We start from the raw sequence: 72089 nt of genomic DNA on the forward strand, positions 1-72089 counted from the left end.
CTAATGGTTCTTGCATCAAGTTTCTTTTCATGTGGATTGTATAACCTTACTTCTGCTGGACAACCCCAAACATGAAGATGTCTTAAACTGGGTTTCCTTCCGGTCCATAGTTCATAAGGAGTTTTAGAAACTGCTTTGCTAGGAACCCTGTTAACCAGATATACAGCAGTCTTTAATGAATACATCCACAAAGATAAAGGGATATTACTATGACTTAACATACTCCTAACCATATCCATAAGAGTACGATTCCGCCTTTCTGCTACACCATTTTGTTGTGGTGTACCGGGCATTGTATACTGTGCACATATACCCCGACTTTCAAGGTACTTTGCAAATGGACCTGGACATTGTCCACTCTCATCAGTTTTACCATAATATTCACCACCTCTATCAGATCTCACCACTTTTACTTTTCTATCTAATTGCCTTTCCACCTCATTTATGAACACCTCAAGGGCATTCACTGATTGAGATTTTTCATGTAATAGATATATATAACAATAACGTGAGAAATCATCAATAAAGGAGATAAAATATTTTTCACCACTCCAGGATTTAATGTCAAAAGGACCACAAATATCAGTGTGTATTAACTCAAGAAGTTGACTGCTTCTTGTGGCAGGATATTTTGATATGTGTTTTGTTTGTTTACCCTTAATACAATCAATACATACATCCCAGTCATCAAAATCCAATTGAGGTAAAATTTCACTTTTTACTAACCTCAACGTCCTTTCTTTGGATATGTGACCCAATCTTTTATCATAAGAAAGCAGAACATTCCTTTCCTGTACTAGAATTTCTATCAATAACATGTTCAACATTAAACAGGGATTCAGAAAAATTAACATCAAGATTTAAACGATATAAACCATCCAATAATGTACCAGAACCATAATAGTACGAAAGTTTATACAAATGAAAAATACCATTTTCAATCCTAAAGTTAAAAGCTAAACAATCCAACTTTGCAACAGAAATCAAATTCCTAGCACAACCAGGAACATAGAGACACTTTTCAAGATTCAGACAATAGCCAGTGTCTAGAATCAATCTGTAAGTCCCAATTCCTTCTATTCTTGCCTTCATTCTGTTCCCCATATATAAATACTTTTCAGTTCCTTTTATGGGCTGGATTGAAAGGAATCCCTGCATAATATTAGAAACATGAGTAGTAGCTCCAGAATCCAACCACCAGGTATTATTAGGCACTTCAACTATATTTGCTTCAAAACTTACAGAAACATAAAAAGTACCTTTCTTTTCGAACCAAGATTTTCTTTTCAGACAATCTTTCTTGAAGTGACCTACTTTCTTGCAAAAGAAACATTTCTGGTCCTTCTGGATACCGCCCTTATTCACTTTCATTGGGGCTTTGTCCTTCTTGTTCTTCTTTCCTGATTTACCTTTACTGAAGCTAGCACCTTCATGAGTTGTGAGATGGATAGAATGATCTCTCATTTTCTTTAATCTCCCTTCCTCTTGAACCAACATGGCTTTGATTTCTTGGAAGTTCCACTTATCCTTAATAGTGTTATAATTCACTTGGAACTGGCCAAATTCATGAGGAAGAGAGTTCATGATGAACTGTACTAGAAAAGACTCATTCACCTCCATTCCCATTGACTTCAATCTTGCTGCTATATTAGCCATTCCAGTTACATGTTCATGTATGGGCTGTGACCAGTCAAACTTTTTGGTAGTCAGCTCACTCATAAGAGTTCCTACAATAGACTTGTCAGTTATGTCTGATTGTGAATACTCCTTGATCATTTTCATGAATTCCTTTGCATTTTCCGTTTTGGGCATGGAAGGCTTTATGTTCTCTGCCATAGACATGCGCATCAAGTTTAATGACAACCTGTTAGACCTATGCCAAGCCTCATAAAGAGACTTTTCATCACTTGTACTGGTCTCTGTAATGGCTGCGGGCATTTCATCCATCATAATAGCCATATCCAGGCCTAGAACACCCAGTTGGAACTGGATTTGTTCTGACCAATCGGCATAATTGAGCCCATTAAACTTGACGACATTGTTGCTCAAACCTGCTAAATTCATGTAAGCTGAAATAATACACAAGCTCATACATCAATGCTTTGATTAAATTTAATGGATTCAAACAAATTACTACACTAGTCATACATTCAAGTTCACCTTTGGGTGACACTTAAACTGATAGGTAGCCAATTAAGTCATTCATTTAAGTTCACCTTTGGGTGATTCTTAAACTGACAAATTCCATATATATACTTTAATAAACAATCAATCATACTTAAGACTATATGTATGTTATCTTTGGATATACAAACATATACTAAGTACATGAAATGTTTCACTTTAATGTCATCAATTATAAACCATGGCTCACCTTTGGGTAATCCATAACATCCTTACATCAATGACTAATTATAATATATATTCATAATTAAACATCTTTTATATTATGAATAATTCATAAAACAAAACATTATATATGTCATGCACATTATGTCATGGGCGTCATGCACTTTTCTAATTAAAAGCATAACCTTCAAACTTTTAATTCACGTCTGCATTCCAATTACCTTACCTAACATTCACTTTCAATTCACAAAAAAATTTCCATTTAATGCATAACAATGTTTAGAATTTAGCATAAGTGCAACAGTAAAATTGCTTTACTGTTATAATAGTGTTTGCAACAATAAAGTTGATTACAACCAAAATAAAAAAACTTTCGGCTTCCAGGAGTTAAATTCAAGGGATTTCACTTTTCTACATTGCGGGATTTTAATGGCATATTTAAATTGCAGTTTTCCTGGAGCACTAAAGTTGCTTTAATGGTGTAATCAAATAAAAAAACAAATATGACATCCTAGATGAAATTCACGTTACAGTGAATTGAAACTATCATGGTAAAGTTGCTTTAATTCAACATTCAAAAATAGAAAATCAAAAACTTGCGACTTCAAGATTCGTCCAGTGAATCAATTTTCTTTCATGCCAATAAAATAATTAAACATCTGAAAATTTAAAATCCCTAAATTTCATAATTTCAAAATTAGGGTTTCAAATTAGGGGTTTCAAAATTGAGAAAATTACCATTCATGGAGAATCATAAAATTCAGAACCTGGCTCTGATACCACTTGTAAGCAAATCTTTAATTTTCAATTAAATGAAAACAACACCCAGGATCTTGAATTTTCATGATACTCACAATTCCCACAATGCACAGTAAAAGAGAACTAACCTGGATCCATTGTGCACTTCTTCCTGTCAAATGTTCTCTCTCCTCTTACTCCTCTTTAATGCCTTCTGGATGATATAGAAGTAGTAGGGTGGTTTTCTCTGTCAGTTTCTCTTCTTTCCTGAGAACGTTACGTTCTCTATATCTCTTCATAAACTTAATGTGTCAACAGAACTAAAACTTTTTCCTCTTTTATGATATTTTAATTAACTTTAATAAAATACCAAAATGCCCTTTTAGAGTGAGAAGAGAGGGATTAATTTTAATAACTCTAAAATAACCCCAATAACTTTAATACCTTATATTCTAATAATCATCACATTAGAATCCTTACATCAAAGTTATACTTTAAATTACATGAACCAATGTAAATTATTAATATAATTTAACACTTTCTTCATAAGCAATAGCACTCCTTCATGTTATTAAGTTGGTTTGATCATATGATTAATAGATGAATAATATATATATATATATATATATATATATATATATATATATATATAAACCTAGAAAATAAAGTATTAGAGTTGATAGGTATTTTAAAATAATAAGATCGAGTATTTTAGTTTTAAAATAATTCAATAATATAAATAAAATTTCTTAAACTGGTCTCTAAAACCCAATCCCTAAGTTACTCTCTCTTCTCTCTACCTTTTTTAATTCTTGAGTTATCTCTATGACGATCAGGAGGTGCCTAAACGACCACAGCAGCGAGATCTACGTTTCTATGATCAATTTCTTCTATAGAGCAAGTAAGTTTCTATTCCTTTTTTCTTTCACTATTATGTTCATAAAATCTCTGGTTTAGGGATGATGCATGTGTCGTCCACCTCTATTTTCCTGTTCCTTGTTGATCTGTGATCCTAAGGACACATTTTGTTTTCAATTCCATGGTTTATAGGCATCTTTGGAATCCTTGAGTCGGAAGCGAGAGTTTTGACATTTTTAGAGCTTGATAGCTTCAGTGTAAGGTAAGAGAAGCTAGACTCGGGTTCTAATGAGGTTTTAGGGTATGTTCTTCGGTCCATTATGACTTGTTCAGACTCTTAGTTTGCAAAGTTTTCGGTTATAAGATGTCACTAGTACAAAAACAGCGTACAACGTCGAATATTTTGGATCTTTCACGTCAAATTCAAGGCTGACGTCATATCGGGAGACGTTAAATTGACGTCAAATTTAAAAAATTCGATGTGTCAAATTTAAAAAATTCGATGTTAAATTAACGTTGAATTTGTCAATATACGACGTTAAATTAACGTCAAATTTTGTCAATATACGACGTTAATGAATTTCTTTTTGTTTTTTTAATTAATTGTGATTCTTTTTTACAATTCTACTAGACCTGAAAAAGCAAAAAAAACAACAATTTTCAGTTTTTGATATTTTATAAAGCATGAACTATGAACGCGTAGTTTAATATCAACAACAAACAAAAATAACCAACAACAAACAAGTTTAATCAAACAACAACAATAAACAAATTCAACCAAACAATAACAATAAACAAGTTCAAAAAAAAAACAACAAACAAGTTCAACAAATAAGTTCTTCAAAACAAAACGAAAACTAACCTTCAAAAGATTGGTTCGTCGGAATAAAGTGTCGTCACCAATGAGAGAGAAAGCAGAATGTGCCTATGAAAGACAAGAACACGAAAATAACGGATCAAAACAAACGAAAATCATACATAAAGTAGTTAATTAACATGCATTTGTATCAAATGAAAGAAAGATTACATGTGATGGTCGTCAAATTTCGTTCGAAAAAAGTTTGAGAAGAGAAGAAGGTCTCGCGTGCTAAGATAAAGTGAATGAATTTTCAATCTCCCGCTCAAATTTTTATTGAATTCACTAACATTTTGATGTCTAACGTTGAGGCATTCGACGTTCAAACATCATTTTGTAATAGATCTCTTAGGATTTTGATAAAACCACTCAATTAATGCATCCAACCACTCCAATGCCCATCACGTCGAAGCCCTATGTAGATTAGACGTTCTATTGATGGTTCAAAAGAAAAAAGAAAAAAGAATTAAAAAGGGGAAATTTTGGCTGACAAATAATACATCGAAGCCCCTATAAAATTCAACATATTATTGGTGGTTTAAAAGAAAAAATAAAAAAGAATTTAAAAGGGTAACTCTTTGGCTTTTGGCTGAAAAATAGTACGTCGAAGCCCCTACAGAATTCGACGTATTATATGTGGTTTAAAAGAAAAAAGAATTAAAAAGGGTTACTTTCTAGCTTCTGGCTGACAAATAATATGTCGAGGCCCCTACAAAATTTGACGTATTATTTGTTGTTTAAAAGAAAAAAGAAAAAATAATTAAAAAGGGGTGACTCTTTGGCTTATTGATGACAATATTACGTCGAAGCCCCTATAAAATTTGACGTACTGTTAGTGGTTTAAAAGAAAGAAGAAAAAGAATGGCGGGCTTGTTTAAATAATTACCATCACAGAACGTCGAATTGTATGGGGCTTCGACGTTTTACAATTCTAAACAATGTCTAATAATTGCATTTATGTACAAAAATGTCACCGATCATTTTTAATGTTGAATATTCAGTGGTTGGACGTTGAACGCGTGACGTTATACACTGTTTTTGCACTAGTGTGTAGATTTAAAATTGGGTACTTTTGGAGATGTCAATTTGTTTAAGGAACCTAAAGTCGGGTCTGATGATCAAATGGATACTTAGCTTTATCTATAAACATGTTTTCACATCAACTCTAATGTTTAAAGAACTAATTTGATCAGTCAGAAAAATCTTACGTGTATCAAAACCACAAAAATAGGGTGTTGTCAATTAGTATGGTGTTGAGCCCCCTTTTTAGGCGCTTGAGCGCCACTTTCCAATGGCCACAAGTGTTGAGCGCCACATTCTAGTGGCCACAACATTGAGCGCCACTTTCCAGTGGCTATGGCATTGAGTGTCCCTTTTCTGGCACTGCGTGCCCTTTTGTAAGTCTTGGTCTAGATTGTGTTTATGTTTCTTTTGTGATTCTAGTTGAATTGTTTCTTGTACTTTGGTGGATTTTTGGTGGTTTCATGTGACTATCTGCAGTGCTTATATGAAGTTATATATATTTGGATGAAAAGTGTGGAAAAGAGTTCCAAGGAGGAAATTCTTATTGGTGGTTTCAAGTGTTGTTGGTATGAATGCAAGGAGCTCAATCTTGGGGGTTATCCTCAAACTCTAATGATCATTCCTTCTTAATTAAAGAAGATTGATACATGTGGTGTGACCTAGTGACAATGGCTTTGCAAAGTAATAGAGACCACCACAAGTGCACGACTCACCATAGCTTGGCATTCATACTAAATCGGGATACTCCAGTCTAGGTCTTGGCATGTTAAGATGTTTGGATTGCTTTATATTAAATAGGACTCATTTATAAAATATTACTGTAAAATAACTTTATGTTTCTTGCTTGTTAATTGATCTACTTTATTAATTATGTGATAGTTCTTTTATAGTTTTAATACTATATAATTAGGATGTTACATTTTTGGTATCAGAGCAGGTTTTCCTTAGAAACCTTTAGGTTATGAGTATACCAAGTTTATGTTGTGTACTCTTAGTTGTGTTTAATTAGTATTTCAGTTTCTTTGAGTTGAACTGATGGTTTTTCTCTGTGTGAGTAGAAGATGGAACATAGGCCTCCTCCTTCCCCACCCACAAACCCCGACGTTCCCAATCTTGTAAGGATAATGGAGTCGTTTGTGGCGGTGATGCAACAACAAAATGCATCCCTTTTTTAGCAGAACACGGTAGCCCTATAACAATTGAAAGTTGTTAGGGTGTCAACTGAGAAATCCCAAAGGAAGTATGTGGAGTTGATGAACGTGGTGGAGCTTCAGCAGGGCCTTATCATACTCCACCCGCTCAAGTCTAAGAGTGAAGTTTTGAGAGTTTTCTTCAGTATCATCTGGCCAAGTTTAATGGCAAGACCAATCTAGGTGAAATTGATCAGTGGTTTAGAGACATTGAGAGAATCTTTAACGCTAGGAGGTGCCTAGAGGAAAGATGATTGGCCTTTATAAAGTACTTGCTGACTAGAGAGGCTAGTCATTCGTGGAGCAACATGAGGTTTTTCTTGGAGGGTAGTGGTACACCGATCATGTGGGAGTTGTTGAAGAAGAAGTTATATAATGAGTAATTCCTAGATAGTGTAATATTTGTAAAGGAAGTGGAGTTCTTTCAGTTGGTAAAAGGAGGAATGACAGTGTTAGAGTATGGCGACAGGTTTAAGCATCTTATCCGCTTTCACACTTTAACCACGGATGAAGAATGACAATGTAGAAAGTTTGAGAATGGGTTGAGAGGAGATATCAAGTTATTGGTGATTGGTTTATGTATCAAGGAGTTTCCATCTTTAGTGGAGAAAGCCAAAGGGTTAGAGAAGACAAAGAATGAAGTTGAGAGCCAACAAAGGCAGCCACAAAGACTTGGTAGGCCATTTGGGTCTAGGAGTAGAGTTTGTAAGAACTTCCTTAATTAAAGAACAACCATTTACTATGAGAAGATTCTTGTTTTATAAAATTAAAGTGCAACTGCAGGTTTTATGAGAGAAATGTTTAGGTAGAGGTAAATAATAAATGCACAAATATTGTTTTATTGGTTCACTCCAACTGAGCTATGTTCATTCTCTTTTATTCACATAGGGTTCAACTATAATATTCAACAAGATTACACAACTCAGTATTCTCACCACTCCTGATATCCCTGGTCAGTGAATAACCTTCTGTTACCCTAGACCAGTTGAGTATTCACACCACTCTTGGTATCCCTAATCAACGAATAACCTTCTGTTACCCTAGACTAATTGACTATTTGCACCACTCCTAGTACTACACAATCCGGGTATCCTTTGATACGCTGCCTAGATTTCCTCAACACTTCACAGTTTGAATAACAAGTGTTTTAATTCTCTTTAGAATTGCAATCAATGATTGCTTACAAGTCATTTAGACTATTAATCTCGCAGAGAGGATATGTGTATAATAGAATACAATCTAAAGACTCGCTGCGTGTTTCTCTCTTTTCTCTTTTTCTGTCTTTTTACAATAGTAAGCAAAAATTACAATGAAGCTCGAGTGTGTTGCTTGATGTTCTTCTTTTTCTCTTGCTCAGGTATTTTCTTTTGCTTGAGCTTTATTGTGCTTCTCTTTTAAACGCTTTTCGTAGACGCAATATTTTTCATTGTAACCTTTTCTCTATGTTATCCTCTTGATTGTTCCTTTGAGTGATCTTCTATTTAAAGGCTCTTAAAAACATATTTGTAATGCCCCAATTTACAAGGTGTCACAGGTTATTCAAAAATCGGTAAAAATTTCAAACTTTAACATAATGCAAAAGTGTATTTTCGAACCCTCAATATTTAAACGTGCATAAAACATAATAGTTCCAAAACACTTATCCAATGAAAATAACGAAGGAATTAAAATAACTTCAGTTACATTGTCTCAAAGTTCAAAAGCAATAACTGTAAATAAAATCTCAAGTTTGTCCCCCGTCATCTCTCGAATCTATCATGCTTCAGCACCATCTGCAACATGATCTGCTCAAGTATAACATCACACATTATATGATCATCGCATTCACATGCACACACAAAACAATGTATGGGTAAGCTACCGGTAAAACAATCATAATAACATGATATAAACATACATATTAAATCAATAATAATCAGACAACCCATACATAATCATAATAACAATAACAATCCTAGTCCTTTAACATAACAATTCAATCAATCGAATTACTTGATCCCCGATCCTCAATTCTTGATCCTTGATCATCATCATCATCATAGGTACACCACCAACATGATTATCCCAATCATAAATCACACCATGAGCATAACTAAACCATGAACTTTAACATGACAAGACTCAGTCCCACTCCTGTACCTTACCTCACCAACTGTAGTCGCTCCTATAATCCCATTTGTAGCTTCCTCATACAGATAAACTCGAGTCATCCTTCTTCTAGCTTCGAACCTGTTCTCCTATCACACAAGGTAGAACATTTATCCTCCTCGTCAAAGAAGATCCAACACTCGAATACCATTCTCTTTTCTACAACTATTTGCCAAAGAGAATGTCACCCTTTTTTCAACAACCAATGCCAAAGAGAGTCATCCTCTTTTCAACAATCAATGCCAAAGGGAATATCCCTCCCTTTTCAACAACCAATTCCAAAGGGAGTCACCACTCTCTTTTCAACAATCAATGCCAAAGAGAGCACCTATCCGCAGATAGAACCAAGATTTACTAGGTACAACAAGTAGACCTCATCTTCCACTCTCATGCTCATCAATCACATACTAAGGTACATCCCAACACTCTAATGTAGGTTTTGTGATATGCGGTAATGACTTCTTTTCTTTCCTTTAACACAATACTTACAACATATATTTGCATGGAAACCCCCATGAATCATAGCTTTATTCTCCCTTAACATCAAACCCTTTGTTGAGATAACCCAACAACCATACATACATTCATAGGAAAAACCTAACACAAATATTACATAAACCCTATGCCCATGCATACATAAACCCTTACCCAACAAGAGCAATATACAACCATAATCATAATCATATAAACATATATCAACAAGGATTATTAATCAAATAACCAAAAACAAATATATCATACAAAATTAACAAACAAAGGTAAGCTTCTCATACCTTGGCCAGACCTAGGGCTTTATCTAACTTCAAAAATACAAGTCTTCCCTTGCACTAGGTAATCTGTATCTCTACCTCTTCTCTCCTAGAAACGTCTCTTCTCTCCCTTAACTCTCAAATTTTCGTTTTTGGATTTTAGGGTAACAGTATGCAGCCCCCTTTTTCTCTTCTCCATTTTATCTTTTTCTATTCTATCTCTATCTTTTTAATTAAAATAATCTCTCATTTAATCTATAAAACCACCAACATTTCCTTTCTTATTCTATTTATCTAATATGTAAACTATCAACAACCACCCAATAGCTCAAAGATTCACATAATCTTTCAATTTTGTTTCAGATTTTATTTTTATTCTCTTCGCTTTCTACACTCCCCTAACTTAATGTCCACTCCACTTAATGAGGGTATAAGACTCTTTTACCCTTGGGCCCAAAAATACAAATTATACCCAAAAGTTTACTTTAACTCTCTTTCTTTCTAAAATTTGGCCCACACCTATTAAATCTCAAATCACCCTTCTACCATCAATCCAACACATCATATTGGTAACAACGCACCAAAGAAATCATCAAAATAACAACATATAAATCATGTGTTCTACTTAATCAATAATAACATTAAATAATAAACATAATAATTATAATTCTAGAAAACATTTAATCATCCAACAACAATTACCAATAATAATGTCCAAGTTTCATAACCACATTATTCCTTAATTACCACATATGATCTTACAATATTCGTTAGACTAGCTCTTGGCCTTGAATCTTGTGTCTTCTCTTTCTTGCGAAGTAACTGTTAGTTAAAGTCAACTTGTCAAAGCAGACATGCTTTTTCAGTACTTTGCTCGAAGTAGGTTGAACTTTCTTTCATACACTTCTGCTTTTAAAGAGAACATTTCATAAATGTCTGTTTTCTCTCTGGCGTCCACTTCTGATATATTTCAAATAAAATAATGGACGCGTGTAATAGACTATATGCATAAAATAGAGTAGATTGTGCATGCAACACATATGTCTTATCTCTTATTACTTTTATTGTTTTTGAACATTAAGCATTTAATGACATTTAATGCTTGTTCAGAACAACAATTTTTTTTCAATTTTTTACCATTGAGGTAGTGTTTATCAATAAGGCTTTTTCTATGATATCAAGCGTTGAGTTGGAACTTCATCGTTGGACAAAGTAAAGTTTTTGGCTTATGGTATTGTCCAGGTTGATGTAAACACTTTTTGGAATATTTTCTTTAAAGGGTTGGCCGTTTAGCATTTATCTCTTCTTTCTTAACCTTTTTTTATGCTTATAGAGGGTTTGGTCAAAGAAATTGTCTCGACACCTTTTATTTGCTTCTTGAGAGTTTAACTGAATAGGCTTAGGTATAGATAGCTTACACGTGTAGCATAACTCTCTCTCTCTGCTTTGACTTGTTGGTCGTTTAATGTTGCATCTGGAAGTTTTTATCCTACTTGTTTTCCTACTTGTTTTCCTAAGGTTTTTCTATGTTGATGGATGACTTCAGAATTATGTTTCTATCGTTGGTGATTTATCTATCCAATTATTTGTGCTTAGATATTTTCAGATTCTCATCTCGTTTAATGTTATTTCATTAAACTTTAAAACCTGAGAGCGTTTGGACGTGTAGACGATTTTGTCTTAACAATCTCCCCCTTTTTAATGTTTAACAAATACACATCTAAATGATATGATCTTTCTTGGTTCAGCTTATAGTTTTATATTTATGTGTTTTTGGTTCTTGGTTATTTTAAGTTTTTGAATGTTTTATCTCTTTTATTATTTTTATCTTGTGCATGCGGGTTATTAGCATAGTCGAAATATATATGGAAATAAATAAGTAAAGCAAGGTAAACGATAAAAGCATAAAACATAAAAGTGGCTAAAACAAATAATGATAAACAATTGGTATTTAAACACATAAACACATTACATGAATGTGAACATGGAATCCTAAGATGAACTTCTAAGAATTTGGATACTCCCTCTGATTTTGTGTTATCTTAGACTATCCTATCTTCTGGTGTACTCTCCCCTCCTAGATGCTGACACTTATATCACTTTCTCCCCCTTATTTGATAAACATCAAAAGGGAATGAGAGAATGATATCACAACCTGACGGAGGAGGGGTCATCTCCTTGGTCCACATGATATCATATTAGACAATGCAACAATATGATGATGGGAGTAAAGGAGAAGGAGGTGGAAATAAATGGAAGGAGAGAAGGTGGGAAAAGGAAGAGAAGAACAATGATGGGGAATGAAGGAAAAGAAGTGGTAATAGGGTAGGGTAAGATCTGATGGTAAAGGAAGTAGGTTAAGTTGAAGAACTACTTGCATAAGGCAGGTAAGTTCTGAGTACGAGGGTAGGAAAGGGTGTTAGATTATCATATTCATCTTCGAAAGAAAGAGATGATGATGACAATCCGGAGGTTTGGAAGAAGGCTTCATTGGTTTAGAAAGTTGAAGATCAGAGAGCTCAAGAGTTTGAGAGGACATGAACGTGTGAGAGAAGAAAAGTTAGGGTTTTTGAAGGAGTGCGGAGTGAATGAGTCGAGAATGAGAAGAGAAGAGTCGAGTTAAATAGAGAGCAGAGTTAGTCATGGACGATTGATTTGTCTCGTCCATTTAATGTGCTTGGTATAGATAGATTTTGAAAAGAGATATTGTGTCACTTGAAGACCGGGAAGTTTTGGAATAGAGTGTCGATCCAGCGGATAAGAGTGAGAGGAGTCAAAAAAATTTGTCTTTTAAAGGGAAAGAGAAAAAGAGAGGGAATTAATGTTAGGGATCATGGTTTGATTGACACGTAGAAGATTTTGGGTAGATTAGAGAGAAAAGGATTTGGGTTTGGAAATCCTAGACAACTTCTAGAGATGGGCTCAACGATTAGACACAACCTAATGCATGTATACAAATGTCTTGTAGACGATTTTTCTTAGACGATGAAATGTATGACGTCATGTAGACTAGGTATCCTAGAACTTTTACTTTCTAAACATTATATGAACATACTTAACACGCTGAATCAAATTCATTCAACGATTCTCATACAAATAGTGGTAATTAGATGATAAAGTTTATCTTTAACTAATAGTTTACTAAAGATGTCAGCAAGTTGATCGTTTGTGTTTAGATACTATAAATCCATAGTACCCTTGTTAACATGATCACATATGAAGTAATGTTTGACCTCAATATGTTTAGCACGTGAATGCAAAGTAGGATTGTTAGATAAACTAATTGCAACATTATTATTACAATAGATAGCAATCTTACTTCAAAATGATTGTAATCTTCTTGGTGATTCCTGATTCATAAGAGTTGTGAGCAACATTGTGTGACATATATGTATTTAGCTTCTGTTGTTGACAATGTGATTGTATTATGCTTCTTGCTAAGCCACGATACTAGGTTTTTTCCATTGAAGTAGCAGCCTTCACTTGTACTTTTGCGCTCAATTTTATCTCCAGCATATTCGGCATCGCAATAGCTTTCCATCTTGAAGTTTCTACTTCTCTTGTGGCATAGATCGAGACTGCTTGTTCCTTTAAGATTTCAAAATATTTGTTTGACAACGCTAAGATGAGTTTCTCTTGGATCTAACTAAAATATTGCACATAAGTAGACACTAACGTTATGTCAGGTCTAGACGTTGTGAGATACAAAAGCGAACCTATCATTTGTCGATATGTGTGTTGTCTACTTTTGTTGAGTTTTCATTTTCTTTTGAGCAGCTCCTTGATGTACTTCGTTTGGTGGATGTAGATTGTGTCTTTTTCTTGCTTGATTTGCAGTCCGAGAAAGAATTTTAGCTCACCCATCATGCTCATCTCAAATTCTTCTTGCATCATGATTGAGAAGTCTTGGCATAACTTTTCATTAATAGCACCAAAGATAATGTCATCAACATATATCTGAATGATAATGAAGTCTTGATTGGCATTTTTTTTCTAATTAGTGTGGTGTCTACTTGACCTGTCGTGAAACGATTCTTTATAAGAAAGACTTAACCTATCGTACCAAGCTCTCGGAGCTTACTTTAATCTATATAATGTCTTGTTAAGTTTGAAGACGTGTGTGAGATTTGTTTAACTTTCAATTCTTGGAGGTTGTTCCACATACACTTCTTCCTTAATTTTGCCATTTAAAAATGCACTCTTGACGTCCATTTGTTATAATCTAATCTTGTTGAATGTTGCAAATGATAAGAGAATGTGAATGGTTTCAAACCTTGCTACTAGAGCGTTAGGTGGAGACAGTCCGAATGTTTAGTAGTTATAGTAGTTATACCTATAGTAATTATATTTTTGTTTAATAGTTTATTTTGTCCTTAGTTTTGCTGAATAATGTCAATTCAATCCCTCGTTTTAAAAGTGTGTGAAATTGGTCCTCACTTAGTCAATTTTGCGCCACCATCGTCCTTTCCGTTAAATACCCATAAACGGCGTTAGCTTTTTCTTTTTCGCTCTTCTGCTCCTAACACAACATTTTTTTTCTATTTGTTAAACACATTTTAAATTTAAAAATCAAATTGTATTGTTTCAAAAAATTTCATTTCTTTATTAGAATTTAAGAATTAAAAATATATTTAACTTTAAAAGTAACAAAATAAAAGAAACACATGATAGTAAAATAATTAAAAATAAAAACAGGAAAAAAGTTCTTCACTTTCATTTGTCCAGTCGCTGAATTGTTTCTACAATCACATTTTTCATTTTCCACTGAATTATCCATTTCATTCTTAGCATCTCCACAGCACCAACACAATCCAAAACCCTAAACTCCCAATTTTCCACTGTTCCCCGCGCAAACACAATCACCCCAAAGATGAATAGAAGCTTCTCCCACCAGTAAGGTAACACCTTTTGAATTTCATCCTTTTGTAATCACTGTTTTTCATTCACTTCTTTACCAATTATTCCTTCTGAAATTGTAGTACCATTGTTAGTTCAAAATGTGGAATACATCCATTGAAATTGTATCAAATTTCCCATGGATTGTGTAAAAGTTTTGAACTCTTTACCAGCTTAGTTATTCACTTTTGCAAGTACATAGAACTTATTATTGTTTATAATAAATGGAATTTGGAGAATAATTATACCTCATTACTTACATAATCTATAACTACACTTTTGGGTATTCTATTTTATTTTTCCAATTTTATCTTTTTAATTACTATTTTTAAAATATATATAATTTATAGATATTTAAAAAATATACATACACATACGTTATCGCAGCTTGTATTTATTCAATATTATAAATTATTTTTTAAAAAAATAATTATGTTCAGCGTAACTCAAGAAAATATAGGCAAAAGCATTCATAAAAATCATATATATAGTTTACCTTCAAATTTTAGCTTCTAAATAATTTATGTTAAGGAGTAAGTAAAATTTAGGTTTAATTGCTTCCTTTGTCCCCAGTTTGGTTGAATTGTGTCAAATTCATCCTCATTTTTAAAAAAGTTTCATTGTCATCCTCACGTGGTGTAAAAGTTTCATTGTCGTCCTCACGTGGTGTAAAAGTGTCAATTGAATCCAAAGATAGAAAAAATTTGTGTCAAAGTAGTCATTTTTCCTATATATCTGTGTCTTCCTTTCATACAATCAAGTACAGATATTCATTTTACCTTATCCAATTTAAGGCTTTTCATAACTCCAGAGAAGTGACATATGAAAGGAAGACACAGAAATATAGGAAAAATGACTACTTTGACACAAATTTTTTCTATGTTTGGATTCAATTGACACTTTTATACCACGTGAGGACGACAATGAAACTTTTTTAAAAATAAGGATGAATTTGACACAATTCAACCAAACTGGGGACAAAGGAAGCAATTAAACCTAAAATTTAAGGCTGACCATAAAATATCTTCTTTTAACAATATATTTACTTTAAAATTGTAGAAAATTTTAAGTAGAAAGAATCAAAATAAAAACGTCATTTCACTCTAAGTTTTATTTTTAATTATTTTATCGTTATTTGTTTCTTTTATTTTTGTTATTTTTAAAATTAAATGTATTTTTAATAAATGAAAGAAACAATACAATTTGATTTTTTATTTTAAAATGTGTTTAACAAATAAAAAAAGTTGTTGCGTTAAGAGGAATTCAGAGGAGCAGAAGAGAGAAAGAGAAAACTAACATCGTTTGTGCGTATTTAACAGAAGGGATGAGGTTTGTGCAAAATTTACTAGGTGAGGACCAATTTCACACACTTTTAAAACAAGGGATTGAATTGACATTATTCAGCAAAAACAAGGGACAAAATAAACTATTAAACCTTATATTTTCTTTTGAATGTTTAGATAATCCTTCTTATTGATAGTTTTGAGCCTAGTATGTTTTATATAAAGTTGGTTTTTATGGTTATACTAGATGACTAAAAATTAACTTTATGTTTCTTGTCTTCTAACTTATCTATTTTATTAATTATGTAGTTCCTTTGTAATTGTAATACTATATAATTGAAATGTTGAAAAAAAATTAATATATATATTTATGCGTTTTTATTTAATGTTCGTTCTAATATATGTTTTAATCAATCTAGAAAATTCATTTTTTCTTTTTCTTTATTGGTTTTGTTTTATTGGAAGAAAATTTCTTTCTTCCATTCACTATACAAATTTTTATTTTTACTTCCAATAATTTGACTTCTTCATTATCCTCAAAATTAACTTAAATCACCATATACTTTATTACATTTATTTTAATGATTTTATTTAAATGAAGTGTTGCATTTCCTACCCAAATCCCAATTTCATTGTATTAGATTATTTTTAGGATATACATTTGGTTACTTCTAGTTTTTTAATAAATCTTTATTTTTTTATTTTTTAACTTGAGAATGATTTTCAATTTCAAGAATCAAAAGTTTATTTTCGACTATTAGTTTATTAAGTAACATAAAAAAAATATCTTGTGACATTTAGTTTTGTTTAATTTAAATAACCTTTGTCTAATTAAGATACTTTACCACTTATCACAATATTAATTACATATACAATTATTTTTTACTTCTTTTAAATATTTTTATTTTTGGGTTAAATATGTTTTTAGTCCCTAAACTATTGGTCGTTTCTGGTTTTCGTCCATCTTTCAAAGTAAGGTACAATTTGATCCTCATTCTTTTTGAAACGTTCATTTTAGTCCTCGGAATTTTGGTTTTAGTTGCTAAATGAGGACCAAATTTTTAAACAGTGTTTAGTTTTCGAGGACTAAAACAAACGTTTCGAAAAGAATGAGGACCAAATTGTACCTTACTTTGAAAGAGGGACGAAAACCAGAAACAGCCAATAATTTAGGGACTAAAAACATATTTAACCCTTTATTTTTTGACTCTCAAGTTCTAATAAAATATTGTTTATTATTCCACTCACCTTCAAATTGTTTCAATTTTTGTTAAAATTATTATTGTTTTTGTTATGTCTCCTTTGCTTGAATTTTCCATAATGTAGTGGCTTTAATTTATGTTTTATCCTAACTCTAAAGTCACAAGTGTAATATTATCACAATAATTCTATAAAGATGTAATATAATAATTTATTGCAATCATTATAAATTTAAGTTCAATTGAAAGATATATGTCTAAATTTTAAGTATTCTATTTTTACAACTTTAAATTATGTATTATAATATTTAGAAATGTAAAAATGTATTAGGGAGAACATACATGTGCATAAATACAAGTGTATTAAATATGAGAATGAATTTTTTTAAGGTTTAATCATTTCAAACATCCCTATTTCTGTAGGACCGTCTCAAGTAGGTCCTCGTATTGTAAATGTTCTCGATTAGGTCCTTTATTGTGAAAAATTGAATCAATTTAGGCCTCGCCGTTAGTTTCATACTAACACCGTTAAAGGGGGTGACATGTGTCAGTTCGTGATTTTTTTGAATTTTTTAATTATATTTTATTTTTATTTTTTTTTTTTATTATTTTTTTTTTTATTTTTTAAGTAAAATTTAAAAATGTCACGTGTCAAATTGATAGTGTGCCACGTGGCAATGACAGTGTGACATGGCACTAACAATGTCACGTGTCATTGTCAGGCCAAGTGTCATTGCATTAGTTTCAATTTACTTTCTGTATTTTTATTGTGTCTCAAATTGATCCATGTATTTTTATTTTGTCTCAATTTAGTCTTAATTTTAAAAATTAAACAATTTTTCCTCCTCAAATTCAAACAAATTTTAAATTGTATATAAATCTTAACAAATATTTTTATTAAAATTGATATTTTTAATAAATATTCTTAACAATATTAACTTTAATTATATTTATATTTACTTAATCATATAAATGTTAATTATGTTATTTAAATATACTTATAAGGGTTTAATAAAACAGTGACATAACATGATGGTGTGAATTTTTCAAACGAGTTAACTCATTGAACAAATTATTAATGTGAAATTTCACTTTTTTGTTTTCGTGACAACAATAATTAAAGGTAGTTTCTTCTTTCATGATTTTCCATGGAAACTTTCACTACAAAAATTCACACCAGCATGTTATGTCACTCTTTTTTTTAAACCCTTATAGAAGATATATTTAAATAACATAATTAACATTTATATATTTAAATAACATAATTAACATTTATATGATTAAGTAAATATAAATATAATTAAACTTAATCTTGTTAAAAATATATTAAAAATATTAATTTTGTAAAAATATTTGTTAAGATTTATATACAATTTAAATTTTGTTTGAATTTGAGGAGGAAAAAAATTGTTTAATTCTTAAAATTAAGATTAAATTGAGACAAAATAAAAATACAGGGATCAAATTGCAACAAATAAAAATATAGGGACCAAATTGAGACTAATGCAATGACACGTGGCCTGACAATGACATGTGGCACTGTCAGTGCCATGTCACACTGTCATTGCCACGTGGCATTTTTAAATTTTACTTTTAAAAAAATAAAAAATAAAAAATAAAAAAAAAAAAAAATAAAATAAAAATAATAAAAATATAATTAAAAAATTCAAAAAAAACCACAAACTGACACGTGTCACCTCCTTTAACGGTGTTAGTATGAAACTAACGGTAAGGTCTAAATTGATTCAATTTTTTACAATAAGGAACTTAATGGAGAACATTTACCATAGGAGGACCTACTTGAGACGATCCTAAAAAATAGGGATGTTCGAAATAATTAAACTTTTTTTAAAGATAAAAATAGTCAAATTCATAACCACCTTTCTTTATTATTATTCCTATTAATAGATGATCATAAAACCAAATTTACCCTGTCTTATATAGTTGAATTGATAAAATTTCCTTATAAGATTGTAATTTTTTATATAAAATTATTGAACTATAAGATTTACTGAAAATTATATTAATGCAATATGATGTATAACTGTTATCTAATTTTATGTTTCTAATATCCTTACGCCCTCCCTTAACGCCAGGTCAGCAAAGTCCACTCGCTTGAGTTATATGTTCATCTTAAACTTTTTCATATTTTAGTTTCTTAATTTTATTCGCAAAACTCTAAATATATTTATTGTTCCAAAGCCTTATTAATTTTCTTTTCTATATTCATCCTTACTTAAGGCATAAACTATTATGTTTTATATTGCATTATAATATGAATTAATAATACGTATTATGTATTTGTTAAATACTACTACCATAACCTTAAAAATCAAGAGCATACATATTTTAATTGTTAGTTAAAAAAAATAGTTAGCATTTTAATTAGATTCGGCAGCTCAATGAATAGAATTAATTGGTTGAAATATTCAAAGAAAGGATAATGAAAAGGTACATGCAATGATGAAAATAACTCTTATGAACCTAAACGTAATTAGTGTTTGTCTTATAATTCAACATCTAACGGTGTCATATCATCCATTTCATACATATTTCTTAGGGCTTCAAACATTCACAAACTATATTCTCCTTTATGTAACCTACCATACTAACAAAAGTTTCTTAATTTCAATAACTAATATTCTTCCACGTACATAGATTTTCTTTCATTGATAATGACTTCTCATACGTACCTTCCTCCCTACATTTTCTTTTTTTTTTCAGGAGCTTTGAATGTGTTGTGTTTTATAGACTCGGATACTTTCATATTGGGAGGACAATGTGAATAGAGTTAATCAAGAATCTCTATGGAGAAAAAAAAATCAAGAGAAACTATAATAAATATGATAACAAAAATAGAAAAAGAATTAAAGAGAAGATTTTAAAGAAGATTCATTAAGGGAGATTAAAAGAAATAAATAGATATAATAAAATGACAGTCTTTCCCAAATTATAAAATATTATAAGAAAATTAAAGATTTTTATGTAAACTCTATTAAAGTCTTGTTTTGGATGTTCATTAATTATCAATTAATTGGACTAAGATTGACAAGTTAATTATACTTAATTTTACTAATTACATATATGTGTAATTATATGTTTTTATTGTATTTTGTCTTATATTTATATAGGAGAATAGAATAGTTGTCCAAAAAGTCACATAAGCTAAATATTAGACCTCATTTATACCTTCTTGAGAGAGGTATGTATTATTTTAAGAAAGAGTAAGAAGGTTAGAGAATAACGCCTCCACTCCATGTGATGTGGAAGGCTAGTCACTCAAACAAGTCATCTAGAAAAATAAACTTCTAAGTCTACCCAATGTTGATAAAATTGTAAGTAATAATGATATACCTAATAATATTCATTATTCTAAATCATTCATATATGAAGTAATTAGAGATATACTCTTTTACCATTAATATGTTGCAACATTCTTTAGTAGAGAAAACCCACCATGCTCAATTTTTCTCATGGTTGTGAGGATATATTAATGATGGCTATAAGAAGACCAAAACATCATAATACATAATATGAACGAGCAATGGTGAGTCTTCCAGTTAGATGACTTGATCAAGACAAAAACTATTTAAAAATTAAGTCAATTTTGATTGTCCTTGAAGTAAGAGTTTGATAATAAGTTTGAATTTCTAACTAGTTCTCATTATTAGACTTAAATAACATATTACACAATGCTTGAGATTGTTCTAGTTAACACCAAAGGAATGTGAGTTCTTAAAGACCCTATAGAGATCATATTCACACTAATAACCATACTTGTAAGATTCGGGTTATAAATAATATTTGTATGAATTTAGTGTCATTTATTACCTTGGGCACGTTGGCCCAATGGTGGAGGTCCTGGTCCAGCTTTCTGCACGTGGGGGAACCTATTTGAACCTTACCTACATGGTATAATATTAAATTAAAAGGAATATGATAGGTTAAAAGACGAATGAGTTATGTCATTAGCAAAATGAGAAGAAACTTTTGAATTAGCATGGGACCTATTGGGTAATTAGCTAGGAGTGGGATTAATTAAATAAGGGTTGCGTGTTTAGTAAAGATTTCCCTATGTGTTTTGATTAACTTATTCTTGTTGTGATATTTGCTTTTAGAAAGTATATGTTTGACTATTTCGTATTTTTGATTGATTCGAAATAGTTACAATAATTGTTAGACTATTAGCTTGTGACTATCACTATGTGATGAATGATTCAGGGATGGATTGTCAGACAACATGTTTTCCAAGTATGAATTAAGAATATGTGAGTTCTCAAGTGGATGGATGCGAGAAGATGTGTTCAAGTGGTAATGACTCTTTCAATCGTGGATGCGAGAAAGAGATTCTCTTCAGTTGTGCAATGTAGGAAAGAGGTTTTCTTCAGCTGTGTGATGCAAACAGAGGTGGTTAGGATACTGATGACTCTTTTGGTCATGTAATACAGGAAAAAGATTCTCTTTGGCTGTGTAATGCGGGAAGAAGGTGTTGTTGTGACTCGTATTGACTCGGTTATGATGATTAGGTGGTATGGTAGGGTACAGGTAGGTAGACCACTGGTTTGTGATGAATGTATGTGACTGTGTTTCAGTTGTTGACGTGTTACAGTTGTGTTTAATATGTTGTGCGATTTGTGAGACAACGTGTAACCATGTTTAAGTTTTTAGTTTAATATTGTGATGAATGTTTGGCATTTATGGGGTATATTAATTTTGCTTGTGATTGATTCTCAGGTAGCTCACCCCTTATGTTTGTAGTTGTGATTTTCACCTATTATGATCGTTTTTATGGGAGCAAATGATCATGCAGATATTTCGCATGTTGTATAGCACGACAGAGGTTGAGAGAATTGGGGAACTTATGGTTTTTTGAATAAACTATTTTTATTTGGAGTTTTATTTTGTAATTAAATTGAAATTATGGTTTATTTTTCTTTAATGGTAAGGACTTATTGAATTTAGATATCCCGAGTGATAATATCTTTTAAATTTTTGAATTTTTAGTCGTAACCACGACATCCCAAAACATGGGTTGTTACATCCAGAACATTGAAGATAAGTTTTTTATTATTTATTTTTATTCCTTTTTTAAAAGGCCTAAAACAATTAACACCATTAAGTATGTGCATTTTTAGCCTCATGGGCTAGAGGGTGACAAATTTAGGCCTAGTTTAGATGTATAAATACTAAATTAATGAGGGTTAGCCTCATAATTAAATGATAAGCTCCCTCAATGGCTACATTTGATCTTTTCACAGTTGCAGATGCAAAACAAAGTTAACAAATGGATGAAGCAATAGAAATAAGGTATGAAGGGAAGGTATTTGAATGAATGATGAAGAAAATCTCTCGATGAAGTGGGTTAGTATGAGTGATGGTGCGAGATTAAGGCCTAGTCGAATTTCTAACTAAGGAAGGTGGTTAGAGGAGATAAAGAACTCTCTCTAGTTGTGAATGAAGCTGAAGTTATCTCAATAGTGGTTCATTACATAAAGCTTCAAAATGAATACAATAAGGATGGAAAGGTATATTTATAGAATGATCCAAGCCTTACCACGATGCCTAACCACTAGCCTGATCACCAGGCACACAAATACACATGGAAAATGAGCTACATGTGAAGGAGTGTACTTCAGCCACTAGCACAGAGTGCTATAGGGTCTGCATTGGGCGCCTCTTCGGGCAAATCCAAGTGTGTGTTGAGCCAGTCTATGTATTTCCAAGTGAATAAATCCTTCACTTAATTTAAATTTTAAACATAGTAATTAAGTGAGTCTGTGAGTCAACCCGTTTAACCCACCAACCCGTGGTAGGCCGAGCCGGGTTCAAATTTTTTTAGCTCGCTAATAAATGAGCTGGGCTAGGTTGGCTCACTAAGTGGTCAACCCATGGTGGGTCGAGTCGGGTTGAGCTGGGTGGCCCATTTTGACAGCACTAATTGTGATACATAGTCTAGTTGAGCTTTACTCACTCCTAGTTTCGTAGACAATTCCAGTATCATTGTCATACATCGTCTAATTGAGTTTCACCTGCTCCTGATTGTGAAGTATTCTTCACCACTCTTGGTATCCCTAATCAACGAATAACCTCCATTTACCTAGACCAGTTGAGTATTTGCATCACTCCTGGTTTCCCAGTCAACAAGTAATTGTTAATTACCTTTGACTGGTTGAGTATTCGCACCAATCCTGGTCTTTAGTCAACGAATAACCTTCTGTTACCCTAGACTGGTTAAGTATTCGCACCACTTCTGATCTCCACAGTCAACGAATAACCATTTGTTACCCCAGACTTGAAGGAGTATTCGCATCACTCTTGGTACTAAGCAACCTTGCCTATATTTCCTTAACTCTCCAAAGTCCAATTGTAAGTTGATTTTCTCCAAAATTGCAATCAATGATTGCTTACAACTCATTTAAACTATACTCTTGTAGAGAGGATTTAATTACAATACAAAGCAATCTAAACACACGTAGGTGTTTCTCTCTTTACTCTTTTCTCCCATATTGCAAAAGTAAGCAAATAATACAATGAAGTTCAAGAGTGTTGCTTAACGTTTTCTCTTTTCTTTTTCACTCTTCTCTTCGCTCACAAGATGAATGGATATGACAATGAGGCTTGAGAGAATCTTCCTTTTCTTGAATTCTTCTCTTCTACTGTTTCCTTGGTAAGAGGAGTTTTGTTTTTAGTAGCTTCAAGAGATTTCCTTACTCAACATATGATGGTATATTTTCTTGTTTAGCTTATCTTCATCATCATTTATTTCTTCTTCTTCTTGTCTTCTATTTATACACCTTGACAATATAGTCGTTTTAACGAAGTTTTCTCGAGTTTTGACAATATGACCATTTTACAAAGCTTGTCTTGAGATTTGTTCTTTTTTGGCTATTGATGTGGATGTCTGTCATAGGATGGAGTCTTTTGTCAGGCAGGCGTGATTTTCAAAGCTTTGATCAAAAGCATATTTGACTTCTCATTTAGCACAACTTTTGATAACCTGATAAGTTCTTTTTTATCTTCAACGTTCATTTTGATACTTCCAAGAAGAGGTAACTAATCGTTTGCAGTAATTGTCCTACACAAGATAAAACAGAAGTTTGTATAACAAGTATGTCATATTTCCTGTTTGTTTTGGTGTTTCAAAAACTTTAGTCGTTGGTACAAGATTCTAAGTTTTTCATTGTTTTGTTTGTGTGTTTGACTGATATTGTTTAGTCTATAAGATACTTCTTCCTAATTGGTGTTTTACCTATTATCTTTATGTTTTATTTAGGTGTAGGTATTGTGTCACGATTTCCTAAGATATAAACATTCCATTAATGTTTTTCTTGTTACTGACATCTACTACTGATTGCGTAAACTACTCGTTAGGTATCACTTTTGTTGTTTTTTAATGTTGAGCATTTAATGTCATTTAATTATTGGTTAGAACAACAAAATGTTTTTTTATCTCCTACCGTTGAGGTAACGTTTGACAATCAATTTTTTCTTCTACGAATACTAAGCATTGATTAAAGACTCCATCGTCTGACAAAGTAATGTTTTAGCTCATGATATCATTTAGACAGAGTACATTTCTTTTTGCCTTTATGGACAGACAGCGTTTAACTTTGTTTGTGTTTTCTCTGGTGTCTTAAGTTTTAGTCTTTTAATGTGTTTTGTCAATGACATCGTATTGACATAGTTTTGTTTTCTCGAGGCTAAATTGAATACCGTTTAGGTATGATAAGCTTTATTCTTTTAGCTTCAACTCTCTTAGACACTTTTGACTTGATAGTCGTTTAGCATTGCATCTGGGTGTTTTGACTTGGTTATTTTTCTATTTCCTAAGATCCTAAGTGTTTACTTTAGCTGGTCTAATCCTATTTCTCCTATGTTGTATCCAGTTAGTGTTTTAGTTTTCTGCCTATCCTATTCTTCCTAATTGATAGCCTAGTTTGATTTTTTCATGATTGTTTGGTGTGTTAGACTCCTTTAAGAGAATGCTTCTTAGTGTTTTCCCAAGTTTAGGGTTTTGTATCCTATCGTTTAGGGTTTTTTTTCTATTATTCAATGAGATTTTCTAATTTGTGGTTATCATTTATTTTTAACTTAAGATTTTCTATCTTATTTTAGTGTTCCAGGGTTCTTAGAGTTTTCTTTCCTATGAGTTTTCCTACTCTTCTATAGAACTTTTTCGTTGCCTTTTCTAACTTAAGGTTTTCTATCCTATGAGTTCTTCTATGGAACTTCTGCGTGGTTTTCTATCCTATTTAGTTTTCTATCCATGAGTTTTTCTCTTCTTCTATGAACTTCTTTGTTTTATGTTGTTTCGTTAAACTTCAAAACTAGGATTCTTATAGATAAGCTTGTTTTACCCAAGGTTCCTATAGACGAGCTCGTCTTGTCCTAACAAGATCCCCTCCAACAAGCATCGTGATTGTTGAGAAATAGATTGGGTTCATGACAACGAACGTGCTCGGCTATGGGCAGAAATGGATCACGACTGATCGATGGAGGGCTCTCGAGAGAAAGCACGCTCAAATGCGATTGAAAGTTAATGAACTCAATTTAAAAAGAAGGGGACCTCTTATTAAGTTTAAGTGAAAAAAAAATAGATATTGACTTTTTTTTATCTCCCATTGCTAATGTAAGGAAATGAGACGACTCTTTCTTGAACTATATAATAAAAAGATCACACTAATTAAAAACTCATTTCGAAACTTATATATACAAAGGTTAAAGTAAGTAGGTGATTGCATTTATTATGAATTTAAGATTCTATTGTGATAACCGATCGAGCACATATAACTGACTTGAACATAAGAGTATCTTTGACAAGTACCCACCCGCTTGATTTATAGTTCGAAGATAGAACTGAGAATAACTTTGTAATAGAAACTTAAAACAATATTATAGGATAAACAGAAAAATGTTAAGAAATATTAATTGTAACTCGACCCTACATCCAAAACAAGACTCATAATAATAATAATAATAACAATTATAATATTGGTAAGAATTTGTGTATATTTATTAATATGTATATATCATATTTTATTATTTTAAAAATGATTGTATTATTATATTATATGAACCTTATAGCATACATATATGATCTATACGTTATGTAGACATTTTTAGAAATGATAAATGTAGATCAAATATAAATATATATATATATATATATATATATATATATATATATATATATATATATATATATATAACAAACTAACATTTTTTTTTTGAGACATTTCTCAGAATCACGATTATCTATCCCAAAACGAACTTCTCAAGTGTTTGTGATGGTGAGTTGGTAAAAATTTGAGAATGAGTTACTTGAGTAGACAGAGACCTTTTCGTAGACAACAATTTAACAAGACCTCTCATTTGTGTCTAGGAAAGGTAACCGACACCACTTGGATTGATTGTGACAAATGTCTTCTTTGCATTTCTTTACATTTTTCACATCTTTCTCAGATCGAAGTTTGTTTTGAGAACGACGTTTTGAAGTAAAAATAGCTAAGACTTTGTCACTAAAAATGTATTTGAATGTGAAATTTTATACCTTTTGTAAGCTTTTAAATATATTAAATTCTCAATTGTTTTCTTCGTATTTATATCTATTAAGCTTTTGTACGATCTCAATTTTATATTACTTATAAATTTTTATTACGAATTGTATATTCCAAAACATTTATCGATAGTTGGATCTTAAACTCTAATTAAAACACAGAAAAAAACATACTTTATCATTTTCTATAAATTTTAATACAGTATCATTATTTATTAATTTTAGCAGCGGTATAATTGGAAGAAATTCTCTTAAACATTTGTGATTCCCATTCTTTGTATTTCTTATTTTTATTATGTTGTATTATTGTTCATTCTCTCAGTCCAACGGTACATCACCACCAAAAAATAGCACTTAAGTCCTTCCAAGAAACACCATTCGGCTTTTCCACATTTTACTACCAAAAACTCGCTCATAATTCATATGAAGCATACCATCAGATTATATTGGGCTCGAAGGGAGCTATGGGAGACATTTAGACATTAACTCCAATTTTGGACACTTCTTTAACAACCTTTATTTTCACATACTGAATGTTAAAAATCTAAATGCAAGTATAATCACAATTCTCAAAGGTGTAGAGTAGAGGTTCCTGATCTACATTTTATGATAATCACAACCTTCAACTTTATCAAATTAAGTTTAGAGTTGACAAGTATTATGTAGTTAGAAATAATACTTCATTTGCAACAATAACACCCACATGAACCTTTGCTAATCAAATATGCCTCAAATATGTTATTTTACAAATTTACGAGGACAAATGTGTTTGGGTGTGAGTTATCATAAAATTGTTAAACTCTCCACCCTTTCTAGTGAATCCATGTACAAATTCCTGAATGCTACATCCATTTTACACACACCACATGCTTCAACAACTGTGTTGCCTAAAATTAGTCCAAAACGTATAATTGTAAATACAAAACAATTGATCTGGTATCATCCTATCTTCCTGACATTAGATTCACAAGATTTTGATTTTCATAGAAGGAACCAACATCCCACTCGTCTGTAGTTGAAGAAAGTGTCATCAGCGCAACCACAATAGATCTCATACTTGGACGGAGTTGAGGATTGTCTTGTGTACAGGCTTTGGCTAGTTGTGCCATCTGCAACCCAAATAATGACCATATATTTGTTGATCCATGTTGAAATCACAAAAAAACAAACGTTCAAAGGGTTTACTCTTAACAAATTTCTTACCTTGCGGACAGAGTCAACTGGGTAGTTATCCCCAAGCCTTGGATCAACTAGTTTGCAGAGATCTTCAGTGTTATCCGGCTGACCAAGAACTCCATCAAACTGCATTGCATAATAAAATTAAGAAAGTCACTTTCATAATTTAGATTGATGAAGAAGCATGATGATGATTTTCTTAATATTTGCAATGACTACAATAATAAAAAATATTTGGAGAAATCAACACTGACCAGAGCTACTAGGCCCTTTGAGTCGGTAACGGAGTCGTTTGTCTTGACAATTGCTTCCTTAGCCGAAATGAGTTCATAAAGAACAACTCCAAAAGCATACACGTCTACTTTGGGAGAAACATCCCCATATTGAGCATACCTTCAGACAAAGCCATGGCAATCAAAGGGTTGTGAGAAAACAAAGGGTTGAGATAGTGAAGGCTTGTAAATTAACATGTATTAAGGGGCATTATTCTTATGTAATCGCTAAATGTTTGAAGGGTCATTGACATTATGACCACTTAGGGTGTTATATGAAGAGCTATGAGGCACCGATAGTGTAATGGATACGACACGTATCTGATACACCGATAAGTTTATTTTAAAAATAATAAGATACATGATATATGCATATTGAAAATAAAAGATTATAAATTATTGTCATCATAAAAGTACTACTGTTTTATAGATTAGATACTTCACTGATAAATATCCATAAAGTATCCTAATGTATCGGACACGAATACGTGACCCGAAGTATCGGTGCATCATAGGTGAAGAGTCATGTAATAGCTGTTAGAATAATTATTAAGTCTACCTATGATTAGTAAGAGCAGGGCCTAAAAGTAGGTAGTTGTGTGTTGGGTTATCTATAATGATTGTTCCTAGCAGTCTAGGACAATCTCTTCATCTTCCATCTATCTATTGTATCAGTTTTTTATCTATATAAATAATAGAACTGAGAAGGGTCTTTCAAGCCCTTTAGAACTATTTTTCTCTGTTTTAGATCTCAAGTTGGTATCAGAGCATGTTCATCCTGCTCTGGTTTCTGTCCTGGGTTGTCCACCAGCACTGTCACTGCTGTTTGCACCTGTCCGGTGCCGTTCGCCGTTGTTCGCGGCTGTCTCGCCACTATCTGCAGCTGTCAACTGCAGTTTGAAGTTCTTCAACTTGGTTGTCCACCATCTCGCTGCTGTCCGCTGCTGTCCACCACCGTTCGCCGCCGTCCGCCGCCGTTCGCCGCCGTCTGCCGCCATTCGCCGCCGTCCGCCGCCGTCCGCCGTCACTGTTCCGTCAGGCGACCACTGGATCTGGTTCGCCTCTTCACGCGACAGCCAACCCCACCGGTGGGTTCGCCTGATTCTCCTCCACGCTCCGCCACGCGCCGCCTCTTTGTGCGCTGCGAACAGGCGCGTGTTGTCCACGCGCCGCCCTCTGCTCACCGGAAAGTCGCCGCGCCACCTCCATAGCGGTCGCCCTCTGCTCCTCTGTCCGTTCTGCCCCTCAAAATTCTACTTTGGTGTGTCCAGAAGCTCCCCTTTAAGAAAACCCTAAGAACCCTAGGGTTTTCTGGTTCTTCACGTTTTTTCTGGTTTTTCTGGTTCCTTTTCCTGTTTTTATCAAGAATGGCGTCTGGAAGTGCTCTTTCTTTCTCTGGAAGTCCCTCAATCACTTCCGAAAAGCTAAACGGAAAGAATTATCTGTGTTGGTCTGCTGCTGTGGAAATGTGGTTCCTTGGTCAAGGACATTATGACCACCTTGAGCAGGATGGAGCCAAGTACCTTCTGACAAAGCTGAACAATGGAAACAAGCTGATTTCCAATTGTGTGCCCTATTGTGGCAATCTGTGGAACCCCGACTTTTGATATCTCTTAGAGCCTTCAAGACATGTCACACTTTTTGGAAGAAAGCTCAAAGCATTTATGCTAATGATATTCAACGTCTCTATGATACCGCAAACAAGCTCGCCTGTCTCAAAATGACAGACCATGATATGGTCTCTTCATGACTGAAGCCCAAGCAGCTGTGGAAGAATTGAGAATGTTCTTGGAAGTGGAATCTTCGGAAGATATCAAAAAGAAGCTTGACAAGTATTATATGGTGATGATCCTCCGTGCTTTGCATCCAGATTTGAATCATCAGAGATCAACTTCTGACAAGTCATGAGGTCCCTTCCTTGGAAGCCTTGACCACACGTCTTCTTCGTGTTCCGTGCCTCAGTCTCAGGAAGCTCATGAAACAATGGAACCATCTGTCATGGTTGCCACGCGAGGAAGAGGAGGACGTGGCACTAGAGGAGGAGGACGTGGAGGTCGAGGACGTCCACAGTGCTCTTACTGTAAGAGGGTGGGTCACACCCAAGAAAACTGCTACTCCTTGCATGGCTTTCCTTCAAAAACCGCCAATATCTCTAAGGCTGAAACTTCCACTTCCAACTCCAAGTTCACTGAGGAAGAGTATCAAGAGTATCTGCGATTAAAGTCTAACAGTTTGGCGCAATCATCTCAATCCCCAAGTACGTCCACAGCTTGCATTTCTCAATCCATGGAAGGTCTAAATTCATGGGTAATTGACTCGGGTGCTTCTGATCACATTTCTGGTAATACCTCATTGTTCTCAACCCTTTCCCTCCAAGAAAAACCCCATTTCATTACCCTTGCAAATGGCTCTAAAACTTGTTCAAAGGGAGTCGGTCAAGTCTCCCTGTCTCCCTCTCTAACTCTGAAATCTGTTCTTTTTGTCCCTAACTGTCCATTCAATTTAATTTCCTAAGTCAGTTAACCAAAATGTTACATTGTTCAATAACTTTCGATTCAAAATCTTTTGTTATACAGGAGCGTGGCTCGGGGAGACAGATTGGAGAAGGATATGAAGCTGGAGGTTTATACCATTTTGGATCTCGTCCACGGGTATCTTGTGTTGCAACTCTTCCCCCTAAAGTGTTACATGATCGGTTTGGCCATCCTCACTTGTCAAAGTTAAAAAAGATGTGTCCTGAACTTAGTGGTCTTCAGACTTTAGAATGTGAGTCATGTCAACTAGGAAAACATGTTAGATCTGTCTTTCCAAAAGGTCTCAATCAATGTGTACTTCTAGTTTCTCTATTATTCATTCTGATGTCTGGGGACCTAGTCGCGTCTCTTCTTTTGGTTTTAGGTATTTTGTTACTTTTATTGATGAGTATTCTAGATGTACTTGGGTTTATCTAATGAAAGATCGCTCTGAATTGTTACCCATTTTCACATCTTTTTTGAATGAAATCAAGAACCAATTTGGTCACGTAATTAAAGTCTTAAGAAGTGATAATGCTAAAGAGTATTTCTCATCAACTTTTTCTTCACTTCTTAGCTCCCATGGTATTTTGCATCAGTCCACTTGTCCTCATACACCCCAGCAAAATGGTATAGCCGAAAGAAAAAATAGACACTTGGTTGAAACGGCTCGTACCCTTTTGCTTGGTGCTATATTCCTGTTCATCACTGGGGGATGCCATCTTAACTGCATGTTTTCTTATTAATAGGATGCCCTCCTCCTCTCTCAATAATAAAGTCCCTTTCTCCATTCTCTTTCCCAATGATCCTCTCTTTCACACCTCTCCTCGAGTCTTTGGTTGTGTTTGTTTTGTTCACGACATGTCTCCGGGGCTCGACAAGCTCTCTGCTCGTGCGATCAAATGTGTCTTTTTGGGCTATTCTCGGCTTCAAAAAGGGTACCGGTGTTACTCTCCTGAAACCAAAAAGTACTACATGTCTGCCAATGTTACCTTCTTTGAACAGACACCTTTCTTCTCTCCTCTGTTCAAGATGTTCATATCCTCCACCAGGTCCTTCCTCTTCCAGTGGTTGAGTCTAATATCTCCAATGCCTCAGTCAATCCAACTCATGCCCAAGGTCCTCCCGAACCTTCCTCTCCACATACTGATATCCTTCGACACAGTACCCCGGTGAGTAATCCTCTTCCAGAAAATGGTGGATCTCCTCCTTCAGATTCTTCTCCATCACCATCTCCTGTCACGCCTCCTGGTGAAGATGATTTTGGTTGGCCCATTGCTCTCAGAAAAGGTACTCGTTCCACTCGAAACCCTCATCCCATTTATAATTTTCTTAGTTATCACAGAGTGTCGCCCTCCTTTTATTCCCTTTTATCCTCAGTATCTCCTGTGGTTATTCCTAAAAATGTGAAAGAAGCACTTGATCATCCTGGATGGCGACAAGCCATGATTGAAGAAATGCAGGCTCTTGACCACAGTCATACTTGGGAGCTTGTGCCACTTCCCCCGGGCAAAAAGGCTGTTGGTTGTCGATGGGTATATGCAATTAAGGTCGGCCCTAATGGTGACATTGATAGGCTCAAAGCCCGGCTGGTTGCAAAAGGGTACACTCAGGTTTATGGTCTTGATTATTGTGACACCTTTTCTCCCGTGGCAAAGATGACTACCATTCGATTGTTCTTTGCAATGACAGCCATTCGTCATTGGCCACTTCATCAGTTGGATATCAAAAATGCCTTTCTCCATGGTGATCTTGAGGAAGAAGTTTATATGGAGCAACCTCCAGGGTTTGTTGCTCAGGGGAGTCTGGTATGGTTTGTAAATTGAACCGATCTCTATATGGGCTCAAGCAATCACCACGTGCTTGGTTTGGAAAGTTTAGCTCCATTGTTCAAAAATTTGGGCTAAAACGCAGTGAAGCAGATCATTCAGTCTTTTATTATCATTCGTCTCCCGGGAAATGTGTTTACTTGATAGTATATGTTGATGATATAGTTATTACAGGAAATGATACTGCTGGAATATCTCAATTGAAGGAGTACTTGTGTAGACATTTCCAAACCAAGGATCTTGGGAGCCTCAAATACTTCCTAGGCATTGAAGTAGCTCAGTCAAAAGATGGAGTTGTAATCTCCCAAAGGAAGTATGCTCTGGATATTTTGCAAGAAACAGGCATGATTGATTGTAGACCGGTTGATAGCCCTATGGATCCAAATCAAAAATTAACAACAGAAGAAGGTGAATTATTCTCCGACCCGGAGAGATATAGGAGGCTAGTTGGAAAACTAATCTATCTCACTATTACAAGGCCGGATCTATCTTTTGCAGTTGGAGTGGTTAGTCAGTTTATGCAAGCTCCATGTGTTGGCCATTGGAATGCTATCATTCGCATTCTAAGGTATGTGAAAAAGGCTCCCGGGCAAGGGCTGTTATATGAAGAAAAAGGAAGCCTTCAGGTATCAGGATATTGTGATGCTGATTGGGCAGGTTCTCCTATTGATAGACGATCTACTACTGGATATTGTGTTTTCCTTGGAGGAAACATTATCTCATGGAAAAGTAAGAAACAAAATGTAGTGGCTCGATCAACAGCTGAGCTGAATATAGGGCAATGGCTTCATTAACATGTGAACTTATATGGGTGAAGCAGTTCCTTCAAGAGCTTAACTTCTGTGACATCCAGAGTATGAAGATGTATTGTGATAACCAAGCTGCTCTTCACATTGCATCAAATCCAGTGTTTCACGAGAGAACCAAACATATAGAAATTGATTGTCATTTTGTTCGGGAAAAATTATTGTCAAAAGAAATATGTACTGAGTTTGTTGGATCAAATGACCAACTCGCAGATGTGTTGACTAAGTCGTTAAGGGGACCTCGGATTGAGTTTATTTGTTCCAAGCTTGGTACATACAATTTGTATGCTCCAGCTTGAGGGGGAGTGTTAGAATAATTATTAAGTCTACCTATGATTAGTAGAGCAGGGCCTAAAAGTAGGTAGTTGTGTGTTGGGTTATCTATAATGATTGTTCCTAGCAGTCTAGGACAATCTCTTCATCTTCCATCTATCTATTGTATCAGTTTTTATCTATATAAATAATAGAACTGAGAAGGGTCTTTAAGCCCTTTAGAACTATTTTTCTCTGTTTTAGATCTCAAGTAGGAGTTCAACTGCATGAACATTTGTCACAAAATTAGCCACAAGAAATCATGTTCTCCTATATTGGAAATGCAAATAAAATAGTTGCCAATTGCAATGGTAGTATTCAATCTATGTTTGAAAAAAAACTGGCATATGAACTTGGAAAGTTAATTTTCAATATGAACACCAACACTCTAATGTTAAAAGGAATATTAATTATCATACTCCGGTGGCATGTATCCAAATGTTCCAACAAGACGACCCGTGGGAAGTGATGAACTTCCAACTTCTGTAAGTTTGGTTAATCCAAAATCAGCAACCTGCATATATGAGCATTGTATGAGCTCCCATTGCGATCCAAATAATAAAAGTAGATAAGATCTCAAAACATTCAACCTTGCCCCGGAAGTTTTTGTCTATTAATATATTTGCTGACTTTATGTCACGATGAATATATACAGGCACTGTGTGCTCGTGAATATATTCAAGACCTCTGGCAGAATCCAGAGCAATCTGAACACGAGTAGCCCATGGCAGTGGTTCTCTACTACCTAGGTAATTAAACACATCATAGTAATTAAACACACCAATATCAATTAACTGTCAACACGGAACAATTTCAACCCATCATGGGTAAACAAAAAAAACTAAGGGTTATACAACCTGAACCACGCAGATGTTGACTTAGGTTTCCATTTTCAATGTATTCATAGACAAGAAAAAGAGATCCCTCGATGCTATACCCAATCAGCCGCACCTGCATAGTGATTAAGAGTTTAAGCCATTCCCTAAAGCAGATGTAAGAATTTATGTATAATAAAGCATGCCGAGTGTCTGTGTATAGTACAAACAGAAAACATAAATGTAATAGAAATTCTTTCAGGAAATATATGTTTAGCTTAATAACATTTGATCCCTATATCTTCACCAATTTCATTTTAGTCTATATACCTAAGAAGTTATCTCTCAGCACACTATAAAAGCAATTTTTTTATGATTTAGTCCTTATGCCTTCATTTTGTGGAGGTTTCAAACTGCAAGAAAATTGAAACATAAACATAAAAAACTGCTTATAAAGGAACTAAAACGTAGAATTAGATATAAGGACCAAAATCAAAAGTAGGAACTGGTATAGGACCACATGATTTATCAAGCCAAAACTCCTTTGTCAACAAAGATAACTGTTTAGCCTTGTATATTGGTTTCATCATCTTATGTGTACAAACTCTAATTGAAATTTTAGATTTTGAGCCCAATTCACTCACACCATATAAACAAAACATAGATTCACCCTTTTGTTTTCTTGTTGTGATGTTCTTCAAGGGAAAAGAGGAAGACAGATGGAGATGGATCGATGGCTTATTTATGTGATAAATCATAGCAATATCCTTAAATGACATGTTAGTTAGTTTTAATAATTCGATAGCATTTCAGAAAGTAAGAGATGACAGGTCATGAATAAGAATAGTAAGAAAAGGACTGAAGAATCTTTGGTTTGAGAATGGATTTTGGGAAGTAAAGTCCAGGTCTGTTTAATGGAAGGACGAGAGGTGATTCATTTATACTGTACATTTACAGTCATTTAGATACTTGTTAGACGGTATTCTATTTGAAATAAAGATTGGCCCTTGTTGGGAATGTTATCGGCAACATCGGTGCACCAAATTGAATTCATAATTAAAATTGCATATAACATAATAAAGAGACTGTCACGAATAGAATACTTGCAAGATCAGAGGAAAGTTTGAAAAGAAAGGAAAGGAAAAAGGAAAAAGGAAAAAGTCAAAAAGTAGAGACAAGATAATCCGGATTCCAAATAGAACTACTTTAAAAACTTTTACTAAGCACATAAAACTTCCGTATATATTATGCACTAGAGAAACAAATGTTAAGGATAAGAAAAAAAAAATGTAAATTGAACAAGCATGGAGGAAATGTTTGAAGATTTGTAGTAACATGGAATTAAAAGTTTCACATATTTTAGGGAAGGGAACCACTGTGGCGATAAATTGGTCAATTTAGGCTTGGTAAATACGGAACAATTTAAATGGTATTCTGTTATGCCTCTGTTCCAAATACAATCTTTCCCACTCTCTCACACGTAACAGAACAATAAACGAATGATATTGGATGAATGAATCTCTTTTATTGATGGTAATATCTGAATAAACAAGGGTAAATAATAATTGGAAGCATAACCTCCTTCAATTACTTTGAGAGCATAACCTCCCTCACAAGACAATAATGTCTGTCACAAAACTCAATAATCAAAAGCCTGTCTTTAACCCTAGACTCTAACTTTATTTGTACTAATTATTTCCCGCCCATCTCTTATTAAATATTTCTCTAGAATATATCTGCATTTAATATAAATATCCTTATATTTAATATTTAATATAAATATCCCTATATTTAATATTTAATATAAATATCCCTATATTTAATATTTAATATAAATATCCCTATATTTAATATAAACATCTCTCCGTATATTATCCTAGCATATATCCTTAATTATAAATATCTTATATTGAATATTTCCCTAAATATATATTTATTTACTCTAATTAACTTATACTATATTTATTTACTCTAATTAACTTATACTAAATATTATCTCTACTTATATACTTTCCAACCCTTATTATTACCCCTACCTTATATCGTAACAGCCTCCTAGCATTAGTTCAGAATTTCTTTATAATAGGTACCAACTTTCTATGTACAGGGGTGTTTAGCTTTTGTCTTGTATTTTTTATCATGGATTTGGTCTAGTCCCCTCATGATTCATTATTCTTTATTTTTTCCTTGAAACAATTTTTTCATGTGATGACAAATGATAGATGTGCATTGAGATGCCAGCATAGCTGAGATGTCACAGTGCATAGTGATCCCTAGTATGAGTTTTTGATTTAAAAAAAATCTAAATCAGTTCCCAAGATGGACAAAATAACAGAGAAACAAAAGATAATAGAAATTCACTATTTTCAAATTTAATAAATTCCTGATGCTACTCCTATCTCAAGATGACTAAATTCAAACCCAAATTATATGGGCCAAGCTAATGCTATATCCCATCAAAGAAATCACTTACAATCATCTCATAATAACTCTCCACGTGCTGATAAGCAATTCAATTGGAATACAGTAGTAATGCTAAAAATGCTTTAAGTTTTAAAGGACTAGTACCAGGTTTAAATGATGAACACGTGTCAAGACTTTCAATTCAGCAAGAAATTCTTTTGATGCTTGCATATCCATCTTCTTGATTGCAGCTTTCTACATGGACAAATTTATTGGCTTATATAACAAGTATACTGACTCAAAACAAACAAGAAGAATGGTTCTTAAGAACAAACAGACTCCGTTCCATCATGTATCATTATAAAGCATAATATAAAGAAATATTTGAGCTTTGTTCATCGACTTAAACGCATCATGCTGCAATTCAAAACAAAGGAAAGACATGCTAAATATTACTTTGTTCATAAACTGAAACGCATAATAATGAAATTCAAAACAAAGGAAATGCATATTAAATATTACGCAATAATTTCAAATTTCAAGCAAGGAAGCATAAAATAATTTAGTGAAACAGAGAAAACAGTAATATAACTATTGATCAAATAGTTTAGTTCTTCAAGTTTCCTAATAAATCATTATAAACAATTAAGATGTCAATCCTTCCTCACAAGAAAGGATGTCAACAAGAAAACAATGCATCTCAAAATACCAAATATCAAAAGGTGACATTCAATTAAGCTTAAAATTTGGATTTTAGCCTAACTCAATCCCAAAACCAATCTCATAGGTGGCCCAACAAAGGATTCAGGATAGACCATATATTGTAACCTTCAGTCCCAATCTGGCAAGAAAAATATACTGATCTGAATTCTGATCAATCATTAATTATCAAACTTTTCAGTCACTCTTTTCTTTTTATTCAATGTTTCGATGATATTGTATAATAGCTTACCATATTAGATAAAAATGTCACATGGTATCTATAAAGTTAGTCTTCAATCTTCTATTTCAATTTATCTTCATTCTACTGGCAATCAGTTAAGAAACACAAAACACCGATTATATCAATTATGACAAAACCCTAAAAGAAATATCACAGTGAAACTGAAGAAAAGCTTCCAATATTGGCAGTTATAAATGTGATTACTAACCTCTCCCCTCAGCTCCGCATAATAGACTGACCCAAAACCTCCTTGACCAATTTTATTAGCCAAACTGAAGTTATCTGTGGCAGTTGCTAGTTCCTCATATGTGAATTCCACCGATTTGTCCACTTTTATGCCGGTGATGGCAGTAGGACCACCAGGTCCTAAAGTTTCATGCGCACTACTACGGGAAGCTTCATCTGGAAAATAAAGCACCAAGCCATTTATGTCGATATTTTAGAACATACAAGAGCTAGAGGTACTGCATGATGGATACAGTTCCAACAAGAAAAAAGTAAGTTTAGCAGAGATCTTGTTCTGGATGATTGGAACAAGAAAAGAGATTAGGAACAGATGTACTTGGGAGAAAATCAGGGATGAAAAGAATGTAATAGACTCCAAGATGTGGTCCCCCCAGGTTAGGAGAAAAGAGGATTCAATGGTAAAAGTAATTTAATAGGAAGATAGTCAAAATAAATGTACTTTCTGAAAAAATTGGAATTTGGAAAACCATAATGGCTTCATTTGATTTATGTAAGGTTGTTGCTGATAGTGTTGTGCGAGTCAAGAGCAAGAGGATCACAGTATCTGTTTTTAAATTTAAAAGAAACCATTTAGAACATTGAAAGCACGCAACTCATTTATATAGATGCACATAAGCTCATTATATATAGAAGAAAAAGTCCACATAAGTTCACACTAGTTTCTACTGACAAAATAAAAAAACCTGATGGAAACCCAATATTCCAAGCGACGTGGTCAAAAAGTTAACTTTTTCTACAAGGACTTTACTAAAACTGAGATATGTAATCAACAGATAAAGGGAATAGAGTTTATTTCAGTTAGATCGTAATATGCAATAGGACTACAGTAGAACTGGTAATTCAGTTGTACTTTTTCAGCATTGTATTATTCAGTCTATCTAAAGAGTTAGATAGAGGGAGGTGTTGCAAGGAGAATAAGTAGAAAGAGCAATACCCTTCCCATCTTGAGCAAAGAGTGCACTAGAATCTCGTGAAAGTTCCTCCTTCTTTATCTTCTTCCGGAATATTCTGAAATATATAACAACTCCTATTACCAGAAGAACTGCCACAACTCCAACAGCTATTCCAGCAATAGCCCCACCAGCAAGTCCTGCTTAAATGGAAGAAACAATGAGCCAACATACGTCATCATCCTTCTGATTTTAGTACATACTGGTCATATGTTTAGTAAGAATCTCAAATAAAAACATCTCATAACCAATATTTTGAGAAGAAAGTCAAACCTCCTGAACTGCAGAAAAAAAAATCAAAAGATAGTCATTGGATATTGTCAATGTATTGGAGATTGAAAAGTAATGCAATCAGGAGTAGATTGTAAACAGAGTATTACCTGGACGGCAAAACCACATAGCTACCATTTTGATCTGTCAAAAAATGAAAAGAAAGAAGTTAGTGCTATATATTGAAATTTAGTTTATTGAAAAATATTCAAAAGATTGATCTATATATATGAAGTTTATTACGCATTCCAAAGCTTGAGTGAATATTAATAACACAATTCGTAGGCAACATCCAGCTGAAATGGTAACTGTTTCAGTAATAGATGCTTCATTCAAGTCATCAGAGAAAATTCGTTGCAGCCCTTTAAATAAAAAGTTAGAAGACCTCAAAATTTTATTTCAACTTCCAAGGATAAGCGAAGAATATCAACAGCATGGCATGCGCCTAAACCCTAGCTGTTGGAAAGTTAAAGCAACACCAAGTCAAAGGAACACCGGGTGAAAACTAAGTTACTGTTGGAAAGTCACCTTTTCTTGCCACTCCAAGCCCACTCAGTTGTGGCTTCTTATAGGGTTGCCTTAATTGGAACCTCAAGGGTAGTGATTTTTTTTTTCTCTGTCTTCTAAAAGAAATGACTTGTGTTTTGTTTCATAACTTGGGCAGTTTTCATCTAAAAAGTTGAGTTTGTGGAATGCAGTTAAGCCCTAAATGTCAATTTATAAAATGATACTAGAGTTTATCCTAAATCCATTTTTGGATCCACTAGCATTTTCCACACTTTAGGTAGAAGTCGTGAGTGTGAGGGGGAAGGGTCAAAAAGTTGTCTAAATTGTAATAACCCTTTGATGGCATACCCATTAACCTTAGTCAAGCATCTATAAGAAGAGTTGAAGTCATTTATGAAGATGGTCTAAACTCTACCTTTTGGATCACCTTTGAAGCCATCATGGAGCATAGCTTGGAGTAGTATACGTTTAATTTAGGCCATGTATTTCAGCCAAGTAATGTAGGTTTGTTTAAAGCTTATATTAAGGCCTCATTAGTGTAGGATTTTTCATTAAGCTAGACATCCAAACCATGTGGAAAGTATGTGCCTTGTGTCATGCTTCCAATGGGGAGGATCTAGCTTGAGTAATGGCCACATGACACTCTAGAAATTGAGAGGATTTTGCTTTATGAGTGACCACATGTCCTCCCCTCATTGGAGAGGATTTGTGGACACTTGTCCACTCCTTAAAAAGCCTCATTTTTGGCCAATGAGTGCAAAGGTGGGAGATCATGTTTTTAGGGTTTTTAGGAGACACCATTGCCTATATCTATGAGTCTTTTCTCTTGTAATCATCTTTGATGTTGAGTAATGTTATGCTGCCTCTTTTTGGCCATATCCTCATCTTAGATCAAGACTAGAGCAACCCATGAGGCCCCTTTAGTCACCTTCCTCGTAGAGTTGGCCTAACCTCTCTTAGAGTCTTCAAACACCACACCGCCACCATTTAACCACCGTATGGCCATGAGCTTCTAGTCTCACAAACACCATAGCTTCCGCATTTCCAACCCCTATTCTTGATGATCCACCACATTTCCGCACCATATATCTTCAAGGGACCATCTCCATTGCATCTTTCTAGCTTTGGCCCAACTTAGCATAGGAGATTGTCATCATTTGGTATCAAGAACTTTGTTTCTATAAGAGCTAAGTCTTTTGGTCTTTATCTATCCTTTATTGTTCTTGTGTTGTTGATGTTATTTCCTTACTTGTCTGGTTGTGTTTTTTCATCTGGCAGTAAAATGTGGCGATTTTGAAAGTTAAATTGCATGTAGCTCAAAGGTCCAAAAAATACGTATTTATAGTCAAATTAAAGCCCTTTGAGTCTAGTTTCCAACCAAAAAAAATCATTTCATTTAAAGTTCTGTGAAGAAAGTTAAGAGTAAACAATCAACAAAGGTCAGAACTATCAGAATGTTGTCATCAGCGTTTTTTCAGGTTCAGTTTTGGTAGTTTGGCTATTGTTTTTTGCCTTCTAAATGCTCCTAAATGTGTTGAATATCATGTTCTTAGTGTTTGTTGAGTCTTCATTCATCTTTTGGTTTGGTCATTTTGATTTTTAATCCATCCAAGTTATCTAGAGTCTTGTCCTTTATATGTCATTACTTCTTAGTTGAGCTTTGAAAAATCACAAAAATATGTGTTCAAGTGTGTTTTCTGAAAACGGAACCATATTTGTGCCTTTGAGTGTTTTTATTTTACATATTTGAATTCATACTTGTTGTTAGATCATGAACAAGTTTATAGAGTTAGGTTTCCATTATGACATTTTTTGTATTTCATGCTATATTTGATTCTAGTAGGTTTTCTTCCTTTTGGTGCTATAAGTTTGTGTGCTCTTCAAAACCATTACTGCATTTCAGATTTGAGGTGTGTTTTGGTGTCTGTGTGCTGAAAATTTCAAAGAAAAGAGACAAAAGGTACAAAAGAAAAAGTAGACAAAAAGTACAAAAAGCAAAAGCAAAAGGTAAAGGCAAAAAGCATATGCATGTACCATTTCCACCAACTTTGTTAGCACTTTTATGTAACTTTGTTAGCACTTTTATGTTGATGGTGATTGTTGTTTTAAACATTTGGAGCTACTGTTTTTATAGCCATGTCACTTGCAATTGGTGTTAAAAGTGTGGCCATAGGTTGCACAAAATTTGCTGAAGACAAAAACACAATAATCTTGTCTAGTAATTTTTGGTTTTGTGTATCTAATCTAGAGCTTTTATTTAGGACTTTCTTTTGTTGTGCCAACCTTCTTTCTTGACCACTCATTTTAGACCTTTTTATTGCTTTCTCCTTGGACTCTTTTGGCTTTTGCGGGGTTATTTCTCTTTGTGTGGTGTAAATGTGTCGTTGTGGTGAGCCAACACTTGGAGGTAGCATCCTAGGTGATGGAGGCCTTGTGGTAAGCTTGAGGTCTTGGCTTGAAGACAAGAAGACAAGAGAGTAAACACTTGGTGAGAAGAGTGATTTGTGTGTATTTCTTTTTTAGTTGTAAAAATGTATTTGCTTTCTCTTGGACTTGTAATATTCGACCTTGTTAGAGGTGTGTCCTAACAAGAACATTGGAATTTGATTAATTAGCATTTTGTAGTGGGTAAGTGTGAGGGAACCAAAGTTCCTTCTAACTTCACCATTAGGCCGCATAGATTAGCTTTAATTGTTTTCCTTAGTTGTGGTAGCTTAGTGTGTGTCTACTTGTATTTCAAGTCTAAGTCCCTTTGAGAAATAGGGTACAAGAGGGCTTAAAGTTAACTTTGGCTAGAAAGACTTGGTACTTAAGTAATCCTTAGTAATTCACCTCTCTTTCCTAGAAGTGAGCTTAAGATCCTTTTGTCTCCTAAAGTATCTTAAGGAATTTTATTTGAAATACTGTTTGTTTTCATAAACCATTTTCAAAAATCTTAAAAATGTCTAGGATTATATGTGAAAATTGTTTTCAAAATTCTTTTGAAACATGAGTTTTTATAGTAGCTTGCATTTAATAATGGGGAGGATGAGCTACATTATAAAGTTAAGGGTGACCTTCCATTTTTTGGTAAGAATACTAGTGCATTATCATACCTAGCATGGGAAAAAATAGTAGAAGAGCTTCATCCATTCTTGGTTAGGCATGGTAAATATCATATACGTAGTTTATGCAGCTTTAGGCTTGTAAGACGTTCAAGTGAATGGTGGAAAGAAAGACAATCTAAGGTTGAGAGAAGTAGAAAATCTCCAATTAAAGATTAGTGTGACTTGAGAGTATGAGAAGAAAATTTGTTCCTTCTTCCATTGTAATAAACCAAGAGCAAACATGTGAAATGAAAGAACTCATTAAAAGAGGAAACAAGGGTTCTTTGAAAGAGAAGATATGAGTTTGAAAAAAAAGTGAGAAAGCTCTTTAGTGACAAGAGAAAAAGAAAGATTCAAAGAAGAAGAGATGAACAAATGGGAGAGATAGAAAAGAAAGAAAGAGTTGAAAGAAAATAGTATCTTGTTACCTTAGAAGAAGGGCTTAGAATTCTTAATGAAAAACAAGAAAAAGTCTAAGAGGATTTTAGGAAGATTAAGAGAAAAAGAGAGGAATACAAGAGAAGGAAGAAAGAACAAAGAGAGAAAGAGGAGCGAGTGAGAACAGAGAAAAAGGAGGTGGAAAGAAGAAGAGAGTACAGAGAGAAAAAGATAAAAGAAATGAATGAGAAAGAAAAGAGAGAAAAAGAAGAGATTGAGAGAAGAGAAGAAGAGGCAGAGTTACTAAAGCCCCCTACCACTTCCGCAATTATGGTTGAGACTAAGATCATGAAGGGAGTTTTCCAGTCCTTGAACTTTTCTCAATACATACAACCATCTTTCATAACTCCAACTTTTCACCTCCCACAATTTTTAACTCCTCAAATTTTTCCAAATCAAACATTAGGTTAATGTTACCTTCTAGGATACAATTAACTCAAAGTAAACACAAACAATTTTGTAGAGTAGACCTTCAAAGTTTTCAAGTAAATTCTTTTGAAATTAACATAAGGTCTTCTTCAAATCTTTCATCTAGATACATGTTGTTTGTGGCATATAAGATTGTTGGATTTGTGTTTGATGACACTTGCATATAGATCTTTGATCCAGTTGGAAAGATACACAAATTAACCAATAATAAGAAAAGGGTTTTTGTCATAAACTAATATGAAAATTTGAGGACAAATCCTTTTCAAAAGGGAGGGTATGATGGCATATCCCTAAAAGTTGACTCTTGTGTTGTAATGGATAGTCTTTCAAACACATACATCCAACACAAGACAAATAAAAGCTTTAAAGATCTCCTACTCTCCAAGACCTTGATCATTCATTTGATTTAAGATGTATCATTCTTGGGAGCTATATTCTTCATTTACTCATTATCATAAAACTTGTTATAACTTGTGTTATAAGATGGGTATTTGACCTCGACGGAAAAGAGACATAATGACTCCAAAAAAGATGAGGAAGTTTTTCTTAGCCCAAGTTGAAGATTTGAGGGTGTTAAGGAGTGAAAGCCTAACTCAACCCTACAAAACCGGCTTTTAAGGTGAGGTTTGCACCCACTTATATATTCTAAATTGGCCTTATCTCTAGTCGATGTGGAACATCCAACACACCCCCTTCACGCCGAGGTATATACATCTCGAGCATGAGACTAGACATTAATGGATGGTCCGATAGCGGCCCGATAGTAGGTAGAACAATATGCCCAACAAACAACAAATATTGCAAGGATAGGCTCTAACCTGGCTCTGATACCATGTTAAGAAGCGGACTTTAAGCCTAACTCAACCCCACAAAATCGGCTTTTAAGGTGAGGTTTGCACCCAGTTATATACTCTAAATTGGCCTTATCTCTAGTCGATGTGGGACTTCCAACAGAGGGCAAATCTTTTTCAAGAGGGAGGAGATGATGGCATACGCCTTAGCCACGGTCAAACATCTATAAGAAGAGTTGAAGTCATCTATGAAGATGGTCTAAACTCTACCTTTTCGACCACCTTTGGAGCCATCATGGAGCATAGCTTGGAGTAGTATAGGTTTAATTTAGCCATGTATTTTGGCCAAATAGTGTAGGTCTGTTTAAAGCTTGTATTAAAGCCTCATTAGTGTAGGATTTTTCCTTAAGCTAGACATCCAAACCATGTGGAAAGTATGTGTCATACTTCCATTGGAGAGGATGTAGCTTTAGTAATGAACATATGGAGAGGGTTTTGCTTTATGAGTGGCCACATGTCCTCCCCTCACTAGAGAGGATTTGTGGACACTTGTTCACTCCTTAGAAGGCCTCATTTTTTGCCAATGAGTGCAAAGGTGAGAGATCATGCTTTTAGGGTTTTTAGAGACACCCTTGCCTATATATAGAAGTGTTTCCTCTCTTTTAATCATCTTTGATGTTGAGTAATACTATGCTGCCCATTTTTTGTCATACTATTCATCTTAGATCAATACTAGAGCAACCCATGAAGTCCCTCTAGTCATCTTCCTCTTAGAGTTGACCTAACGTCTCTTAGAGCCTTCAAACACCACACCACCACCATTTAACCACCATATGGCCGTGAGCTTCTAGTGTCACAAACACCATAGCTTTCTCATTTCCAGCCTTTATCCTTGAGAGTCCGCCACATTTCCGCATCGTATATCTTCAAGGGACAATCTCCATTGCATCCTTCTAGCTTTAGCCTAACCTAGCCTAGGAGATTGTCATCACCCTTTTAGGGGTTGCCTTAATTGCATTCTCAAGGATGGTGGTTTATTCCTACATCAATTAGAGTATGGTTTGAAAAAGTATTATAAAACTTGGGTAGCCTTCAACTTCAAAACCGATTTGTAGGGTTGAATTACACCCTATAAAACAAATTTCTAAGAGTTACAACACTACTTTGACCAACACGGATAACTGATGCAATAACCAAGCAAGGTTTTATATGCCTATCCCCAACAGTAGTGCAGCTGCAACATCAATCGCATCAGCTATTCCAGCTGCATTAATTGTCCAATTTGAACGATTTCAGTTCTGCAACTACAATTAAAAACCTTTCCAAGTACAGAGAACCCATGAATTCACATGAGAACACCAAAACAAACCAGAAATAAGTACCTTTTGCCAGTGATAGAAACCAAGTCACCAAACAACGCCCACATCCGAATTAGCATACAAAAAAACCCACCATTACAGTAAACTCAATCTTGAATACAGTATCCAAACTAAGCACAAACACACACAAGCTAAACATTCCAAACCCTCAAAGAACCAAAGTCACCACTTCCCAACACATACACAACAAATTCAATAACCAAATGCAGAACCCCACCAAAATCTACAAATATTGCCAATATCAACGATCAAAACAATATCAGATTAAAGGCAATATAATAAAGTGTCCAAACTAACACACAAACATCAAAACCAGTCTAGTTTCAAAACCAATGAAAACGTTTTAAAATACATCCTAGTGCCACAACATCAATGTTTTAGGGGTCTCTACAGCCAGATTTGCAACCACATTAGCTCCATTTATCCACAAATTTCCCATCCGTAGACCAACCTTAAAAGACTGTCTTATTTCTAACCACTTCCCCACAAAATTAAAAGCAACTGCTCTTTATCCGAATCGCTTAGATCGTGGACTCTGGGTAATTAGGGGAGGTATATGATCTGAACTTAAACAACGGAATCTAAATAAGGAGGGGTAGCATATTGAAACGACAACAGTTTCCATAAATAAATCTTGAATGATCATAAGTAAGGTGACTCACTGTGAAAGTTCTAACATGGAGCCCCCTAGCCTCTTCGGACTACAACTAGCATTTTTAGTGTAAACTAAATAAGGTATTTCTTTAAACCATAAGTGAACATCTACCTATTTCCAACATCTCTGGGAAAACTTGGTTGGTCACTTTCGTAGAATCTCCCTCCAACCACTCACAACGTTCGAAACCAAGCTTGCACTCGGAACACATGTTGGTATTTTGCTTATGTTGAAGTAAGAAACAGAATACACAAAAATCTTCCACTTCAAGAAAAGAAGAACAAACAAAATACACGGACCTTTTCCCGGAATATAAACGAGTCCACTCCCCTGGTTGAAATTGACGTCAGGGTTGTACCTCTGCAGCAACCCCGAGTCAAGGCTCACATCAGAAGCTACCGAGCCGAGAGTCTCCCCGGTTCTGAGAGGGTACGTGACGAACAGCCCATAATCGGCAACATCGGTGTTCCCACAAGAGCAATTCACCGTGACGTTGAGAGTGCCCGTGTCGGGAATGTTATCCGGTTCATAGCTGTTGAACCTCCTGAGCCAGGTAACATCGGTAAGGTTAGAGAAGACGGTCCTGGCGACTTGCTCGTAGGTGTCCTGCGTTTGAACATCGTAGTGGAAGGTGTGACCGAGAAACTGGCCGTCGATGCAGTCGCAAGGGAAGGGGACGTTGACCCTTATGAAGGCCTGGACGCTGTCCTTGTTGGGGATGGTGTCCTTGTTGTAGAGGACTATGTCGTCGGGAGTGGTGAGAAGAGATGAGGACATGACCTCGGAGATGTAGGTGAGGTTGGAGCCCGACCACATGTAGTAGGAGCCCAGCGCCAGAGAGCAACCCTTCTTGCACGCCGATTCTGCTGCCAACAGGAGAGAAAACAGCACAAGGGGAAGCAGAAGAACCCCCAATCTGGGTTCCATCGGAAACAAAGAAAGAAGAAAACAGAGAATGGGGAAGAGGTTGTTGTGAGTTGACCAGGTGAATGGTGATGTGATGGAGAAAGAGGAGAAAGAGAAAAAGAAAAGGAAGAAAAAGAAGGAAAGAAGAAGATGGTTTGTGTTTGAACAATGACTGATAACTTAATATATTGATTGAATATTGATTAACAGCAGACAGCCGTGGTGTTTGTTCTAGACTTATGGAAAGACTACCCAAAACACGACCAGACAAACGGTTAACAGGAATCTTCCGCGGGTACTAATAATAATCACAATGACATTCTTGTAAACAAAACAAGCTTATTTAACAAACTCATTCGTAATAATATATAAATAAATTTTTTTTTCAGAATTTGACAAAATTAAATTTGATTCATTCAAAAATTTTATATATTAATTATCTTAATTTCTTTTACATGTCAAATTTTATGTATTTTCAAATTAATATTTAAGTTTTTATATAGTTTAATATATTTTATTCAATCGGTTAAAATACATGCAATTTATATATATTTTAAGCTCTTAAGCTATCGTTTGAATTTGTAACATTCCAAAGAAAAGATAAAAATTTTATACTTAACAAGAGAATAGAGAGCACTCTACTTTTTATTTTATGCCTTAACTTTATTGTTTACTAACACTTTTTAAGATCAAATCGTTTATAAAACTTATATGTTTAAACGCTCTTATATTTTGAAGTTTAATCAAATAATATTAAACGAGATAAGAATTATAACTAGAAGAATAGTATAGGTAGAAACATAAGTGTTAGGCTCAAAATCCTAATCATCTAGTAACATAGGAAACCTTAGGAAAACACTTAGATACATATGAAACATAAAATAACTAAGTTAAAACTTCCATATGCAACGCTAAAAGACCCAAGTCAAAGCATCTATGAGACTTATGTTAAATGCATAAGTTATATTGTACCAAATGGTAATCAGTTGAACTCTTAAGAAGTAAAAAGGTATTGAGACAATACCTTTGGCTAAACCCTTTAAAAGCCTTAAATAAATATCCAAAAACATGTAGACGATAAACACTCTTACTCTAAAAAGGAAATATCCCAAAAAGCTTTTACAACAAACTAGACGATACCATGAGTTAAACCCCTCACTTCGTCCAACAATGAAGTTCTTATTCAATGCTTGGTATCTTAGATAAAAGCTTAAATGATAAACGCTACCTCAAAGTAGAAAATGTAAAAAAACAATTTGTTGTTATGAACAAGCATTAAATGTCGTTAAATATTCAATGTTCAAAAACAACAAAAGTGATAAGAGTTAAGACATATTCATTCCATGTACAATCTACTATATTCTATGCAGATAACCTATTACACGCATCCACCTGCTCTATTTGAAATATATCAGAAGTGGACGTTAGAGACAAAGAAGACATTCACGAATGTTCTCTCCATTAGAAGTCTTATTCATTGTGATTATATATGTGATATGCATATTCATTGTTTGAGAATGACTATTTGAATATCTTGTTTTTGATGATGTACATGATGATGAACATTGTATAATGGACATTTTTGTTGATAGACATTAAGGACTTGTTCTATTGTTATCTTTCACAAAAATGGCATAACAAATGTTTGATATTATTGATGTGTGCGCTTGATACATGTATTAATGATTGGAAAAAGGTTTACATGTTTAAACAGATTGAAAATGTATTTCTGGTATGATTTAATCTACTAAGAAATCCATGTAATATGTTAAATTGTCTCAGATTTCTAGTATGCTTTATTGGAGGCAAACTTTTCTAACATAATCCGGTATACAACTTAAGTAAGAAAGTTAGCCAATACATGTTTTTCAAAAGAGTGAAAATCTGGTTTAAAAGAAGTCTGAAATTGAATTTTTGCTTAAGTGTTGGACATAACCGATTACATGAGTTGTATAATCGGTTAAGTCATTTTGAAATGATGAATTCAATTTCTTTCAAGTCAATACTATTATAACGGTCATATTGCATTTATTTTTGGTTGTTAAGAAGTGTTTAATCGACTGCATGCACCATATAATCGTTTAAATTCGAATTTTGAAATGGTGTCAAAAATTGCTAAACTAACAGGAAAAACGTAGTGGATTACATTAATAACATAATCGATTAAAATTCATTAGGATTTTGAAAATGCTATAAATAACTGTCTTGCGCGCTGTTTCAAAAAAAATCTTTGAATATACAATTTTATAACTAATATTGTGATTAAGTTTTGTTACAGAAAGCATCCAAGAATCATCTTAAAGAATCAAGGATCAACTTTGGGTTTATTCATCAAGATTCTATCAAAAAGTGTGTTTAAAGGTTACTGATCATATCTACTCTATTGGAGAGTCTACTATGAAGATCAAGTTTATCTTTTTCAATCTGTAGATTGAGTTCTTGTGCTGTTGTGCCAGGGGGAGAGAACTGTGATTGTTTTCATTGAGAGTTGGGATTGCTCTCAAGGTATTCTTAGAGTTGGGATTGCTCTAAGGTGACAGAAAGTGGGTGATCTTTCTGGGTTGTTATAGTTGGTATTGAGTTAAGAAGGACAGTACATTGAGATGATTGTTTTTGTATGTCTTGCTTGTAAGAACTCTATCAATATAGTGGAATCCCTTCAACTAAGGTTGTTGAAAGAAGACTGAATGTAGGCTTGGCCGAACCAGTATAAATCTGTGTGTTAATCTTTCTCTTCCTTATCTCTTTTATTTGTTGATTCATTTATTTTTCATATTGCATTCCAAGAAACATCAAAGATTTCAAAAAGATTTTGAAAGAACATATTTTTAAAGTCAAACCAATTCACCCTTCCTCTTGGTTGAAAGTATTGACCTATCTTTTTCTACAACAAATATCACTAATAATCGATTATTTCAAGAGATAATCAAGTTATCGTAAAAGCTTTTCTAAAAACATGTTTTTGTTGTGATAATCGATTACCAAAAGTGAACAATCGATTATCACATGATTTTTTATGAAAATCTTAATTTTATTCGAATAATCGATTATCATTAGTGTTAATAGATTATCACAAAGCTTTTATGTGAAATAAACCTTTCCTGACCGATTTTTGTGCATTTTGTTTTATGAATCTTTAAGCTAAGTTCTACACATAATTTGTTAACTAATATATGACTTATTACCCAAACCTTAATCACATACATAAATAAAATACAAGTCTTTCAATATCTTTTGTCATCACTTTAAGTTCTTTGGAATTGCTTTTATCATCGTCAAAATTTACTCTTTAGTACTAATCTTAATCATTTTCTTCTTTTACCAATAATCTTTTCCCTTTTTAATGATGCTTAAAATATGTTTTTAAGGTTTTTTTTTAATAACCTGCAAATACAACTATACAAGAGATAAACATTAAATAGTCTTTAAGAAATCATGCTTTGCTTTAAACTTTTCTCCCATTTTTTTAATAAATAAAAAATGAACTCTTAAAGATAACTCCCTAAATGAAATAACTTAATAAAATTGAACTCCCCATACATCAGACAACTCATACAATATTGAAAGAAAAGGAAAAATTATTTTATTAATTTAAAATTTAGCACTTATATCATCATATCATCCTTAAAATAACTATCAAATTAGTATTCTAAATGATAAAATTTGCAACAATTTTCCAAATATCATTGTCCAGAATTATGTCTATAGCTTTGACTTTGTTGAATGTTACCCTATCTTTGTATTTAAAGTTAAAATAAAATACTCTTACCAAGTCAAGTAGGAGGTACCTTGGGATTCTACAAAGAATTTAAGCCATTGGTTAGTCAACAATTAAAGAAATTGGAAGTTAGATGCACTAAACCAGTCTGTGTCAATGAATTTGGGTGTAATTAACTTTTTGTCTTTCTAGAAAGAGATGAACTCAGCTCTCCTTTCTTGATTAGAAATTTGTCCTTCAATGGAGGTCGTTCTTGCATATTGTCTAGTAATTGTGTGAATGATTTTCTTCTAATAGAAAACTTTATTTCTTGATTTTGCTATTTTGAATACAGGGTTTTGCAAAATATATAAATAAATAAAATTTTGAGAAGAGACTCACTTAGCCACCCTTGTCATTCTATTTAGTACCACATTTATGCAAAGTAAGTATTATCAAGACATAAGAGTCATAAATACATCATAATCGAAATTTAAAGAAAAAAACACGGGTTGAAAAAGAATTGAATATAATTAATAAAATATTTAAAATAATTTTAAAATTGCATAATATAAAGATGTAAATTACAAACTTAATATTCATAAAAGCACACAGAAATAATTAATTTTTATTTTATTTTTTATTATTCTTTTCCCTGAAAATAAAATTAAACTAAAACAGGATCATCTACTTGAAGACCTTTAGCCTTTTCGATTCCCAATTATTCTCTGCTATTCTCTCCTTCAAACAGTCAAACCCTAACACGTTTCTCACAGGTTTTGTTATTATCATCCAAATTCATTAATTAATCTTTTTCATTATTTTTACTAAACTTAATTTGTTTCTTAGCATGGTAAAACTTGAGAGTTTACATAAAATTATAGGAACCTAATAAACTTTACTTGTAAACTCTAATTGTAAAAAGAGTTTACTTTAAATAAAAAATTTAAAATTATTTATAAATAATATAATACTATATTATTATATGATTATGTAAATAACATTTTATATTTTTTAATGAAATATTATTATTATTATTATTATTATTATTATTATTAGATTACTATATTATTTTTGAAATATTTTTTATATTATTATCTTTTAATTAGTTACATTATATATATATATATATATATATATATATATATATATATATATATATATATATATATATATATATATATAACAGAAGGTTACTGGATTGAGGTCCAAATAATTTCTAATTAAAATTTAAAATTGAAACTCCTAACTTTTAATTATAAAATTCAATTAAAATATTATTTATATAATATAATATAAATTATATTATGTAGTTGCCACACAACATCACTAAAATTAACACAGGCTTTTTTTTATAACATTTTGATATAATATAAGTATATTTTTTATTACATTAAAAATACATCAACGTAATAACAAATAAATAATAAATTAGTTAAAAATAACAACTTATACATTATATACCAAAATGTTATAAAAAAACTATAGCAAAATATTTTTTCAATATAAAATCCTCTTTCTTTTACACAGTACAATCCTATACTTTCCATCCTCTTCTGAAAATAATTTATAATTCTAAACGTTAATAAACAAAATATATCGTAAATAATATAATATCATTTTTTTAAGCAACGAAATTAGTGCAATGGAAGCAATTAAAAAATTAAAATTGCACCCTTTCTCCACCCAACCACAGCCACCCCAATCACAGCTTCTACTTCCAGACGACGGAAAGAAGGAACGGTGCGGGGCAGAAGAATAACAAGAGTGGAGCCGTAATCCCCTAATCAGTGAGTTTTCTTCACGGATGTTATTTTGGGTTTTAAAAAATCTTCTCTTCGAACTTGTCAACTCAGTTGCAAAATCGACGGAGTTCACGGATTCTATCCGATTCTATAGTTTACATCAAAATTGAGTTGTTTCCAAATTGACTCGGAAGCTTAAACTCGTCCGAGTTAATTCGCGAGTTTGATAACCATCAATCAATAAAAATCCCAAGCACCATAATATTTAGCATTTTGCACTGCGAAAGCAATTAGGGAGAACCACAAAGTGGAAATGAAGCGATTTTTTTTACTTTTTTTTGCGATTGATATTTGGTGTGTTCAGTTTTGTAGTAGTGTGTGGTGTATGGCCTACAGTGATGTGGTGAATTTGCTGTTGGCCGTTGCGGTTTGGTGTACTGCTTACATTACTGTTGCAGTTCTCGCTTCCTTTCGGGCAGTCAATTACCTCTGTACTTTCTGAAACCTCCTTGCAGTTTCACAAGGTTACCATGGGTTATGCACAACTAGTCATAGGTCCTGCTGGTAGTGGCAAGGTAATTCTATTGCTTTCACAGATTTTGCTGAGTAAACCACATACCGAGGTTTTAAATTTGCTATTTAACAAAAATGCAATTATCTGTGTGTCTTGTTTTTTGTGCAATCAGTCTACCTATTGCTCGAGTTTGTATGAACACTGTGTGGCTTCGCGGCGAACGATTCATGTTGTGAACCTTGATCCTGCTGCTGAAAATTTTGACTATCCTGTTGCAATGGGTAAATAAAGTGTGTTATTATGTGGTTTATTTCTTTTGAGGGTTTGGATTTTTGTTATCCTTGGAGCTTGACTTTTGTGGGCTGCGATGCTGGCAGATATTAGGGAACTCATTTCTCTGGATGATGTTATGGAGGAGCTGGGATTGGGTCCTAATGGTGGTCTTGTTTACTGCATGGAGTATCCTTTTTCCTCAATTATGTTTAGCAGTACAGTTTATCTCCATGTGTACCCATGTTAGCTTTTGCTGTTTTAAAAATTTGATTTAAGATTTGGTTGCCTTAATAATTATATTTAGGCACCTTGAGGATAACCTGGATGATTGGCTCACTGAGGAGTTGGACAATTATTTGGATGATGATTACTTGGTTTTTGACTGCCCTGGTATTCACGCTCTGTTCTCTACCTTTTTTGTTATTTAGTTATGTTTTAGTATCGGAAGTTTGATGTTTGAAGTTTTTGGAGGATATTGTGATTATGAGTTGGTGATAATATTGTTATAGTTATAAAATGCAATAACACTTATGCAAGGCCACCAAATCAGAAGGGGTGGTATAATGAACTACTTTAATTTTGTTCATTGAGAACAGAACGGTAGTATGGCCAGTTTCTGTAATGTTGAAGTCTATATTACGGTTGTTTATCATGATTTTTGGTTGGCTTGACAAGTTGTGATAAATCAGCTTTACATTGTAATGTTTTGCAGGTCAGATAGAACTTTATTCACACGTTCCCGTGTTTAAGAATTTTATTGAACATCTGAAACGGAAAAATTTTAGTGTTTGTGCTGTTTACTTACTTGATTCTCAGGTTTGTGGTAGTTTGCTGAAATCATATTTTCTTTTAAGCTTTTGGCTTTCTCGTATTTCTTTAGGCTTCCAGCTGTAATGATTTTAAATTGTTTCCAGTTCATGACAGATGTGACCAAATTTATAAGCGGATGCATGGCATGCCTTTCTGCAATGGTTCAACTTGAACTACCCCATGTTAATATCCTCTCAAAGATGGACCTTGTGACTAACAAGAAAGATCTTGATGAGTAATCACTGTCACTAAATTTTCTTTCCCAAATTTGTTTTCATATTTTCATTCATTCGAGTTTTAATATACTTTTGCTCTTAGCTTTTTGGATCCAGAGCCAACCTTTTTACTGTCTGAATTGAATCAACGGATGGGTCCTCAGTATGCAAAGCTGAATAAAGCTTTGATTGAATTGGTAGGTCATCTGTGATTTTATGTTATGCCATTATCCTCCTTTCCCAATAATATTTTAAGTTAATAAACTGTGTACATGTTGGTTTTCAATGTTAAACCGTTTATTATGTGATGGGAACTAAGAAGACAGAAAGAAACAGATCATACAAGTAATAGAAAAGTATATGATATTATTGAAAGTATAGGAAAATCAATAGGAGTAGACTCCCATTTCCAGAGCAGAGCTCCTCAACTGAGAAATACAGATGATTCTCTATATCCCAAACACCTTCCTCCTCTCTCTCTCTCTCTCTTCCCACATCCCCTATAACGGCATTCCTTCTTTTTTCACTCTAACAACCTCTAACAGCCTCAAGATATTGACCCTACTAACCCTTCTAGCTCGGCACCTTGCATAATGCCTTTCTTCCTTCTCCTCACATACACTTTCCATTTGCTAGGGTCCGTATTCTTCCACTAAGAGTGGACCAATAGTTCTTTGGGCCTCATCTCCCTACATACCTCTTCATAATGTCTAGGCTATATACCATGTCATGTTATATTTTCACAATTTGTTAGCAATTTACACTTCCGTCATATGTGTGTTATGTTTATGTAGAATGTTGGACTACTACCAAGGAACATAGAACATAGATAGCTATATTATTAGAATTGTTATTGACTGAAGTATAGTGGATTTTTGTTGACAACAATGTCTAAGTCTAAATAAGCAATTGAGTTTATCCTTATTTGTTTGTTAGGTTTCTTGGAGACAAGAAACCAGATTTATAATTCAGTTTAAGAAATTAACACACAAATCTTACTGCACAACGTAAATAACACTCTAATTCTGAAAAACATAATACAAGAAAACATCCAACAATTTCCAAGGAAAGAAATTCCCTTCTACACAGGACAAGCCCTGTTCTGAAACAAAATACACACCACCATCGGGAGGAACCGTTTCCTCCTTAAAAGATAACCCTTAGTAGATTAAATAACTTCTTCTAACCACCCATAAACTGTCCAACTACTGTTAACTGTTTTGTAACTTCTAATTTTGAACCTTTTTCCTAATACACCGTAAAAGTCTTATTAATACTCCTCGAATTCCGAACAACCTTGTCCTCAAGGTGAAAATCTGGAAATTGATCGCAATGGTCCTTATCTTCTCTTTCTTTAGGCTCCTCTTCCTCTTCATTCTCCCCCAAATTAACACCTGAAGGTTCTTATCAGGACATTTATGACCAGGACTGTATGGTCCTCCACATTGAAAACATATGCCCTCTTCCCTACGCTTGACATATTCAGGGTAAGGTAAATTCCGCCATCCTTTGGTTTTTTTTCTCCTGTATTCGTACTGCCCACCTTAGACTCCAAGGTTACTCCCTCTCCATTTCTTCTAGCCGTGCTAACATGACTGGAACTTCTTGGTTCAGTCTAGGTCTCGTTCACCATTTCTACCCGAGAAACTATTCCTCCACTCCCTTGAAAACGACTAGGATACAAATTACTTCTAGTTGTTGTTCTCTCCCCTGACCTTACCTCACTTGAAACTCCTTCCACATCTAGCAATCTCGATGTCTCTCAATAGATCCTTGGGATTGTGTGGTCGGATCTGATTTCGAATATTAACATGTAAGCCTGCAAAAAGATACCCAAAATTGTTCATCTGTCTGATGCTTGGCCTACTAACATCTCAAATTCCTGTATGTAATCTTCCACTTCTCCTTGCTGTTTGACAACAACCAATTTTTCATATACTAAAGATCTATCCCTTCCTCCAAACCTTCATGTCAATGCTTCCTTCAATTCTTCCCACGTTGGTGTTTTGATTTTCTTCCTCCAAAAATGAACCAATGATTGGCCCTGCCTTCCATACTAATGAAGGCCAACTTGATTCTCTCCCTAGGTGAAACCTCTTCCATCTGACTCTCTTTCCATGTTCTTGAGTCTTTGCAAGATATCCTCCATCATATCTCCAAACCTTTGAAAGTTGGCCCTAGTTTCCTTTCTATTCTCGTTAAGAGCTCTCTCTAATGTACTCACTCTGCTCTCCATGGTGTTTGACTAATCCGACAGGTTGGGCCAATTGTTGTTTCTTGGAGACAAGAAACCATATTTATAATTCAGCTTAAGAAATTAACACACAAATCTTATTGCACAACATAAACAACACTCTAATTCTGAAAAACATAATACAAGAAAACATTCGATCCAACAGCTTCCAAGGGAAGAAATTCCCTTCTACACTAGACAAACCTTGTTCTGAAACAAAATACACACCACCACCACCAGGAGGAACCGTTTCCTCCTTAAAAGATAACCCTTACTAGATTAAATAACTTCTTCTAACCACCCATAAACTGTCCAACTACTGATAAGTGTTTTGTAACTTCTAACTTTGAACCTTTTTCCTAACATACACCTTAAAAGTCTTATTATTTCTTTTATGTAAAAGTAATACTTGGGTGATGTTAAGCAAGCATGAATTGTCATTAAATTTCTGGGTAACATTATCGGGCTGATGTTCCTTTTTTAAATATCATATTTTGTCTGACTGCAATCATACTTATGAGGTTCAGATAGGCCACCTGTGTTATTATTTAACTGCATTTTATTTCCAAATATGGGGCCAGTCTACTAAACTAACCCAATCTTGCTATGTTTCTAGTCACTGTATACTTATTAATCATTCCTTCAAAATAATTATATATATATGAAATTTGCGTTTCCTTTGGGATCAATCTTAAAAAATAATTAAGGGAATTGGTTCTGCTTAATCCATTCCCATATATCTTCATGGGACAATCAGTCCCTATCATTTTATTTATTTATTTATTTCCTCTTTCTGAACAGGTTAGTAACTATAGCATGGTGAGTTTTATACCACTAGACTTGAGGAAGGAAAAAAGGTATGCTTCTCTCTTTCTTTTCCTTGCATATCCTAGCTACAGTTCATTTCTTGAGTATTCTTATATTTATATCGTTGGTATATAGCGGATATAATTTTGCTCGTGGCTGTGCATCATAGACTGGTATTGGATATATCTACCATGGGTGATGCTGAAAATATTAGATTTGAATGGTATGAACTAAAACAGGTGTAAATTATTTCTATGATAAAAAGAAAAAATATAATATGATATAAATTAAACTATTATAGTTGAAGATAGCACCATGGACCAACTGGAGGTTCATTGGCCAAGACGGCCCTAGTTTACACCTGTTTTCCTAGGAAAAAGGCTTAAGCTTGACGGCAGTTCAGATGAGGCACTGGTCAGTGGAGGGAATATTAATTATTCAGAGAGAAAGTATAGATATAGATGTCATAAACAGAAGATCTAGATTAATTGTATCAGTTTCTTATGTTTTCATTATATTTTCTTTTCTCAATCAATACAAGTCAGTTTTATTAGATAGGAAGAAACTGATTCCTATCAGATGAACTCAAATTATGGCTTTTGTAGCTTGTGCTTCCAGAGCTTTTGGATGACTGTGAGTTGGCAAATCGTTGCAGGCTTTGAGATAAATGAACTTTGACTTGATTTTGTATTAGAATTGCCTCTGTAGTATAATGGATGAAACGAATAGAACATACAGTTGAATAGTGAGTTGGGGGAAGAATAAGTCTCATCGCTTAAGAAAATATAGATATAGATGTTAATTAAGTCTCATCGCTTAACATTCCCTAGTTTACACCTGTTTTCCTAGGAAAAAGGCTTAAGCTTGACGGCAGTTCAGATGAGGCACTGGTCAGTGGAGGGAATGTTAATTATTCAGAGAGAAAGTATAGATATAGATGTCATAAACAGAAGATCTAGATTAATTGTATCAGTTTCTTATGTTTTCATTATATTTTCTTTTCTCAATCAATACAAGTCAGTTTTATTAGATAGGAAGAAACTGATTCCTACCAGATGAACTCAAATTATGGCTTTTGTAGCTTGTGCTTCCAGAGCTTTTGGATGACTGTGAGTTGGCAAATCGTTGCAGGCTTTGAGATAAATGAACTTTGACTTGATTTTGTATTAGAATTTGCCTCTGTAGTATAATGGATGAAACGAATAGAACATACAGTTTGAATAGTGAGTTGGGGGAAGAATAAGTCTCATCGCTTAAGAAAATAGACTTGTCTTCATGAGATATATGAAGTATGTTGTACTCTGGAATTAACATGCCAACTTGGTATTCTGTTGTGTTCCTTGAATTCAAACTATTTTTTCCCATTTTCAATTGTTTTTTGAAGAAAAGTACATTTTTTTATAAAATTTATTAGTTTTTTTTGTTATGTAAAGTCTGATTTGTTTTCATCCAAACAATTCATTATCTTAAAATTGATTATAACAATAGATTTATTTTGGAACAATATAACTTGTTGGCATTACTAATCATGTTCACGGACTTAAATAACTATAGTAATATTGTGGTAAAATAATATTGTCAAACTACATGAATTACTCACTCTTATTTCTTATCTTTATAGGCCATGCTAGTCTAACCATTCCATTTGTTACCTTTTTTTTTACTTCTATCTAACCTATTTTTGGTGGATTTGTTTATCTAAACTATTTTGTTTTATACTTTTTGTTGTATTCTTCTATCTAACCTATTTTTGTTTTATGCTTTTTGTTGGATTCTTATATCTACAGTATACAATATGTACTGGGCCAAATTGACAACTGCATCCAGTATGGGGAAGATGCTGATGTGAAGGTTAAGGATTTTGATCCCGAGGAAGATGAGTAGCAAATATCCTTCCACAATCTCTTTGTATTTTGTTTTACTTGGACATGATGGTGAATGAAGCTCACTCATTGTTAATACAGTATCTCATCGGATTGCTGTAAATGTGAATTGGGAAAGTTAAACATTTATGCAATTTATCTTTCAATTTGGAAAGGTTGAGGTTGGTCATTCTCTTTCTATTGTTTGGTTGTGAAACGAATAGTACTAGAAACAAATGATGAAAACTGATATATTGCAACTGTGAAGTTTGTAATGGCAGATTTCAAGTATATTGAAATTAAAACTGAAACAGGAATGGAATGTTTTAATACAATCATAGAAATGAGTATTTTAGCTAGAAGCATCAAACATAACCAACATGTACCTTCTGGAATTTCGTAACCTGATACAAGAGAAAGAATTTTAGAATAAGGAGGTGCAGAGGAACAATTGAGAGAGAAGTGTAACAGAATTTTTCAAAGAGAAGATTACCACACACATAACAAAATTCTTCAAAGAGAAGATTACCACACACATAATGACCTCAGAGCACACAATCTTTTAGAAATACATTCTCTCTTACGCCTCATGCTTTTCCTTTAGCTTTTTCCTTACTGATCTCATGTCATGTGTACTTGTAGTATAACTAACTTTTCTCATATCCAGCTCAGTATTTTTTGGCTTTCATTTTTCTTGCACGTTACAATAGTTCCTTCATTGAAAACAACCTTATCCTCAAAGTTGAATTCTGAAAAAGATTTGTGTAACTTAACTACATCCTTCCAAGTGGCAGCAACTACATCCAATGAGTCCCATTGAATTAGTACTTGCGAAACTGACTGTGACTACTCATAATGATTTTGGATTCCAGAACTTGCAATGGATGAACACAAGGACCAACTTTAGTAGTCATAAGAGGCAAAGGTTAATAAGTGTGTGAAGGACTACCCTTACATGCCTTAAGCAAATATACATGGAACACGGTGAATTCTTAGTAGCATGAAGCCTAAGTTTATAAGCAACATATCCAATTCTTGCCATGACGGACCAAAATACCGCATGCTTAATTTTTGATTTTTCCTTAAGGCAACAATGATGTCTATAAGGTTGTAACTTTACTAAAACCAAATCACCTACATCAAAGTGCATATCCTTTTTTCTTTTATTAGCTTGTTGTTTCATGTTGAGCCTTAGACAAGTTCAGCTTCACATGCTGAAGGATTGTATCACGAGCTTTGAGCATATCTTGAACAGAAACTGCATCAATAGAAGTAGTTTCATACCTTATGACAGTAGGAGGATCTTTACCGTATAAAGCCTTGAAAGGGAGCATTCCAATACTCTAGTGCAAAGAAGAATTGTACCAAAATTAGGCCTATGGAAGCATATAGTACCATCCTTTTGGATTGTGAAAAACGAATCATCTAAGATACATCTCTAAAGTTTCATTCAAAATCTCTGTTTGTCCATTCGATTGTGGATGGTATGAAGAACTCATAGCAAGTGTGGTACCTTGAGCCTTGAAAAGATGTTGCCAAAATGGGCTAATGAAAACTTTGTCCTTGTCAAAGACAATGGAATGAGGTACACCATACAATTTAACTATGTTGTAAACAAAAACTTCAACAACTATCTGTTAACCCCGTGGGTAAAGCTTGTTGCACCTTAGCTTATTGGCAAATTTGACATTCACGAACAAATTTTGTAATCCTCAATTGCATTCTAGGCCAAAAGAATTTAGAACAAATTCTAGCCATGGTTTTTGCAACTCCAACATGTCCTCCTACCTTCAAAGAATGAAATTCCAACAACACCTGATTAATAATGTCCTCATCCACTAGTAGCATGATGCAACCCTTTCAAAGCAATAACCCATCCTTAATCCTATATTCTTGGGACTGTAACTGATTTGCCAAACATTGATCATATAAGTCCTTCAACCTCACATCTTTTTGAGTTGTCGCAACTACCTTTTTAAACCATTGACTTGTTGGTTCTGACTATGCCATCATAACACTTCTTAATAACGCATTAACATGTACACTCTCTTTCCCAGTTTATATTGGATTGTGAGATCAAAGCCCAAGAACTTCGGTAACCACTATTAGTGCTCCAGAGTTTGCAAACGCTTTTCTACGAATTCCTTTAAGCTCTTTTGATTCGTTTTAATAATAAACTTGTGGCTTAAGAGATAATGTCTAAATTTTGCCAATGCCTCAGTAATTGCATATGACTCAAGTGTATACGCAGACTGCTTTTGCATTCTCAATGACAATTTCTTAGAGAAATAAGCTATGGGATGAGTACCTAGACTTAAAACTACTCCTACCCCTAAGCCAAAAGCATCAGTTTCAAGAACAAAAGGAGTCAAAAAATTTGGTATAGCCAAAATCAATGTTGTAGTGAGTGCTTCCTTCAATTGTGTAAAGGTCATGGTCGTTGCTTTAGTCCATTTAAAAGCATTTTTCTTCAACATATCAGTTAATGGAGCTGCTATTTGGGAATACGCTTTGACAAATCGCTAGTAATGACATGTAAAACCAAGGAAACCTCGTAGCTGTTTCAAGTTAATTGGTCTTGGCCACATTTTGGTTGCCTCCATTTCTTTTACAATCCATAGCAAACCTAGATCTCGAGAGTGTGTGACCAAGATAGTCTATTTCCTCTACTCCAAATGAACATTTGGAGAACTTTGCATACAATTGATGACGCTCTAAAATCTGCAAAACCACTTCTAAATGATACACATGTTCCTTTAGTGAGGAACTATATACAAGGATATCATTGAAAAAACCTAGAACAAATTTTCTTAATAAGACTTTGAAAAGTGGCTGGAGCGTTTGTGAGTCCAAAGGGCATGACAAGCCACTCAAATGTCTATGATGCATACGAAAATTATTTTTATAACGATCCTTTGAATTCAACAAGATTGATGATATCCAGATATCAAATCTAACTTAGAAAATATCATGTCACCAAAAAGTTCATCAATCAGCTCATCAACACTAGGTATTGAAAAACTATCCTTTATATTAATTGCATTTAATGCTCTATAGTCAATACAAACTCTTCAAGAATTATCCTTCTTTTCACAAGTGTGAAGAAAAAGGACTCTTAGTTGGTTAAATAATCCTTTCCTGAAGCATGTCATTAATAAGTCTCTCAAGCTCTTCCTTTTGACTATGAGATAGCGATATGGCTTAACCTTTGATGGATTTGATCCTTCCATTAATAGAATATAATGAACATACGCATGCTGTGGAGGCAAAGTTGAAGGTGTAGAGAAAACAAAACCATATGTATGCAACAATAATGCAATTTCAGGTTTTATATTTCGTTGGTAATTCAAACAAAGGAAAAGATTGAATATTTGGGTCCACCATTTTCATGCTATAAACCTCTGTAATGGAATTAGTGTTGACCATTCTACGGATATGATGCAATTGAGCCTGCATTGGAACATTATCAACATCTCCTACAAACTTACCATTATACAAGAATTTTATATTTAGGCTTCATAATCAGCCACATAAGGACCTAACATTTTCAACCAGTTAGCTCCCAAAATAAGATCTACACCTAAAGTTGGAAGCAAATATACAGAGAATAACATCGAACAAGCAATGAATTAGATTTAATTGTGGGTGAGTATCGATCCTCATATAACTTTGCCAAGACTATTGCTCTCATCAAAGAAGTAGCAGTTTGAACTACCACATCACGTCTAATTTCAGCATGTAAACCACTCAAGAAACAATTTAATAAAGCTTCATCATATAAGCCAATTGATTGGTTTGCCAACGACATAAATTTCAGATAATAATAGAAAATTGTACTAGTTTGGTGTAATTTAAACAACTCAGCCATTGGGCATCAAAAGGAGAGGGACCAAACTGGGATTCCAAAGCGCGTGTCAAATCTATCCAGGATTGAACTACAGATACACGTTGAAGCATTTCAAACCAATGCACAACATCTTTTTCGAAATGCATTGCAACAATCTCTACTCTCTACATAGGTGTATGGTGATAATTAAAGATTTTTTTTGCCCTAAAAGTTCGTTCTAACACTCATGATTGACCATCGAAATGTGGAAATCCCAAAGATATGTCCTTAGTCGGTAACGCAACATGCAACTGATTTGCTCTCGAAGCGACACCATAGAACAAAGATTGCGATTTCACTATTAACTCTAAAAATTGATGAAATTGATCCATACGAGCTTGCGCATCAGCCTGGACTTGTTGAGTATGAGCCCATTGTTCATAGTCACAAAATTCTAGTATATCTATTAGTTTTCGAAGTTCATCAGAATGACCATGTACTTCGGCCTATAATTCCTTCAAACGAGTGTTTTGCAGTGAAAGCACTAATGAAACAAATAATACTAGAAACAAATGATGAAAACTAATATATTGCAATTGTGAAGTTTATAATGGCAGAATTCAAGTATATTAAAATTAAAACTGAAACAAAAAATGGAATGTTTCAATACAATCATAGAAATGAGTAATTTAGCTAGAAGCAGCCAACCTAACTAACATGTCCCTTCTGGAATTTCGTAACTTGGTACAAAACATAAAGAATTTCAAAATGAGGAGGTGCAGAAGAATAATTGAAAGAGAACCGTAACAAAATTGTTCAGAAAGAAGATTACCATACGCATAATAATAACCTTAGAGAACATAATTTTTTAGAAATACATTCTCTCTCTTACACCTCATGTTTTTCCTTTACCTTTTCCTTGCTTATAGCATGTCATGCGTTCTTGTAGTATAACTAACTTTTCTCTCGCATCCAGCTCAATAATTTTTTTTGTCTTTCATTTTTCTTGCATTTAGAGCTTGTAACATGTATTTGGACCCCTTAAAGTTGGTTACTACTACTTATAGCTTTCTATAAAAAGGTGATGGCAAAGTAGAGAATTTGGAACGACAATGGTTACAATTTGGATAGGTATAAATGAGGATAACAATTTTATCACCTTTGTTATCTTCACTTATGCTTTAAGTCAATAAATAAATATTAATTGGAACACTACTAGATACATTTATCCATGTTTTTGTTGTCTTCAGTTGTGTTCAAAGTAAATAAATAAATATAATTTAAAAAATACTAAAAATATATTGGATGTAATCGTGTTTGAGTTAATTTGTCTAAAATCTTTTGTTAAAGCTAGAACATATACATAACGTATTTTTGTTATTTAATATACAAGCTTTATAATTTGTATGTATTTGTGATTGTACATATTTGATTATATTTTGCATTTAGATCCAATTTTAATTAGGAATTCATTTTATCTTTATATTAATTAAAATTTCATTCTTAAATTACCTAAATATAATATTTAAATTAAAAATATTCAAATATAAAATAAAAATTTCTCACTTAACATAAAAAAAAATCGTCTATATATAAAAGATGAATATTAAATACCCAAAAAATATTAAAAGTAGTTATTTAATAAATAAAATTAATATATATATATATATATATATATAAATATTATAAGTCTGTATTGTATATAAATATAAATATGAAAGTTTAGATATTAAATACGTAGTTTATATAATTATTTACCTTCTTATCTCTTTACTTAAAATTTATATTTATAAATTTTGAAATAAGTGTTTGATTAACTATCTCTTTACTTAAAATTTATATTTATAAATTTTGAAATAAGTATTTTATTAATTATAGTTTAATTATTTTCAAATCACACTTTATTTAAATTACTCAACATTAGAGTTAACCTTTTAGACGACTAACCATTCAATTCTATTTTTTGAACTGCATAATTTCAAAAGTTGTTTGTGAGAGTATTTGATTAATTGTTGACGGTTCGATCAGTGACTTACTAAACAGTCATATTATATACTGATCAAACACAATATCTTTTTACAACTACTTATTCTCGTGAAAAAGCACATTACATATCAAATGCTCTCAACAATAATAATAATCAAATATATTCTCTTATGTTATCTCAAAGGGCATAAACACATGTCATTTTTAGATGAAGTCTTTCTATTTAAATGTGCAAAATTAAAGCAACAAGAAACATTATGCCCTTTCGAGCACTTTGAAAGTTTTTATGTTGAATATAACTAAATATTCTTTTTCATTGTTTCATCAATACCATATATTTATAACTATAAATCTAAATTTGATTTTATTTACTTTAATATATTTTGCTCGTAGCATGCTTCTATCTTTACTTGCAATAAACAATAAATAATTAACTCATTATTTTTTTTTTCTTGTAATTGTTATATTTACATTAAATTCATGTTGAAAGAAATTACAACAGATTTTATAACCCTTCAGTCTATTTATCCCGCTTATACATATAAATCCTCTTCAGTCTATTTTTAATGAACCGAATGTGGGAAGAACCAAATCAACAAATCTTACAAACTCCAAATTATCTAATTCTTTAACTCTTTTTTTGTGAACTTGGGCCATGATTTTTTGTATAATACTTGGAAATCTTAGAAAAAGCTCAGCATGTGTTAGGAGGCTCAATTTTTGACGAATTTTCCTTTAAGAGAGATTCGAAGGAACTCCCACTAATCCTACTACAGAAGTCTAAGATGTTCTAGAGGAAACTTGAAAGAAAAAGTAGAAATTTTTTTAAGTGAATGCAGACACGAAGGTTAAAACATGCCCTAATATAAGTAAATTAGTTTTGTATATTTTGTTTACAAAATGTTAACAAAATAAACACAAAGTATATATAGAGGCACCCAAACAAACTACAATAAAAAATGATCCTTAATTGTAATATTTTCAGCAACAGATAACTAATGTTGCTGAATAAACTTGAATAAGATAATTAAAAATCCTTGGTTTCTGTTTTTCCACGCATAAAAAATGCTGGTTCTTGAGGTAAAGGCAGTTTTCCAACTTGATCACAGCTAAAATACGAAGCAATTTTTGCCATGATAGGCCTCTGATCTGGGTTTCCCTGCACACATAATAGACCAATTTGTACACACTTATTGATTTCTGTTTCAGACAAGGAGTGTGGTAATGAGGGATCCAACAGTTCAAGTACTCTGTTTTTCTTCCACTTCTTCCAAACCTGCAATTAAGATGCTAAATAAATGCTCATTTATCTTTTTCCATGATATCAATGCTCTTTAACATCTTCACAAAACTCTTCTTATTAGTTAAATCTATTGAGAAATTACAAAATCATGAATAAGAGTCATCAAATCAAAAGTGAAGGTTAGAAATTTCACATTGACCAGTGATAAATTCAATTTACAGATTAAAAGTGATAACAAACCCTATCTTGTAGAATTGAATTAGGTTTAAAATTCCCCTTTTAACATTTTTATAACTTTTATAATATCTAATGATTCTCATTCAATGTTTAGAAGTATACTAAAATATGTTGAAGAACCTGTTACTCATATTTTTCTTGGAATCTAATATTAAGATACTCACATGGCTCAAGAGATCATCCAAATCTTTTCCATTCCCATCAACGTTTCTCTTCCCACTGATTATTTCAAGAATTATAACTCCAAAACTAAAAACATCAGATTTCATAGAAAATTGGCCAAGCATTGCATATTCAGGAGACATGTAGCCACTGCAAAACAGTAATAAATTCACAAACTCATCATCAGAAACCAAACAATTCCTTTGTGTTGTTTGAGAAGAAAGTTTCTGAGCATCAAAGCTTACTATGTTCCAGAAATTATACTTGTATTCCCTTGCATTTGATCAATGGAAATAATCCTTGCTAATCCAAAATCTGATATTTTTGCGTTCATTTTGTTGTCTAACAAAATGTTACTAGGTTTAAGGTCACAGTGTATAATGTTAAGATGAGAATCCTCGTGAAGATAGAGAATTCCTCGTGCAATTCCTCTTATAATCTCGTAACGTTCGGACCAACTTAATTTCCTATGATTTTGAGGGCCTGTAAAATTTAACATGAGACAAAACCATTTTTAATGATCAGAAATGCTTGAAAAAGAAAACAAAGATAAGGTTTAAAGTATCATACTGAATAGGTAGTAATCAAGGCTTTTGTTGTGCACAAACTCATAAATCAGTATCTTCTCATTCCTTTGCACGCAAAATCCTATCAGTCTCACAAGATTTCTGTGTTGAAGTTTGGAAATTAGCAAAACCTCTTTCTTGAATTCTGTAGCTCCTTGACTGGAATTTTTCTTCAGCCTCTTTACTGCTATTTCAAGTCCATTTGAAAACACACCCTGCAATATACATGCTATTAATAAACCTTAAATTGATCATTGCAGCAAAATTCTCCATTACTGTTTAACACAAAGCATAGTTAGCAACCTTGTATACTGCTCCAAAACCACCTTCCCCTATCTTGTTATCATCAGAAAACTTGTTTTGTTGCTTCTTGAATAGTACTCAATTCAAATTGCAGAGAGTTCAATTCTGCTGAAATCTCTTCTCCACCTAAACCAAAAATGTAGTCAGTTATAATCAGTAGTTCAGTGAAGAACAGAATCTCCACTGCTAAGTAAACTTGAACAGAATGGAACTATGATCATAGAAATGAAGATTGTTTCCAGTTCTTCATTACAATTTCCTTTCCGGTGCTTGAGATCCTTCCTTAACTCCCTATGTAACAAATAGCAAACAAAAAACAAAACAATAACTGGAACAAGGCCATGAAAAAATATGATTGATGCAATTACTCCCAGATTCTTTCTTTTTCCTGCAATAGAGATTAGTATCAACATAAGTAACTATTTCTCTGAAATATGTTAAACAAAGGATACACATAATTAAAGTACGATCTAACCTCTAAGAAGTGGGAAAAACAGATAATGATCATATCTAACAATACAGCTCGGATATATAACTCTTCCTCCTATCTTGCCTCTTGCACATGTTTGAAGAAAATTCATGGCATCCCTAAGGCACTTTCTGCAATTTTCCTTGGAGAGGTATGGCATGCACTGAGCAAAGCCAAAAATGCTTGTCCTGAGAGAATGTTATTTTCTTCACAGCAAATTTAACAGAACCATTGAGCTTCAGTGGCTGCAGTCAGAAGATCCTCCATCAAGGAACTCAGCATTCTGTTGAAAATATCCAATTCCCCCTCATAATCCTCACTGTTCTTAACACACCATGATGGCTTTTTCTCAGTAGTGTTGTAGAAAAACCTGTTTGAGTAGCGAACCATGCATTCATGGGTCCAAATTATAGCCTCTTTGTTGAAGACACACTTTGATTTAAGTGTCTGGATTGAAGTATTCACACATTCTCCACATTTCTCCATATATCCATTGCACGTGAAGAGGCCATAGACAGTGTCTTGTTTGTTTGTTCCACTCACTGTGGTGTTGTAATAGTTGGTGGTGTTAACTTTGGATGTAAGTTTAGATAAGAGTTTATTCAGATTCAATTGGTAACTACTTTTGGGACTAAACTTTGGCTTGTCTGTGCAATCATAGTGCCTGAAAGTTGAGGCTGTTTCAGTTGCTAAAATGTTAAGGGTGCCAAGTAAGTAGAACATAAGCATCGAGAACAATTTCAGACGGATCAAAGAAGCCATGTTTTGGGATATTCCTTCTGCTTAATGTTAATACTATGATACACCACAGCTGGATTAATCTTCAAGAAGTATTTGGATTTAATAATTAGTCTTTATTTTAAGCTAATATATGTGTCTTGAGTGAACTAAGTAAAATGTTAAAAGCTTATTTTTCTTTCATTTACTTTTGTCTGAAGTATAGAGATAATATTTGTTCGTTGTTTTTTAGGATGCTATCTATGTTAATTAACATGCTAAGTGTAAGTGTGATCCATCTTACATGATAGAAATTATATTTTCAAAACTTTTTAAAATTTATAATGAGAAATTATCAAAAGATGGTAGAAAATAAACCAAAAATCAGGGGTAACAAACATGTTAAACTTTATTTATTTTGAAATTTAAACAAAAAATATATTACCTTTAATAGAAAACTTCACTATTTCTAATATAATGAAGTATATTTAATCTCATTTCAAATTATTTTATTTTCCTAAATATTTGTTAAATTAAATAATTCAAATTTATTAAATCATACTTTTCTCTTTTAAGATAAAGTATTGCAATTATTAGAGATGTAAAATGCTATTTCAACGTCAAAAAATATTAATAATTAAAAAAATATTAGTATTAAGATTTTTTTAATCAATTTTGATTGATGGTAGTACGAAGTTTTTTCTCAATGGGTGATGTTGTTTTTGTTAATGTCAATTATAATTGTTTAGACGAATTTTAATTAAACTAAATACATTTTTGGTTTAAACTTCGGATGTTTTTCGTATTTGTATGAGAATCTCAAGTGAGTTCTCATGTTTGCAACTATCTCAAATGGGTCATAATTAAAAATGAGGCAATTTTATCCTAACTGTTAAGTTGTTACATACGACGTTAAGAGGTGCTGACATGGTGCACACTGATGTAAAAGTGTCTGATTATGTGGATTTTTTTTAAAAGTAAGAGTTTTTGATGTGACAAAATTTATTCCTAATCTAACAAAGAAATTGGTTTCTAATCGAAATTTACAAAGACTCGCTCCCCATGGATCTTGTCGCAAGTTGCTGGCAACCAAACTTCCCCATGAAAAAATGGGGAATGTAATTAAACCAATTTAATCCTAATTGAACCCAAAAAACCTAAATTGAACTCCAAATATTGCTTTCCTCTCTTTAATTGAAAACCCAATATGGGTAGTCTCTCTTTCCTCTTCTAAATACGTTGGGTTTTTTTCTCAATCTATCCTATGACTCTGAACAAAAGGTTCAGACTTTTGCTCCCAATTCTCAAAAAAAAAAACCTAGCTTGAGGGCTCTTTGATCTCGTGCAAGAGGACTTCTAGGGGAGAACCTATCTTTTTCCCCATATCTCTTTCGGTCTCGCGGACAACCCCAACTCTGGAAAGGTTCTTCCTTCACGAGCACTTATCTTCTTCCCCATATCTCTTTCGGTTTTGCGGACAACCCCAACTCAATATTTTAATGCTGTACTTATTGTGTATACGAATCTTTTCAAAGATACTATTTGGCTCTGTAATGTCTTCATCACCCATTTAAACACTGATCGTCACTTGAAAAAGAGACAAGGACCTGAAACCCATTGATAATACCTATTCATTGCCCCCAATAACAGAGAACACTAAAAACCAAATTCAACATCCTAGCCACAACCATGTTCAACCTCTAACCACCCGAAACCCCAAAGTCATACCCAATAAAACACAGTACAAATAGGAAGATAATCGTCGGCAACATCGCCGACGCCGAGTGTGGATTCCGAGTAGAGGCGAATCGATCATGACGGCTCAGGATTCGCATAATGGAGTGCGTTTTTTCCCTCACCGGTGATGCCTTTAGCGACGACCAGGATTACCGGCGACAACGTGACAATGAGTGTTGGCAGTGGCATAGTGTGGCGATTTAGTGGCGAGCCTTGGTCGTGGAGGTGGGCACAGTCCAGGAGTCGTAGCGCGTGAAGGGAGAACCGTTGCAGGTGGCAGCGGCGCTTCTAGCATGGGTGATGTTGCCGACAGCGATTTCGGCCGGCCACAGAGGTGCGCGGCAACACTGGTCAAAAGGAGAACCCTTTTCTTTTTGAAGAAGAGAAACCCTCTGTTGCGCCTAGCTAGGAAGAAGAATGGGACAACCTTTTTTCTTCTCGTTCTTGGAAGAAATCCTTAAAGAAAGAGCTTCTTACTGCACCAACACAAATTTCTTAGACAAGACGAAGAGTATCAGGTTCTTAGACAAGACGAAGAGATCAAATGAAATCCATAATTTCCTAAAGTAAACAATTTGATTTGTGATATGTCAAACACTCCTTATTTAAATAACAAAGTCCACATAATCAAATAATGCACATCAACATATTATCTGTACACCACGTCATCATCACTTAACGCCGTATGTGACAACTTAACGGTTAGGACAAAAGTGGCTCAATTTTACAAATATTATGACTCAATTGAGACAGTTTCAAATATGAGGACTCACTTGAGATTCCGTACAAATATGAGGACCATCCGAGGGTTTAAACTTACATTTTTTTATCACATTTAAAATATTTAATTTTAGCTTGAATTATAATTGAGTTTAAATTCACTTTTTTAGCTTAAATTTGTTTATTTCATATTAATTGAATTTTAACTAAAACATTGATTAAAATTAATTTTAAAGTATTGGGAGATGTTCAGATAACTTCCTAATTAGATTTGTCTAGACAAGTCTAATTAAACTGTCTAGTGTGATTATTTCATTAGATGGTTTGATGGACCATGTATAAGTTGAATTTTGATTATATGATAATACATAAAATCTTCTCGAACTTTCTAATTTG

The 72089-nt window shown here is 33.5% G+C and overlaps 2 protein-coding genes and 1 pseudogene across 3 annotated transcripts; 1 reads left to right on the forward strand and 2 right to left on the reverse strand.

Moving 5' to 3' along the window:
* Positions 1-27528: 27528 nt before the first annotated feature.
* On the reverse strand, positions 27529-47806 carry LOC148192526 (lysM domain receptor-like kinase 3). Its single transcript, XM_088098520.1, has 12 exons — positions 46965-47806; positions 39491-39524; positions 39384-39391; positions 39095-39250; positions 38123-38316; positions 37137-37226; positions 34611-34704; positions 34344-34498; positions 34173-34267; positions 28276-28414; positions 28049-28147; positions 27529-27954 (listed from the first exon to the last, which is right to left on the reverse strand). Exons 1-12 carry the CDS (start codon positions 47590-47592, stop codon positions 27790-27792), a joined length of 1857 nt encoding a protein of 618 aa, XP_087954646.1. The 5' UTR covers positions 47593-47806; the 3' UTR covers positions 27529-27789.
* Positions 47807-52929: 5123 nt separating this feature from the next.
* LOC148192527 (uncharacterized) lies at positions 52930-59917 on the forward strand. Of its 2 annotated transcripts, XM_088098314.1 has the most exons (10): positions 52930-53058; positions 53529-53588; positions 53700-53808; positions 53905-53986; positions 54105-54190; positions 54513-54616; positions 54715-54845; positions 54929-55022; positions 57860-57915; positions 59653-59917. In XM_088098314.1, the coding sequence occupies exons 2-10, from the start codon at positions 53544-53546 to the stop codon at positions 59747-59749; spliced, it is 804 nt and encodes a 267-aa protein (XP_087954440.1). In that variant the 5' UTR covers positions 52930-53058; positions 53529-53543; the 3' UTR covers positions 59750-59917. The 2 variants fall into 2 exon arrangements, with proteins under 2 accessions (XP_087954440.1, XP_087954439.1); XM_088098313.1 differs by lacking the exon at positions 52930-53058 and having other exon boundaries at positions 53374-53588.
* Positions 59918-66478: 6561 nt separating this feature from the next.
* On the reverse strand, positions 66479-69281 carry LOC124837894 (cysteine-rich receptor-like protein kinase 25; annotated as a pseudogene).
* Between the last annotated feature and the right edge of the window lie 2808 nt (positions 69282-72089).

The sequence above is a fragment of the Vigna umbellata genome, chromosome 9 (genome assembly GCF_029865625.1).
Source record: "Vigna umbellata cultivar VRB3 chromosome 9, Vumbellata_1.0, whole genome shotgun sequence".
Lineage (NCBI taxonomy): Eukaryota > Viridiplantae > Streptophyta > Magnoliopsida > Fabales > Fabaceae > Vigna > Vigna umbellata.

Coding starts and splice junctions, on each gene's coding strand:
- LOC148192527 (XM_088098314.1), top strand. CDS start 53,544: ATGGGTTATGCACAACTAGTCATAGGTCCTGCTGGTAGTGGCAAG. Junction 54,191..54,512: donor CTTGGTTTTTGACTGCCCTG/GTATTCACGCTC, acceptor AATGTTTTGCAG/GTCAGATAGAACTTTATTCA. Junction 57,916..59,652: donor GACTTGAGGAAGGAAAAAAG/GTATGCTTCTCT, acceptor TTATATCTACAG/TATACAATATGTACTGGGCC.
- LOC148192526 (XM_088098520.1), bottom strand. CDS start 47,592: ATGGAACCCAGATTGGGGGTTCTTCTGCTTCCCCTTGTGCTGTTTTCT. Junction 37,227..38,122: donor ATGCGGAGCTGAGGGGAGAG/GTTAGTAATCAC, acceptor TTGTCCATGTAG/AAAGCTGCAATCAAGAAGAT. Junction 28,148..28,275: donor CAAAGGGCCTAGTAGCTCTG/GTCAGTGTTGAT, acceptor TATGCAATGCAG/TTTGATGGAGTTCTTGGTCA.